Genomic DNA, 66,083 nt, shown 5'->3' on the forward strand with positions numbered 1-66,083 from the left:
ACTTAGTCTTTGGAGTACTTCATCCTGGGTTTCCACATATAAGTAATACTAGTAAATATAAAAAATCTCTAATATTAGAGATACACTAAAAGTGAATACAAAAAAGTGTCTTACCGACCCATGTTACCACAGAAAATTTACTTTTACATAGGACTTATAATAAAAAGTTAGAAAATACCTAAAATATTGAAATCTAAATATAGGATTTCTAAAAATAGACTATTCCTGGAATTAGGGAAGAAACTCATACAAAAGTTAAAAAAGTTACTTCCTTTGGCTCTAAGCCAATCAGAATGAGATATACCGAGGATAATAACATCAAAATTAACTTTAAATTCTAGGTAAAAGGGACACAATTCAAGAAAAATTGGTGTCAGAGTTATGCATCTTGTGTCACATGATGAGTGGAACATCTATTTTAAGTCTGAATCAAATCCATTCAGTAGTAACTGAGATATAGTGAAATACATCAAATCAACCTTAAATTCTAAGTAAAAAGGGGCATAATTCATGAAAAATTGGTGTCAGAGTTACGCACCTTGTCTCACATGATGTGGGTAATGAGGTGGAACATCTATTCTAAGTTTGAATCAAATCCATTTTGTAATAACTGAGATATAGTGAAAATACATCAAAATCAACCTTAAATTTAAAGTAAAAGGGGACATAATTCATAAAAAATTTATGTCAGAGTTAAGCACCTTATGTCACATGATCTGGGTGATGAGGTGGAACAACTATTTTAAGTTTGAATCAAATCCATTTAGTAATAACTGAGATATAGTGAAAATACAACAAAATTAACCTTAAATTCTAAGTAAAAGGGGACATAATTCATGAAAACTTGGTGTCAGAGTTATGCACCTTGTGTCACATGATGTGGGCACATGATGTGGGTGATGAGGTGGAACATCTATTTTAAGTTTGAATCAAATCCATTCAGTAGTAACTGAGATATAGTGAAAATACATCAAAATCAACCTTAATTCTAATAAAAAGGCATAATTCATAAAAAATTGGTGTCAGAGTTATGCACCTTGTCACATGATGTGGGTGATGAGGTGGAACATCTATTTTAAGTTTGAATCAAATCCTTTAGTAATAACTGAGATATAGTGAAATACAACAAATTAACCTTAAATCTAAGTAAAGGGGACATAATTCATGAAAACTTGGTGTCAGAGTTATGCACCTTGTGTCACATGATGTGGGTGATAAGTGGAACATGTATTTTAAGTTGAATCAAATCCATCTGGTAATAACTGAGATAATAGATTTCGGACGCGACGGGACGGGACGCGACAAAACTGACTCCTATATACCCCCCTCAAACATGTTTGGTGGGGGTATAAAAATGTTGAAATTACAAACTACAATTTGACAGGTGACACTAAGATACTGCCCATGACTATAAATATTTTTCCAGTAAACATTTGCCTCCGGCATTACCAAAACAGGCAATTATCGGCTGGTATATATTCGCACATGATAAAATTTGAATATGAAAATTTATATATTGAAATTTTATAGCGCGGATTGCCACATACAATTTGTAACGGATGGACGAAAGAACTGTTCAGATATTTTACAGATAGGGGGCCTGGCAATACCGTGTCACACGCTAGGTATTGTTCAATCATATTATAAGGATGTGATTTAAAGTATACTTACTTTGCGTTTAAAGATATGTAAATGTTGCCGATGTCATATATAGTGTCATGAATGTTACACTGACAGGAAAATTGCGCATTCGAAACTAAGAGAATTACTCGGACTAGCTACCAATTTCGGAAAGATAACCAATATTAATAAATGTAGTTCTTTTTTAGTTACAACCATCATTTATTCTATTTCAGACCTGTTAACCCCTTTAAAACCATGTCAGTAGTCCCCAAGTCTATGTACTTTCAATTATCCGTTTTGATTCATGTAGACAGACAGGCCCAGACTAGGCTGAAAAGATGTTTGAGCCATTTTTACGTGGTCAGTAGCAGGGTGGGTTTGGGGAGGGGTGTTCCTTCCCGCTTTGAACTGCAGTCAGATTTTCAAATGGGCATTGTGGCAGGTGGTAAAAGAGCAAATGTATCAAACTGTAAAGTGGCAATATGGGGGGAGGGTTTGGGAGGATACCCCCTCCTGCAATTCGGGTTTGGGGTATCACCACAAGGAAATTTTGAAAATGTAGACCCTTGATAGCCTTTGGTGCGATTTCTAACTGAAAATTTTATGTTTCAATTTCTAATTATTACCTCTAGATTCTTTTTAGTATTACAATATTCAAAGTATAAATGACTGTCACTTCATATTTTTACTTTCAGGTCATGCCTCAGCACTAGAATATAAGTCTGATATTGATTCTATGTATGTATTATAAAAATAAATTCTAGAATCATTTCTTTTACAATAATATCTATCATGTCTGTTACTTTAATGTTTAAATTTCATAACACAGCTCGATATTTACCCAAAATATTATATCTGGATATGATTACACTTTCTTTTATACTGCCAAAATCTCCAGTTTCAACAATATGTTTTACAAATTGTGATGATAGAAGACAGTTTAGCAGCAGTTGGCAGTATCTGACATTGAAGTTTACAGTGAAATTATTTTAAATCATTTCATAAAAAAAATTGTTTCGTTTCGTCAAAGCACTCTAACATAGACGATCTACTTTCGATTTCAAAAACTACAAGAAAATACAATTTAATGTTTCGCCGATTTGTTTATTTCTCGAAAAATAAGAAATAAAATCATTTTTAAAATCAGTAGTAATTAAACAAATCAGTAAGAGCTCTTTCTCGGATAATTTATCCGCTTACTGACTGCAAAAATCAAGCCATGTGTCATCATGAAAAGCAGAATGGTGCGGTTTCATTTTTTGCGAACCTGAATCGTAAGCAAATTATCCAAACCAGTCAAAATTCCAGAAAGGTTACGATCTAGATTCTTTCTAGTATTACAATATCCAAAGTATGACTGTCACTTCATCTTTTTACTTTCAGATCATGCCTCAGGACTAGAATACCTGACATAGATTATATGTAGGTGTAATAAAATAAATTCTAGAATCATTTCTGTTACAATAATATCTATCATGTATGTTACATGAATGTTAAAATTTCATAACACAGCTCGATATTTACCCAAAATATATATCCGATACGATTACACTTTTATTCCATTTTCAACAATATCTTTTACAAATTGTATGATACGAAGACATTTAGCAGCATGGCAGTATCTGACATTGAAGTTTATGGTTAATTACCTCTTATTTAATCTTTTCATAAAAAGTTGTTTCGTTTTGTGAAAGCAGCCAACATAGAAAATCTACTTTCGATTTCAAAAACTACAAGAAAATACAATTTAATGTTTCGCCGATTTGTTTATTTCTCGAAAAGTAGAATTAAAATCATTTTTAATATCTGTAGTAACTAAACAAACCAGTAAGAGCTTATTCTTCCAATAATTTATCCGTTTACTGACTGCAAAATTCATGTGTGTGTGTAGAAACCCACGCAAAGTTTATAGAAATCATACGATGCGTGTAGGGAGAATTAAGGCTGATGAATGTGGGAGAATTAAGGCTGATCGGGATCGGCTATGTTACCTAAAGCATCCAGACGATTCAGATTTTATTTTTAAAAAAGCATTGTGTGCATTTCTGTAATTTCATATACGTTTTATACGCTTAGAAATTATTAACATGCGTATTTGCATTATTTCTATATGTAATTTACGCTAATACGCATCTTATCTGGACCCTGTGAACTATTTTTTGTCTTTCGCTGGATGTTACGCAAACTTGTAAGCCTGCGCAATTATAAAATCACATTTATGCTTAATGAGTTACATTTGAGTATTGCACAATTACAAGTCATAAATATGACAGATTACATCGTATACTGGTCATAGCAAAGGGAATTCACACAACTTAACTTCATTCATGCAGTGAACTGTTTGAAGTTTGAGAAATCTAATGGAACTACATCCCTTCACTGTGTTATTTGGTCCATTTAGACTTAGAGAATCGCTGGATAGCAAGGACTCGTCAAAATGATTTCATCGTTTAGCCGACTCAAAAATGATCAGATCATATTTCCTAGACTGTTTACCTACTTTTTTGCTTTTTAAGATACAGCCTTGAATTTTGGACGACATGTACAGTTTTGCACACCGATCTTAAAACTGACTTTCATTAACCATAAATGTGACCTACTGTCTAATATTTTAGCATCAGTTTGCCATTTAAAACATGTGGCTCATGTTACTCAGTTGTGCGATTTATGGTCATCATGACCCTCTTGTTATGTCTTTGTCTTACTTTGTCTCGTATAAGTCATGTTTAAAACTATACATGCACTATTCCTAGGTTACAGTTTGATAAGGCTGTGTTCTTTGAATGTTGCTTTACTGTGAAAATTGAACAGTATCGAAGTAACATGTTTATTGTTGAATGTGTAGAGGTACACCCTTAGTGTTCCAGACGAAAAGTGTGTCCCCCACCTTAAATATGGACATCACCATTTTTGAACCTAGGGCAATAATTTGAACACTTACGGTAGACAGTCAAACCCCTATATCACACGCCAAATATCCAAGAAACATTCTGTGTAAAAACTGTTTTTAAAATTGGGCCTGCTGTTTCTAACAAGAACATTTTTAAAGTTTCCAATATATACATACAGGGAAAAAGTGACAACTCCTGGCGTCCATCTAAAAATGGTTACATAAGGACCATTTCTGTGAAATTATTTCAAAATCTGAGCAGCAGTTTAGTTTTTGAAGATTTTTCTATCTTTAGCGCCCTATGTGTAACTACCGTAAGCAGAACCATTTGAACAACTTTGGCAGAAGACCTACCAAGGAACATCTAGGCCAGGTTTCATCAAAATCTTTCTGGACTTTTAAAAAAATTGTTGACGATGGATGGACAGACAGAAAGACGCACATGCGCAGGAAAGACACAGCATGATCACAATAGCTCACCATGAGCACGAACTTTGTGTTCAGGTGGGCTAAAAAGTGGACTTTAACAAGCAAATTCGATGAATTGGAATCCCCTGCCGAAAGGGTCCGAGTTGAGGAACGGCAAAAAAATATATCCAGCAAAAAGTTAAGAATGTTACCAAGAAGCAAATAATTTTTTTAGTCAAAATCAAATTAAAAGAAAATGAATGGTTTGTTTGGGTGGGGGATGGGGTGTTGATACAACAGTTTACATGTTGATTATAAATATTGATAGAAAACGAAAAATGAGGGAAAAAAAAAAAAAAAAAGGGGGCGGGGGCGACCAAGGTAAGGTGGTGACCAGGTGTAGGTACACAACATCACATGTTAATAATAAATGTTCATGGAAAAGAATGGAAGAAGTTTAATGAAATTCTTCCAATTGGTTGGTTTGTTATGTACAGATCTGTGGATTTTTAAACAATTAAAGGGCAATAACTATATGGAAAATTGACCAATCGCAAAAAAACTTGAAGGGCATCGTCGCAGTATCTTGGTTCATGTCTATTTCAAGTTTGATGAAATTCTACCTACTAGTTACTGAGAAATGGCTGCAGACGGACATTTTTCATTAAATCAAGGGCAATAACTCCGAGGGAAATTGACCTATCAAAAAAATACTTAACGGGCATCAGCACAGTATCTTAGTTCATGTCTATTTCAAATTTGATGAAATTCTACCTGCTAGTTACTGAGAAATGGCTGCGGACAGACATTTTTTTATTAAATTAAGGGCAATAACTCTGAGGGAAATTGACCAATCAAAAAAAAAACTTGACGGGCATCATCGCAGTATGTTGGTTCATGTTTATTTCAAGTTTCATGAAATTCTACCAAGTAGTTACTGAGAAATGGCTGTGGACGGACTGACGGACGGACAACGCCATTTCAATACCACCCCTCCCGATTTCATCCGTGGGGGATAACAAAATCTTAACCAATGCCTAGCTGACGATCAAGTGACAACAACACCTTGTAGATTTTTTTTTTCAATGATCAGACAAGCAAAAAACCAAGACACAATATAAATAAAGATTACTTATTAAAAATATAATTATAACTGGCATACTTTATGCATATACATAGTATTTATTTTCTTTTTCCTACCGTACATATTACAGAAAAACTGTTCAGTTTTATCTTTATCGATGATCAAACATTAACACAAGTTGATCTATTTGACGATCAAACATTACACAAGTTTTTCAGTGATCACACATTACACAATACTTTATCTTTTTTGTTGTTCAAACATTACAAAACAGTTTAGTTTTCCTGTTACAGTTCACCTTCACAATTAAACCTGCATTGTCAGTCAAAGGCTTTAGCCCTGTAGCTCCTACATACTGTGAAATCACTTTAATCCTTGGAAAATTATTTTCATGCATTTAAAATTTGAATAAATTTTCTTTCTGTTTTGATAAATTCTTAGGTGGCCACCAGAATCGGTGTATTTTTTTGCTTGAACATTTGACATTCACAGCTGTACTGAATAATTTTGTTTTCAGGCCAGAACCGAGATTGCATCTCATTTGTATTTATTTGATTTGCCAAGAGTAATAACTACAAATGACACCACCAGTGCCCACACCTCAAATTATACTGCTGCATGTCAAGGGTGGTGAGACCCCTTGATGGCTCCTACTGGCTGTCCCTTTATCAACTTTACTTGACCAAAACATTTACTATGTCCAACTTCTACACATAATCATACATTTTACTGGGCCTAAAATAACACATTGTTTCCCCACCCACTACCTACCCACATATATAACCACTACCCATCTATTACAAATATGAAACCTGTATTTTTTGTTGTTGTGAGTCCTATCCCTTTATAATCAAACTGTAACTTAATAACAGCTGTTATTGACTGAAATAGTGTTATTATATTCTGATTTTATATCGCATATAATTATTGTAAACATATGTAAACTGATTTATATTCACTAAACATCAAAAAAATATTCTCCCTATCAATCTACCTGGTCTTGGATAGCAAGGGTTGTGGAAGGGAATGGTTGGCACTATCATTTAATTTAGTTGGCCCTGTTTACATTGATTCTGGTGGCTGCATTTGTTGGGGCCAGGTTATTTAGAAGGGTCTGAGCTGATTTTAAATAATTTGGGTGTCTTAAGAATGGACAAATAAATTATCTATCAAAAAAAGTTCAGTTCATTATATTTCAGCTAAGTTTAAGATGAATGTATAAGATATGAATCCTTATTCAAACTGATATTGGTAACTCCAGGCTAGCTATTCAGCCGAGATATTACGCCCAATTATTGGTAACTCCAGCCTAGCTGTTTGGCCCATGGAATTAAATGATTTCACAGTATGTAATCAAGCCTGAAACTAAAAGACTATGTTTATCCATGCATTTGAAACTACGTCGATGGCTGTTTCCCATAAATCTGTGAGAGGGCTTCATCAACATTTAATGCTGCAAGACTGTCCAATGAAACATTTGTCTTCTCCTTCCTTCTACGCTTGCTCTGGAATAGAATAGTTTGACTAATTACAAGAAATGCATTAACAACAGTAGGATAACTATATGTACCAATGTATTCATTAAGCTAAAATTACTCTATGCATCAATGTATTCAACAGCATACGAATACAGAATGTATCAATTATATTGATGTATTCACCAGCTAGGATTACTGTATATATCAATGTATTCACCAGACTAGGATTACTGAATATATCAATGTATTCACCTGGCTAGGACTACTGTATATATCAATGTATTCACCAGGCTAGGATTACTGTATATATCAATGTATTCACCAGGCTAGGATTACTGTATATATCAATGTATTCACTAGGCTAGGATTACCGTATATATTGATGTATTCACCAGGCTAGGATTACTGTATATATCAATGTATTCACCTGGCTAGGATTACTGTATATATCAATGTATTCACCAAGCTAGGATTACTATGTATATCAATGTATTCACCAGGCTAGGATTACTATATATATCAATGTATTCACCTGGCTAGGATTACTGTATATATCAATGTATCAATGTATTCACCAGGCTAGGATTACTGTATATATCAATGTATTCACCTAGCTAGGACTACTGTATATATCAATGTATTCACCAGGCTAGGATTACTGTATGTATCAATGTATTCACCAGGCTGGGATTACTGTATATATCAATGTATTCACCTGGCTAGGATTACTGTATATATCAATGTATCAATGTATTCACCAGGCTAGGACTACTGTATATATCAATGTATTCACCAGGCTAGGACTACTGTATATATCAATGTATTCACCAGGCTTGGATTACTGTATATATCAATGTATTCACCAGCTAGGATTACTGTATATATCAATGTATTCACCAGCTAGGATTACTGTATATATCAATGTATTCACCAGGCTAGGATTACTGTATATATCAATGTATTCACGAGGCTAGGATTACTGTATATATCAATGTATACACCTGGCTAGGACTACTGTATATATCAATGTATACACCTGGCTAGGACTACTGTATATATCAATGTATTCACTAGGCTAGGATTACTGTATATATCAATGTATTCACCAGGCTAGGATTACTGTATATATCAATGTATTCACCAGGCTAGGATTACTGTATATATCAATGTATTCACCTGGCTAGGATTACTGTATATATCAATGTATCAATGTATTCACCAGGCTAGGATTACTGTATATATCAATGTATTCACCTGGCTAGGATTAATGTATATATCAATGTATTCACCAGGCTAGGATTACTGTATATATCAATGTATTCACCAGGTTTGGATTACTGTATGCATCAATGTATTCACTAGCTAGGATTACTGTATGTATCAATGTATTCGCCAGGCTAGGATTACTGTATATATCAATGTATTCACCAGGTTTGGATTACTGTATGCATCAATGTATTCACCAGCTAGGATTACTGTATATATCAATGTGTTCACCAGGCTAGGATTACTGTATATATCAATGTATTCACCAGGCTTGGATTACTGTATATATCAATGTATTCACCAGCTAGGATTACTGTATATATCAATGTATTCACCAGGCTAGGATTACTGTATATATCAATGTATTCACCAGGCTTGGATTACTGTATATATATATCAATGTATTCACCAGGCTAGGATTACTGTATATATCAATGTATTCACCAGGTTTGGATTACTGTATGCATCAATGTATTCACCAGGCTAGGATTACTGTATATATCAATATATTCACCAGGCTAGGATTACTGTATGTATCAATGTATTCACCATGTTCACCAGACTAGGACTACTGTATATATCAATGTATTCACCAGGCTTGGATTACTGAATATATCAATGTATTCACCTGGCTAGGACTACTGTATATAGCAATGTATTTTCTAGGCTAGGATTACTGTATGTACCAATGTATTCACCATGTTCACCAGACTAGGACTACTGTATATATCTATGTATTCACCAGGCTTGGATTACTGAATATATCAATGTATTCACCAGCTAGGATTAATGTATACATCAATGTATTCACCAGGCTAGGATTACTGTATATATCAATGTATTCACCTGGCTAGGACAACTGTCTATATCAATGTATTCACCAGGCTTGGATTACTATATATATCAATGTATTTGCACAGCTTGGATTACTGTATGTACCAATGTATTCACCGGGCTAAGATTACCAGGGCTCACACTGTCAGTCGCCATTATCGCCATTTGTGATTATTTTATTTAAATGGCGAATATTTTTTTCATTTTGGCGCCAGGAACTGGCGATTATTTTATTTAATAGCTACATAAATAATTATGCCAAGTGAGACAGTAACTCGCGGTCTGCTAGTGTAGAAAATCGATAGAGCGGACTGTTTATTACCTCGTGTATTCCAAACACGTGTCAACTATGCCGATAACATTGCCTAAGGTGGTAGGATACAGATGACAAACCGATTATAACCGGAAGTTAATCTTACTTATCTAGCTATCAATCAGACTGAACTGGCAGGCTACTTTTTTGGAACATTTTAAAACCTCAATGCAAATTTTCTTCAACTCTATACATGTATACAGCAGACGACAATTAAACCAATTTATAGGGACAGTTTCCTGATGAAAAATTAAGTTGCCATCTATAGTTACCGCTAATTCAATTATCTTTAAAAACATATTATAAACTGACCTAACTGTTGACGATTTCAAAATATCTTTAATCAGGATCTAGGTTAAATCTATATGTGTTTTTAACCTGAAATGAAATTTTTCGAACAGAATAAAACATTTTTTCCCCCGAACTTTCAGAATTTGTAAAGAACGCGAATTTGTTGAAATATTACAGGCCAGATATTTTTAATAGTCTGTTTTTTTACCAAGACAATTCTGGCATAATAAATGTTTGTTTTGCACATTAATTAAAAAAAAATATCGGGAAACCCAGTCCTGTTTCTATTTTTAGAAACTTGGCCGATACGGCAAACTAAAAAAATCAACAAATAAATTTGCTCGCATATTGTAATTAGCGTAAGTGAAAACATTCTAAAACACTTAAAAAATAGTATATTTATTGAATAAAGCATCAAAAACTTGTTGACAAAAAGCTGTAATTCAATAGTGTGCATAGATGCCAAATATCACGTATTTTCGCGACCCGATTGTTTTGTACTTTTCGAGCAATTTAAGTGCAGTTACCATATGGTTAAAAGAATCATGAAAACACTTTTGATATGTATAAAGAAAAAGTATAAACATGGATGATACTCTCAAAGACTTGGTAAACTTTCCATTGTGTGCAACTGTGTCCATATTGTGTGTGTATGTCTAATGGGGCTAACTGAGCCATTGCCCAGTCCTTAATGTCAGTCAATATCAACCATTTCAGCTGCCTTACACAAACTAAATATGTGTCCTATAACTGCCTTCAAAATCCATCAGAATATAACATTTTAAACATTTATAGTGGGACCCCATCACAAATATTAGGAGGTAATTTCCCTGAATCCCCGATTCCCACACCCTCTGTTGGGGCCTACTACTATTTAAAGCAATTAAGAAAATATAATTATATGTTAAAATTTTCATTTTTATTTTTATAAAAATTGCACGCAAAGATCTGCATCAATTCTGGCTATTAATTTTTCATAGGTTAAAAAGTTGGCTATTTTTTTAGAAGGCCAGTGTGAGCCCTGGATTACTGTATGTATCATGTATTCACCAGGCTTGGATAACTATGTACCAATGTATTCACTGCCTCAGATTACTGTATGTATTCACCAGGCTTAGATTATTGTATGTATCAATGTATTCACCAGGCTTAGATTAGTGTATGTATCAATGTATTCACCAGGCTTAGATTAGTGTATGTATCAATGTATTCACCAGGCTTGGATTATTGTATGTATCAATGTATTCACCAGGCTTGGATTACTGTATATATCAATGTATTCACCAGGCTTGGATAACTGTATGTATCAATGTATTCACCAGGCTAGGATTACTGTATGTATCAATGTATTCACCAGGCTTAGATTACTGTATGTATCAATGTATTCACCAGGCTTAGATTATTGTATGTATCAATGTATTCACCAGGGTTGGATAACTGTATATATCAATGTATTCACCAGGCTTGGATAACTGTATGTATCAATGTATTTACCAGGCTTGGATAACTGTATATATCAATGTATTCATCAGCTAGGATTACTGTATATATCAATGTATCAATGTATTAACCAGGCTAGGATTACTGTATATATCAATGTATTCACCAGGCTAGGATTACTGTATATATCAATGTATTCACCAGGCTAGGATTACTGTATGTATCAATGTATTCACCAGGCTTAGATTAGTGTATGTATCAATGTATTCACCAGGCTTAGATTAGTGTATGTATCAATGTATTCACCAGGCTTAGATTATTGTATGTATCAATGTATTCACCAGGCTTAGATTATTGTATGTATCAATGTATTCACCTGGCTAGGACTACTGTATATATCAATGTATTCACCAGGCTTGGATTACTGTATATATCAATGTATTCACCAGGCTTAGATTATTGTATGTATCAATGTATTCACCAGGCTTAGATTATTGTATGTATCAATGTATTCACCAGGCTTGGATTCATGTATATATCAATGTATTAATACAGCTTGGATTATGGTATGTATCAATTTAATCACCAGACAGGATAACTATATATGTATCAATGTACAGTAAAACTCACTTTAGCAAAATTGGTTAAAATAAAATCACAGTTATAAAGAACTCATTTTTCTGGCCTGATTCCCCCAATATATCTTAAATGAAAAAAAACACATGAACATAACAAACTCCAATACCGTATAGCGGGTTATTTCTGCGGGGGCAATATGTCTGCGTTTCTGCGGTCTCTCGGTAGAATCGCAAAAATATTTCCAGCAGAATATTCATCCAGCAAAAATTTAAAACGCAAAAAATCTGCATTTTTTTTAAATTTCACCAACGTTGTTTCACGCTATGTTATCCGAGGTAATCCGAAGTTCACAACTGCCTGGTCTAATTATTGAAAATTACCGTCAGCATCTAACAATTACCCATAGTGGTATAATCATGATAATTAGGTGTGATGGTCAGTCAAAGTCCTAACTGTTAATCCTTCAGAAAACGTTTTTCTTTTGTGAATGAAATAAACTGAGTGAATTTCACTTGTGTTGTTCTTATTAATCCCTTGTGGCGATCATCTAAACAATTGATACTTTAGTAACCTTTATATAAGTGTAACCGTTATATATATATACCGTATTTTGTAGTTGCTGTTTGTGCAATGATTTATTGTTGTTGGACTTATATTTTTTCATTTCGCAAATTATTATATCCTACAATGTATTCATTAAATACAAAGATACTTTACTGCAGTTAACAGTAATTTAGCTTATTGTTTTCATACGCTGTCATTCTCACAACGTCCGATCATGCGAGGAATTACCTCCTCCTTGGCATCGAAAACGCAGAAATTTCTCTTCCATTTTAAGTGAAAACGCAGAAATAAAACACGCAGAAATTTGTTTCACATTTTTTGGGGCCAAAACGCAGAATATTTTGACCGCAGAAATAACCCGCTATACGGTACATCAAAACTCTGTTATAAGGAACACATTTCTATGTCCCAACAATGATATTCTCTTGTTTATAACCAAGTCCGTAACAAAGATTCACTGCCATTGGTAACACATTAAGTATGCAAATTTATAAAATCATTGCTAAATGTGTGGTGACATTGAACTTATTTTAAGATCAATTCATGCACATTTTGAATAATTACTGGGGGCATAAATGTACATGTTGGTAAGAAGTAAAAACCTTTAGGATTTTGTAAAGTCAGTAATGAAATTCATGCAGTTTCTTACAAATCAGCTTAATCCATGAAATTCCAGTGAGCAGAATTCAAGACAAAACATTTAGTGTAACAAGAATTATTTGCTTTTTTCAACAAAAGGGCAATCATGGACCCAAGTCGCGCATCTGACCATGAATATGTATCATGGTTCATACACATTCTTTCAGACAAAATTCCCTGACATTTCCCTGACTTTTCCCTGACATGAAAGCATTTTTCCCTGACTTTTTGGTTCGGTACGATACAAACCAAGTCACCTAGTATGACTTTTGTTATCTTAAAATGTGCACATTTAGTGGTTCAATTTTAAATGAAAAATAGAATGTCGGCCTCCACCAAACCTACAGCCAACCCTTACCTCCTTTTTTGACAAACATTTACATTGTTTAATATTTTGTTTGTTTATTCCAAATCAACTGGATATGGAGCTGGTGATTATACAAAACACACTGGCAAGCAAAATGACATGAATTATCATGCATTAAAAAGTAATCAAATACACTGTTTCAAACAAACAAATGTTTTTATGTTATGACCAATAGACAATAAAGCAATTACTTTTGGAAACCTGAACATATTAGCCAAATCGAACTGTTTTTCTGAACATAGCTTTACTAAATTACATTAAAATGGAATTGTCATTCTGATTACCAATTAAAAAGAGTAACATCTATAGGATATATACCATGCAAAACACCTTGGTAGCAAAAGCATGTCTTTAAGGTATTGTAGATAATATTATGTTCAATTTTATATATCGCACATAAAATAAGCCCTGCATAATTAAGTGACAGTATTGCATACTATTATATGTAAGCAGGGTTTTCCCGGACGCAGGTTTTCTGCATCCCTGACGCGCTTTTACTGCTTTGAACTCGCATTTTTTAGTGCCTCTGCGTCCCACTGGACCCGCAAAATCGGTCACGAAACTCCTTTGCACTGAAGCATCCTTTGCGCAGATACCCATGTAAAATGCGCAGTTTTTTACCACCGGGACCATCACGGAATTGTGGGTGCTCATTATACACAGGTATAGACCATTTTCCAACTTCTAAACAAGTTTTGTTATCGATGTTCGCCATTTTGGTAAAGGGAAACTACTCTCCGCGCTAACTGTCACCGCTAAAATCTAAGATTACCGTTATGTTCCGTAAAAGATCGAATGGTTTATTTTTTTATTAAACAACATTAATTTCATATAAATTTAAAGTATTTTGATGAAAAAATATTAATAAATCACAGAAATTATGATACTAATTAAGGATCGAGTATTATCTTTAACCGAGATAAAACTGTGAACAACATAACTGACACGACGGGTAATTACTGGCTATTTAATCATAACAAAAAGACTATCACACCTTTTGTAATCAGTCTGAATTGAGAAGCACATGCCATTTTGAAAGATACCATTCCGAAATATTGAATCAACTGCTATCTAAATTAAAAAGATACAATTAAGTTCATTCAGTTTTAGGGTAAATTTTTATAGTAATAATGTCAATTTTCAAGATCAATAATTTGTGGACCCCCAAAAATTATTAGGGACCCTTAAATTAGCAGCCATGGGAGTCCATGGACTCCCAAATAAAAAACCCGAGGGAAAACCCTGTGTAAGCAAGCTGATCAGCCCCATATCCAGCACAACAGCATAAAAACCACTAAATGTTCAGATTTGCTCAGGAGGTAAGGGGTGCAAATCCCTTTCAGTTTCTTCTATATGGAATTTGAAAAATATGTAGAATATAGATATATGCATATAATTAAAAATTATGCTTTAATTGTTGTAAGTGTGATAGCTTTCATGAAAGGAAATATTTGAAGAAACTGCCTTAACCTTTACAAATTGTTGCCTAACCAGATCAGAAAATTCCCTGACATTTTCCTGACATTTTCCAAATTTCAAAATTTCCCTGACATTTTGTAAAATTCCCTGACAATTCCCTGACCTTGAAAAAAAAATTTTTCCCTGACTTTTCCCTGACGCGTATGAACCCTGTGTATGAAATTAGTTTTTCCAAATTCAACAAGGGAGTCTGAAAGACAGCCACTGTTATGGATAGTGAAAGGGTAAACCTTTGACCTTGACCTTGAACTGACATGGATGACCCTTGAATTCTGCACATCGTCTTGATGAGATGATCATTGACCCAAGTTTCATGAAAATCCTTTAAGGGGTTTAAGAGATACAGAGCTCAAACCTTTGACCTTGAGTTGTGACCTTGACCTTGAGTTGACATGGCCGACTCATGAGTTCTTGATGAGGTGATCATTTGACCCAAGTTTGATAAAAATCCTTCGAGGGGTTTAGGAGATACAGAGTGGACACAAAATGGAAGGCTCAAACCTTTGACCCAAAGTTGTGACATTGACCTTGAGCCGGCATGGCTGACTCATGAGTTCTGCACATTGCCTTGATGAGGTGATCATTTGACCAAAGTTTGAAGAAAATCCTTCAAGGGGTTTTGGAGATACAGAGCGGACACATAATGGAAGGCTCAAACCTTTGACCTTGAGTTGTGACCTTGATGTTGAGCCGACATGGCTGACTCATGAAATCTGCACATTGTCTTGATGAGAAGATCATTTGATCCAAGTTTCATGATTATCCTTTAAGGGGTTTAGGAGATATAGATTGGACACGAAATGAAAGGCTTAAACCTTTGACCTTGAGATGTGAACTTGACCTTGAGCTGAAATGGCAGTCATGAGTTCTGCACATCGTCTTGATGAGGAGATCATTTGACCAAAGTTTCATGATTATCCTTCAAGAGGTTTAGGAGATACAGAGCGGACACAAAATGGAAGGCTCAAACCTTTGACCTAGAGTTGTGACCTTGACCTTGGACCGACATGGCTGACTCATGGGTTCTGCACATCGTCTTAATGAGGTGATCATTTGACCCAAGTTTCATGATCATTCTTCAAGGGGTTTAGGAGAAACAGAGCAGACACGAAATGGAAGGCTCAAATCTTTGACCTGCAGTTGTGACCTTGACCTGACATGGCTGACTCATGGGTTCTGCACATCGTCTTGATGAGGTGATCATTTGACCAAAGTTTCATGAAAATCCTTCAAGGGATTTTCGAGATACAAAGCGGACACAAAATGTTACGGAAGGATGGACGGAGACCATTCCTATAACCCCCCACCACTCGTGGAGGGGGATTAAAAAATACTAAGTAAATAGTAGACAGCAAGAAAATCATTACATGGCTTGTTGGTCACCAGGTACAGAATTATTGATTATTGATAAAAAGCTGGAGTTTCACACTTGCCAGATATAGATTTCCTCAATAGCGTATATCCTGCATCTGGTCACCAACAACCATGTAACTTATAATGTCTCCCATGAAATGAAGACATAATTATCTGAGTTACCTCATGTACATCCTCACTATCCTCTCTATGACGTTTCTTTGATTTCTTCTTCTTTTTCTTGTGATGATGCTCTCTTTCTCCTTGACTCTGAGTACCAAACTGATCCCCAATAGTGTTAACTTCATTACTACCTTCATGTTTGTGTCTATGACAATGTCTGTGCTTACGTTTTTTCTTTTTTTCCCTTGTTTTGCTCTCAACCTGTTCAGGATCAACAGTTTTTATTTCGTTTGTATCATGCGAATGTTTTGCACTGTCAAATTGATTTATTTTAATGTCTTTGTAAGTCTCTGATGAACAACTGTCCAACTCATGATTTATTTCTTGAATAGACTTTGTATTTCTGATGTCCTTAAATTTCTCAATCATTTCACACGAGTCTTGACTGTTTTGGGCAGCATGAACATCAACTGTAACTATATGCTTATTATGAGTTTCAGACTGACCTTTACCATCTTGATTATCAGGAAAGGCAGGTTTATGTTGTTCATCTGAAATTTCATTTTTGCTTTGGTTTATTTTGAAAATTTCATTACATTCCTTCTTAGTGTTACATGATTCACTTAGTATATCTTCATTTTGATAAAGATTAAACCCCTGTAACTCATTTTCATTATATCGATGAATTAGCAGATTTTGTTCTTCATCGCCTTTAATGGTTGGATGATCCACTGCTATACTAGCAATAGCCCTGTTTAATTCACTAGCACCCTGGCTACTTTCATCCAATGCAAGTGTATTCCTATCTGCAGTTACAACTTTATCCTCAATGACTTCAGTTCCAGGAGAATTCTGGTCATATTCCTCATTAACTATATCATTTATCACAAAGGTATCATTATACATTTCAGACATTTTCTTTCCCGCATCTTTACTCGCACTTCCATCTCCCTTATCATTAATCAAATTTCTAGTTTTCAATTTTTTGTTTTGTCTATCTGCATCTGTTTTCTCTGATTTAGATTCTTTCAACATTTTTTCATTCTCTTTTCCTGTTTTGGTTTTTAGTTCAATCTTAGCAACATCAACTTCACTGCTTCCATTGTTTCTCAAGTTCATCATGTTTATATTTGTATTTGCACTACTTAAATTTCTATCTGGATTATTTTGCTTCAATCTATCAATGATATCATCAACTCTTTTTGCAGTCTGCTTTGCTTTACCCCCTTTCACTTTTTCAATTATGCTTTCTTTGCAAGGTGAGCCAAATAATTGTTTAGCATGTGTTCTTCTCCTTGGTGTTGTAGGTGACTTGAGACAATCATCTGCTTTACTAAATCTATTGCGAGTATTTGGAGTGAGTCCACGACTTCTTGATGATAATGGGGAACTTTGCCATTCCGCAAGAACATCAAGAGCATTGGCTCTAATTGGTGACTTCAAATCATGCCTACCAACTGATTTAGTTGGAGTCAGTCCAATTTTCTCAAATAAAACTTCTTTACTAGTTATATTATCGTCATCAGATGACTCCTTTCTTTTGCCCGATTCTGACTGGACATTTTCCATACTTTTTTCTTCATCAGTGGTTTCTGATTCAACAATTAATTCTACAGATTTATATTCTTTCTTTTTAACCTGCTGCTTCCTTACCACACTCAGTGGCACATCCTCATCTGAGCTGTCAACATCTGATTTAATCTCAGTTTTCTTCTTAAAGTAAAATGGAATCACCGATTTCCCCGATTTAACCACTCTCCCTTTTCGATTTGGTGGTCGATGACTAATCATTGGTATCTTAACCTTTAATTTTTCTTTCCCCTTGCTACCTTTGTTCTTAAAATTTTTTGTTTTTAATAAAGCATCTTTCTTCTTACATTTTCTATCTTTTCTCTTTTCACATATTTCTTCAGAATAATTATCAAAGTTCAATCTGCATTCCTGATCATTTTTACATTCATTTTCAGAAGTGTTTACTTCTTCATTTGATTGATCATTATTGCAATCTGCACCAAGTTCTTCTGTCAATTCTTTGGACAAATTTCTAGTTTTTCTTGGGGTTTGTTTCCCCTTCCTGGGAGTTTCACCTGGCATATTCTTGATTTGCTTTGGGATTTCTATTCCCCTTTCCAATGTTTCCTCAGGAGTATTTTCATTTGAGTCTACTTCTGTATCACAGTTACCCACATTTTCTTCTGATGCTTCCTTTTCGTCATCTTTACTGTGCCTCAATGATTCAGACCTTGTCACTCTCTTCAACATTGTCTTTTCAGTTTCTGAATTATCCTTACCATCACTAACACCAGTATTATCTGTTTCCAAGTTTTGTTCCTTTTTAAAATTTACATTCGGATCATTCTGAACATTTGATATTTTTTGCACCAAGGTAACTGGTGTTGTGTTAACAATAACTCTTTGTCCAGGGTTAATAACTTGGTTGGTGTTCAAAATTAATACACTAGGACTCGTATCAGCTGGAGCTTGAAGTTTTGGATAAATTTTCCGATAATGAGCAATATCTGGATCATCAACATTTGGACCAAAGTTCAAAGCTCTTACAGTTGCTGCTTTATTCAAACTTGTGAAAGGTGTAGCAGTATAAATCTCCTGATTTGGGTCGACGTTACCTTCTTGCTGAAGGGCAGGCTGGTCTAATGACGGTGGAGTAGGACTGAAATGATCATGTTGTTCATCTTTAGCTGTTTCTTCCTTTTTCTTTTTTGCCCTGCTTTTTCGCTCCGTATTTGATCTCTTAGATGTTTTCCGTTTTGTTTCTTCACTTTTTTTAATTTGTTGAACAACTTCAGCAGTATTTCCAGCTTCTATTGCATTAACCAAGTTGTGGGTTGCCTGATTCTCTGGCGCTATAGAGTACTGTGTGGATGTGTCTAAATTCTGATCATATACATTAACAGTTTGGGAACCAGCATTGTCTATATTTTCATCCATTCCAAGTACACTAAGGTCAATTTGATCCTCACAGTTCAGTAAAGGTACATTTATCAATGTTTTACCACCTGGTGATGGGAAGGTCAAGTTTTCAGCAGGCATAGGTACTCTTTTTTCAGGTGTTCTATAAACACGCTGCAAGTCAGCCACTTTCATTGACAGTGGAATGCTGTTTAAATGAGTGAGAGGTTTTTCCAACAAACCTTTAACTGTAGCATGAGAAGCTGAAACAAAATAAAACAGTCTATTTTCTTTTAAACATAATGCTAAATATTAAAGCTACTTCTTCACAGCGTTGGTGAAAAATATTTATCAGTTCATTTACACAAGTCTGATATGTGTATCTAGCAACCAGAAATAGCCGTTCTAGGTAAAATATTTTAATAATGATTTTGTTCATCATTTCACAACAACTTGTGTAACTGAATTGTTTGTTTATTAGCAAAGAGATATGTTAACTGACTGTTACTGAAAGTGACAAGTTATTTGCAAATTGGAAACTAGAGCGATCACTGAAGGTGATGAATATACCCCCCGCACGCACTGACACGGTAGCTGCACACAAGATGGCATAATTATGTCGCCAGTATGTATTGTAATATATAGTATAGTAACATAAAAAACAAAGTCCCATAACTCTGCAGAATATTTTTCTGAAAGAACCTAACATCATGCACAAGTAAGGTTGCTACTGATCATTTGTGTGAAGTTTCATTGAATTGTGTGCAATGTTTTGGGACATTAGGCATGCACAAGATTGCATACGGAGAATCTATGTATATAGAATAGTAACAAAAAAACAAAGTCCCGTAACTCTTCAAATTTTTTTATGAAAGAACGTAACATGTACAATGCACAACTACTGTTGTTACTGACACTTTTGTGAAGTTTCATTATATTCTGTCAATGGGATGAGCAGAGTTGGTGCCCACAAGATTGTGTCTACAGACAGACAGACAACCTGAAACCAGTATACCCGCCTTACAACTTCGTTGTCAGAGCGGGAACGAAAAAACATGAGGGCCATGATGGCCCTATATCGCTCATCAGACTTGATCTGGCCTACTGACCTAGTTTTTGATCCCACATGACCCAGTTTCGAATTTGACCTAGAGATCATAAAGACAAACATTCCGATCAATTTCATAAAGATAGGGTCACAACGAAGGCCTCTAGAGGAGTGTTTACAAGTTTTTCCTTTGATTTGACTGGGTGACCTAGTTTTTGATCCCACATGACCTAGATTTAAACTTGACCTAGAGGTAATCAAGACAATCATTTCTGACCACTTCTCAGGAGTTTCAAACTTAAACTGTGGACTCTTAGAGTGTTCACAAGATTATCCTTTGATCTGGCATATTTACCTAGATTTTGACCCCACATGACCCAGTTTCGAATTTGACCTAGAGTTCATAAAGACAAATATTCTGCCCAAGTTTCTTAAAGATTGGGTCACAACTGGCCTCTAGTGTTCACAAGATTTTCCTTTGATTTGACCAGGTGACCTAGTTTTTGACTCCACATGACCCAGATTCGAACTTGACCTATAGATCATCAAGACAAACATTCTGACTAATTCTAATGAGTTTCAAACTTAAATTGTGGTCTCTAGAGTGTTACCAACATTTTCCTTTGATCTGGCCTAGTGACCTAGGTTTTGACCCCACATGACCCAGTTTCAAACTTGACCTAGAAATTATAAATACAAACTTTCTGACCAAGTTTCATAACGACTGAGTTACAAATGTGGCCTCTACAGTGTTCACAAGATTTTCCTTTGATTTGACCAGGTGACCTAGTTTTTGACTCCACATGACCCCGATTCGAACTTGACCTATAGATCATCAAGACAAACATTCTGACTAATTCTCATGAGTTTCAAACTTAAATTGTGGTCTCTAGAGTGTTACCAACATTTTCCTTTGATCTGGCCTAGTGACCTAGGTTTTGACCCCACATGACCCAGTTTCGAACTTGACCTAGAAATTATAAATACAAACATTCTGACCAAGTTTCATAAAGACTGAGTTACAAATGTGGCCTCTACAGTGTTCACAAGATTTTCCTTTGATTTGACTTGGTGACCTAGTTTTTGAACCCACATGACCCAGATTCGAACCTGACCTAGTGATCATCAAGACAAACATTCTGGCCAAGTTTCATAAAGACCGAATGACAACTGTGGCTTCTAGAGTGTTCACAAGCCTTACCTTTGATCTGGCCTATTGACCTAATTTTTGACCCCACATGACCCATTTCGAACTTCACCTAGAGATCATCAAGACAAACATTCTGACCAAGTTTCATAAATATTGGGTCACAACTGTGGCCTTTAGTGTTAATATGGCAAATGTTTACAGATGCACACGCCGGACAATGACCAGTCACAATACCTCACCTTGAACACTTTGTGCTCTGGTGAGCTAAAAAAATAAAAGAGTTGTTTCATTTAACCAGAATGTATCTGTGGATTTAATCAATTATCCTTTTGGAAATATTGTTTTACACAATAAAGATGGACTACAACTTTACACGAATATATATTTTAAGGGAATAGAAATAGTTCTAAATACTGATACATTCTTTAAGGAAGCTGAGTTGAAAATACCTGATACGCTTTTCCTCTTAACTGGTTCTTTCTTCCTTCTTGATCGACTAGCACCTTTCTTCTTATTTGGCTTTGACTCAATACTGGAAGGTTGGGGTAGACTTATACATCCTATTGTGTTCTCTATTGTGGTACATGGTTCTCTGGATGCTGGAATGTTGGCTGCCCCATTCAGTAAATTCAAATATCCTGACGCATGTTCAGAGAAATTCTCTGTTTGGGCTACACATCCATTACTTGCGAAGTCATGTCTATTTTGACCTGCCATTTCAGATGTGATATGTGAACTGAAATACAGTCCATTGTTACTGGAAGACTGGTACACATTTGTTTGTGCTAACAAAGGACTATCTGGATGGATGTCTGCCTTCACTAGAGGGCTGCAGTGTATTGGAGCATGCGAGTTTTTGACTGCACTATGCTGGGAATGAATTGGTGATGAATGATGAAAATGGTCAGGATTTCTCTGAGATCTAACACTACTAGGCCCTGTAGGTGTAGAATGAATGATCTGTCCTGTGTTTGATTGTATCGGAGTAGCAGGATTGCTGTAAGGATCCTCTATGTGACTTCCCGGTGTACATGTTCCTACTGGGCTATTTTCATTCACATATGCAGATAGGTGTTGTTGATTACGTGGTGTTGGAGGATTGTTCATCTCGCTGTAATGTGAGAATGCAGGGCTGAATGGTTGTGTGGCTGTACTACTTGGGCTTATCTTACTATCTCCACCGCTGTTCTTTAAACCACCAAAGACACTTTGAGTCAAATGCACTGGGCTATTTCCTAGTTCATTTCCTCGAAGTAAAGGGGTAAAATTGATTGGCACATCATTCCCGCAAGGAGTAGAAGTTGCATGGCCAGTCCTAGGCGAGTTTGAAGCATGCTGGGTGGCAAACAGATCTTGTTGTGAACCTAGCGGCATGTGATGTGGTGAACTGTAAACAAGTTCTTGAGTCTCATATCCTGCATCAGCCTGGGACACACCAAAGTTGGCACACATTATTTCTACAAAATAAAAAAATTTATGTTTTGTTTTTGTTGCGAGTGTAGTCATATCAACACTGGGTAGGTCATATGGCAGCTTTTCTAGCTTTTGACATTGGAGAAATAACCCAGGTGCCACTGCTAGCATTGTTTCAGGCTTAGGGAGGCACCTGGGAACAACCTCAAGACAAATCAGACAGACAGCTGGGTGGTTTCATCACAAGAATAATTCTACACCCAAAAGAACATTTCAAGCCAAAATCGGAAGGCAAGTAATTTGAAGACAGCTACCTTAACCACTCAGTCACAGAGGCCCCACAATATGAATGGATGCAAATTTATTGTAGATACCCATGTGTAATGCACACCTGTGTATAGTACATATCCCAGTTTTAGCCCAAAATCCTGCAGATTAAGAACTTGTCTGGTCAATTTTAGAGGCCCCACAATATAAATGGATGCAAATTTATTGTAGATACACATGTGTAATGCACACCTGTGTATAGTACATATCCCAGTTTTAGCCCAAAATCCTGCAGATTAAGAACTTGTCTGGTCAATTTTAGAGGCCCCACAATATAAATGGATGCAAATTTATTGTAGATACCCATGTGTAATGCACACCTGTGTATAATACATATCCCAGTTTTAGCCCAAAATCCTGCAGATTAAGAACTTGTTTGGTCAATTTTAGAGGCCCCACAATATAAATGGATGCAAATTTATTGTAGATACCCATGTGTAATGCACACCTGTGTATAATACATATCCCAGTTTTAGCCCAAAATCCTGCAGATTAAGAACTTGTTTGGTCAATTTTAGAGGCCCCACAATATAAATGGATGCAAATTTATTGTAGATACCCATGTGTAATGCACACCTGTGTATAATACATATCCCAGTTTTAGCCCAAAATCCTGCAGATTAAGAACTTGTTTGGTCAATTTTAGAGGCCCCACAATATAAATGGATGCAAATTTATTGTAGATACACATGTGTAATGCACACCTGTGTATAATACATATCCAGATTTTAGTCCAAAATCCTGCAGATTAAGAACTTGTTTGGTCAATTTTAGAGACCCCACAATATAAATGGATGCAAATTTATTGTAGATACCCATGTGTAATGCAAACCTGTGTATAATACATATCCAGATTTTAGCCCAAAATCCTGCAGATTAGGAACTTGTTTGGTCAATTTTAGAGACCCCACAATATAAATGGATGCAAATTTATTGTAGATACCCATGTGTAATGCACACCTGTGTATAATACATATCCCAATTTGAGCCCAAAATCCTGCAAATTAAGAATTTGTTTGGTCAATTTTGCTCCAGGAATTGCGGGACAAACGGACAAAGCAGCGACTATATGCTTCCCCTTTGAGGAGCATAAAAAGACACTATGTATTGTATATTTTTCATTTGTTTCATCAGGATTGTTTATTAAAATGTTCTCTTTATATTAGACTTACCATGATTGCTTCTTTCTAGCTCCTCTACTTCAGCCTCCATCAAGGCTAATTCTTTCTCCTTCTCCTTCCTTAAATACTCGTTGAATGTTTCACGATCTGCAATAGACATTGAATGTTTCACGATCTGCAATAGACATTGAATGTTTCACATTCTGTAATAGAAACAATGTACAGACACTGATAAATGTTTCATGATCTGATCTGTAATAGACACTGGACGTTTCATGATCTGCAACAGACGAAAGTTTCAGGATCTGCAAGAGACACTGAATGTTTCAGTATCTGCAAGAGATACTGAATGTTTCAGGATCTGCACGACACTAAATGTTACTGGATGTTTCAGGATCTGTAATAGACATTGAATGTTTCAGGACCTGTAAGACATTGAATGTTTCAGGATCTGTAATAGACACTGAATGTTTCAGGATCTGTAATAGACACTGAATGTTTCAGGATCTGTAATAGACATTGAATGTTTCAGGATCTGCAATACACTGAATGTTTCAGGATCTGTAAAAGACACTGAATGTTTCAGGATCTGTAATAGACACTGAATGTTTCAGGATCTGTAATAGACATTGAATGTTTCAGGATCTGCAATAGACACTGAATGTATCAGGATCTGCAAGAGACATTGAATATTTCAGGATCTGTAATAGACACTGAATGTTTCAGGATCTGTAATAGAAACTGAATGTTTCAGGATCTGTAATAGACATTGAAAGGTTCACTATCTGTAACTAATCCACAATGAATGTTTCACGTTCTGTAATAGAAATTGGATATTTCACAACCTGCAACAGACATTAAATGTTTCACGATCTGATCTGTAACCGAAATTGGACGTTTCATGACCAGCAACAGTTAATTGTTAAGATTCATCAATTCATTCCTTAGACAGCGGGGGAAACTTCCTGTTTGGGAAATCAATCTATGGTTTTTCCCAACTTCCCAAACTTGTTTCTATAGTAAATTTTCCTTTCAGGAATCAAAATTATCAATTTTTTACTTATTTCCATCAATAGGCCTGGTGCAAAAGAGCAGATGCAGAGTGTACATGGTGTCATTAAATGAAATATGCAAATTCATACTTTATCTAAATTTTAATTTGTCATAATAAATTTTTTATATATCTTTTATATTTCTTAATTTCAAAGTTTACAGACAGGAAATGTAACTTCCCAATCAGGAAACAAATACATACATGTATTAGGGATGGGAACGAATATTCGAAAATCGCTCGAATATTCGAATATGAAAATCAAATTCGAATATTCGTAAATTATTGTATAATTTCTTTTTCAACGTAAGTATCATTGATTTTGGGCAATATAAGCATGCTAATTCTACAGAATAAAACCGTTTGTTCTGTCGTGTTTGTTTATCGCGTATCAAAAGATGTCCAATTAACAAGAAAATAGCAATGCTTAATTGGCAGGGGCAACCGTTACGGATTAACAGTTTGCAACAGGCATAAATGTGTCAGATGCATGTCAAAAGATGTCCAATTAACAAGAAAATTGCAATGCATAATTAGCTGGGGTCATCGTTATGGATTAACAGTGTGCACTAGGCGTAAATGTGATACCTTTTTATCTTTTGTTCGTTTTAATTGGCGCCTGTTTTATGTAACAAGTTTTAGATTTTTTTTCTTTCGAAAACAATACCAAACTTGTAGATATTGTCAAACTTTTTACAATATTTTGTACGACATTTCAGACCGTCACCAGAATTGGTTTTCATCCGCAATCGGCCGTATTCGAAATAAATTTTAAAGTAGTTTATAATAAAGTCAAGAAATAACATATGATTGATGCATAAGATCATGTTGAAGGATGTTTGTCTGCCTTACTTGCTTTTTACACGCCGACTAAAAATTTTCAAAATGGCAGCGTTAAATACAACAGCGCGACACATGCTTAAATGGGACGACATGCTATTTTTAGACAAAGTTACGACGGTCTAAATTATAATCGATTTGATTTTTTTTTTTATCATTTTGAAGCTATAACACTGAGGTAGTTAAATCTGTTCATGATTATACTGACAGAATCGTGAAATAAAACGCTAGGGTGGGCGGGTTTTACTAGGTAGGGTTGGGTTCCCGAAACAAACATTTTTTTAGGTCTTATTACGTGCGATGATTCACCCTTTAAACAAAGGAATACATTGTGTATATGCCAATCACTTAATAAGAATTTAAAGCTTCCATTAAAACAAACCGAATATTCGAAATTTGATTTCAGTATTCGTTCCCATCCCTAACATGTATATATTTAAACTGAATAGCATTCAGTCGGAATTATGACTACTTTTCCACAAAGAAATGTTCTGTTTCTGGTACTTGTTCAGGCCTATATGAAGCTTTTAATGAAGCATTCTATGCACAAGATCATTTTGGGCCAGTATAATTTTAAGCAACATATTTAAAACAAAAACTGCATGTGTATGAGTATAAACTGTGTATTTGTTAGAAATAATTATGTGTTGACACATCTGGAAATAATATTTTGTTTTAGTATTTTAATAGTAATCACTAAGCAGGGCAATGTTAAAAGTGTTTTAGTACTATTTGTGTAACATTTTATGAAGGACAAGTAATTCTATATAAATATAAATAATGAGCATCCCAATTGGGAAGTTAAGTTCCCAGTTTGGGAAATTAAGTAATTTCAATGTTAAATTAAGTTTCTATTTATGATATTAAAAACCAAGAGATCACAGAGTGATCTTGGCGCCCACCAATGTGCCATTTTTGAGTGTTCCAAATTTCAAGACTTATTGACTACCTCAAGGTCAAATTTCATTTCCGTACACAACACTGTGCATGTGGTCCAAATTCAAAAGCTGTAGCTTGAGAAATGTGAAAGTAGGTCACCAGGTCAATGTCAAGGCCAAAGTTTGTTTCAGTACACAATCCTATGCATGTGGTCTAAATTTGAAGCCTGTAGCTACAGAAATGTGAAAGTAGGTCACTAGGTCAATCTTAAGGTCAAAGTTCATTTCGGTATGCAAGTGGTCCAAATTTAAAGGCTGTAGCTTGAGAAATGTAAAAGTAGGTCACTAGGTCAAAATCGAGGTCAAATTCTATTTCGGAATACAAAACTATGCATGTGGTCCAAATTTGAAGCCTGTACCTTCAAAAATGTGAAAGTAGGTCACTAGGTCAATGTAAAGGTCAAAGTTCATTTCGGTACACAAAACTATGCATGTGGTCCAAATTTGAAGGCTATAGCTTGAGAAATATAAAAGTAGGTCACTAGATCAAAATCAAGGTCAAATTTTATTTCAGAATACAAAACTATGGATGTGGTCCAAATTTGAAGCCTGTACCTTAAAAATGTGAAAGTAGGTCACTAGGTCAATGTCAAGGTCAAAGTTTGTTTCGGTACACAAAACTATGCAAGTGGTCTAAATTTGAAGGCTGTAGCTTTAGAAATGTAAAAGTAGGTCACTAGGTAAATTTCAAGGTCAAATTTTATTTCAGAATACAAAACTATGTATGTGGTCCAAATTTGAAGCCTGTACCTTAAAAATGTGAAAGTAGGTCACTAGGTCAATGTAAAGGTCAAAGTTCATTTCGGTACACAAAACTATGCAAGTGGTCCAAATGTGAAGGCTGTAGCTTGAGAAATGTAAAAGTAGGTCACTAGGTCAAAATCATGGTCAAATTTTATTTCGGAATACAAAACTATGCATGTGGTCCAAATTTGAAGCCTGTACCTTAAAAATGTGAAAGTAGGTCACTCGGTCAATGTGAAGGTCAAAGTTTTTTTCGGCACACAAAACTATGCATGTGGTCCAAATTTGAAAGGCTGTAGCTTGAGAAATGTGAAAGTAGGTCACTAGGGCAAAATCAATGTCAAATTTCATTTTGAAACACGGAACTACGCATATGGTCCAAATTTGACGCCTGTACCTTCAAAAATGTGAATGTAGGTCACTAGGTCAAAATCAAGGTCAAAGTTTTTTCCAGTGCACAAAACTATGTATGTGGTCCAAATTTGAAGGCTGTAGCTACAGAAATGAGAAAGTAGGTCACTAGGTCAAAATCAAGGTCAACTCATGCCAAGGTTCATCTTGCCACTCAAAAATATACAAGTGGTCCAAATTTGAAGGCTGTAGCTACAGAAATGTGAAAGTAGGTCACTAGGTCAAAATCAAGGTCAACTCATGTCAAGGTTCATCTTGCCACTCAAAAATATACATGTGGTCCAAATTTGAATGTTTTAGTTATTGACAAGAACATTTTAAAAGCTTTTCCCTATATAAGTCTATATGAACCATGTGACCCCCGGGGCGGGGCCATTTTTGACCCTAGGGCGATAATTTGAACAAACTTGGTAGAGAACCACTAGATGATGCTACATTACAAGTATCAAAGCCTTAGGCTTTGTGGTTTGGACAAGAAGATTTTCAAAGTTTTTCCTTATGTAAGTCTATGTAAACCATATGACCCCCAGGGCGGGGCCATATTTGACCCTAGGGGTATAATATGAACAATCTTAGTTGAAGACCACTAGATGATGTCACATACAAAATATCAAAGCCCTAGGCCCTGTGGTTTTGGACAAGGGGTTATTCAAAGTTTTTCCCTATATAAGTCATAATAAAATATGTGACCCCCAGGGCGGGGCCATATTTGACCCCAGAGAAATAATTTGAATCATCTTGGTAGAGGACCACTAGATGATGCTTCAAACCAAATATCAAAGCCCTAGGCTCTGTGGTTTTGGATAAGAAGGTTTTCAAATTTTTTCCCTATATAAATCTATGTAAAATATAGAAATAAACAAAAGGCCATAACTCACTCAAATTGTTGAACCAGTCTGATTTTCAGGGGGACACAACTAGGGTACCAATACATCATTCTGACAAAGTTTGGTCAAAACTCCCCCAGTAGTTTCTGAGGAGATGCGATAACGAGAAATTGTTAACGGACGGACGGACGGATGGAATGACGGACGGACGGACCACGGACGCAGAGTGATTTTAATAGCCCACCATCTGATGATGGTGGGCTAAAAATAAGGGTATAAACATTACTTTAATTATTTATAATAATTTGTAACTAAAAGTACCTGTTCCAAACAATTTGAAGAGAGACTCGTACGCTGGATCACTCATATCAATATTATCACTCAACATATCTGTATGGAAGTTGTGGTCCTGCAATATTATATTCCAAATATCATACAATATGACAACCATCAGCTAACAATGAACTATGCATAGCAATTATAATTCTCCTCTTCTGACAACTGGAATGTTGATGGGAAATGACTTCCCCACAACAAACATTTCAATAGTTTTCCTAATATTTAAATATCATGTTACATTTTAGCTGTTTATGATTTTCTGAAAGTACAAAAGATGTTTGTAAAACATATGCACGCCTCCTATGACAGCCTCTCCGTTGTTCGAACATTTGGCCTACTGACCCCCAAAACAATATTGAACATCTACGGACTACAGGCAATCAGCAGATGAAGCAAGATAACTGTAGGCTAAAGTGCTTTTAAGTCGAGGTCAATGTGACCTTGACCCTTGACCTACTAATCCCACAGCAATAGGGGTCTTTTACTGGCCAGAAGCAAATAACATATAAAGTCATCATTGTGTGAAAAAGCATTCTTCAGATACTGACTGGAAAACAAATGGTCTAGAGACCAATCAACCGACCAATAGTCCAACACTGAGCATAATACTGTTTCTCAAATTGAGGATATCTGTTTGTTTTAGAAATTAAGATTGAAATATAATTCACCGAGTGAAAACTATAATGCAATATTTTCACGAGTGGCACAGCCTTGGGTGAAAATGTAAATTATGGTGTTCACGAGTGAAATATATTTCGATCTTACACTGAAACAAATTTTCTATTTATTTTATGCATTTTTTAATGGTTTTAACCAAATTATATCCAGTTTGTCCACGCCATGTCATATGCATCGCATCATGATGTCAGGATATCTTTGTAGAAAAACTGTAAATAGTTCTATTAGGTTTCCTGATTTCTTTTACATTTTTTATTATGGCAGAACATAAATATTTATGATCCTGTTACTATTTTATACATCTATACTTTTACTGAAGAATATTTTGCAAGGAATTTTCTGTCATTTATAATTCATATCATTTAACATTCAAGTGTAGTTTCGTACAGTGAAAATTAAAAATGATATTTTCACTGTTTGAAAGTGAAAATATCAATTTTATTTCACTGATAAATTTCAGTATTTCACTGAAGAGCATAAAATAAATTAAGTGAGTGTCTTTTCATATTATGAAGTTGGACCTTTGTGAAGACTAACTTTCTCTAGTCACTAATTTAACAAGGCAGTCTGGAAGACAGCTAAATCTCTTATCTGACAGCCACTGTTATGGATAGTGAAAGGTTAAACCTTTGACCTTGAGCAGTGACCTTGACCTTGAACTGACATGACTGACTTATGAATTCTGCACATAATCTTGATGAGGTGATCATTTGACCAAAGTTTCATGAAAATCCTTCAAGGGGTTAAGGAGATACAGTGCTCAAACCTTTGACCTTGAGTTGTGACCTTGACCTTGAGCTGTGACCTTGACCTTGAACTGACATGATTGACTTGTGAATTCTACACATAATCTTGATGAGGTGATCATTTGACCAAAGTTTCATGAAATCCTACAAGGGGTTAAGGAGATACAGAGCTCAAACCTTTGACCTTGAGATGTGACCTTGACCTTGAGTTGACATAGCTGAATCACGAGTTCTTGATGAGGTGATCATTTGACCCAAGTTTCATGAAAATCCTTCAAGGGGTTTAGGAGGTACAGAGCGGACACAAAAATTGAAGGCTCAAACCTTTAATCCTAAGTTGTGACCTTGGCTGACTCATGAGTTCTGCACATCCTCTTGATGTGGTGATCATTTGACCCAAGTTTTATAAAATTCCTTCAAGGGGTTTAGGAGATTCAGAGCAGACACAAAATGGTAGGCTAAAACCTTTGACCTTGAGTTGTAAACTTGACCTTGCGCCAACATGGCTGACTCATGAGTTCTGCACATCATTTGACCCAAGTTTCATGAAAATCCTTCAAGGGGTTTAGGAGATATAGACCGGACACGGAAGTGTTACAGACGGACAGGCAGGAGGATGGACGGAAAGACGAAAGGTGACCATTCCTATAACCCCCCATCACTAGTGGCGGGGCATTAATTAATGGGAACGCAAATGGGAATGACTTCCAACTGATGGAGTGGCCTCCAGACAGACAATGAGCAAAACAAAATATGCCCTTTTTTCCAAAGGGAGGCGTTAAGATCAATCTATATGGAACTGCAAACTATTCTATTTTACAAAGTAAGTAACAGTTTGACATAAGAATAAATACTTAACCAAACAGTAAACAACATACAATGCCTAGAATTTCCTCCAGTGATCTTGATGCTGTGACAGTTTCCTGCTCATAAGAATGCTGGGTGGGTAGCGGAGAGACTTGTTCACCTTGTTGTGTGTCAGACTTGTTCTCTTTACCACTGTTAGCAAGCTTTATCTGACCTGAAGGACATACATCATGTATGTTACTAATAACATTATTGTATATTTTCATGAACAAGAATGATTTCAGCATTAAATCACACATGCCCCATAAACATGCTTGATAGAATAATATTTTGAAGTCCAAATAAAGAGCATAACTACATAAATCAGCCACAAAACTACTGACAGAAAGGAAATGTCTACTTGATACTGAAGATGTATACCAAGTTTCATATCAAATGGAAGAAAACTTAAGGAGGAGTTGAGTACACAACATTCAAATGTAGCTATAATATTTCAAGGTCCTAAAAAGGGTCGTTACTAAAAAAAAAATAAAAACAAGGAGCTGCGTTCAATAAACGCTTGATGCCCCCGGTGGCATCATTGTCGATACAAAGCAACCTAAGTCCAAAATGAAGTCAAGGTCAAACTGAGGTCAGGTGATGTCTGAAGATTGGGAATGGTCACAGGTTACATCTGCATTAGTATCAAGTCATTCTAGTAAGGGGTATTGATGCTAGACGAAACGGTCCCATTTGGTTAACCTCGTACGGACGGACGGACGAACGAACGGACAGGACGATCACTATATGCCTCCCGCATCAGTAGATGCCCGGGGCATAATGAACGAACATGGAAGTCCTGACATTAATTTTTTTTCTATATTTTGATGTGCCAAAAATGCTCAAATAATCTTCATGTTAAGTTGTTTCTAGTAAGATACAGTTTAATTTTTTCGGCAAAGTGGAACCATTACAATGATACTATAGACGAAGTCTGATGAACTCTATGACGTGGTTCATGAGAAGAAGTCATCTAAAGAATTTTCTATTCACTATGATACCCATGCATCAGGATGTCAACTGGGTATTTAGTTCTACGTAATAGGGAATTGATTCTACCGATTTTCGTCGCACAGCAGCGATGAAAATTTGGATCAATCCCTCTATGGTAACATGTGATATACCGAAAGAGATATATAATATCAAATTAAACAAGCAAATTCGATGAATTGGTATCCCCCACCGAAAGGGTTTGTGGTGAGGAAGGGCAAAAAAATATATCTGGCAAAAAGGATGTTAATAAAAAGCAAATAATTTCATTAGTTAAAATCAATTTTAACAGAAAACAAATGTTTAATTAAAGAGTACATAATAAATGTATGATACTTTGATCCTGACTAAAGAATTTATTTTGAATGGGATATGCTTACTGTAATAAGCTTAGCTTTTAAAATTAAATGTAGTTAATTGAAATGTGAGCTTGAAGTTTAACTGGAACGAAATATTGTCTTTGAGTGGTTTGGCACCAGGTGTTGCTGTTTAACATGTATATTTGAACTTAAAAGAACATATGTCCTTAAGAGAACACAGGTAAGATATCTTGAACATGGCTGAGGGCAAGGTTTGTGCAGTCACAACTTAACATGTTGAAGGTTTGAACATTAAAAAAAAAAAAAAAAACAAGAGTGCCAGAATGTCACAATATACGCCCCTCACAGCAAATTTCTTTGCTCTAGCACCTGTATTTGCAAATGGAATTTTAATTTTGTGGTTGTTTAGTAATCATTGTAAGTCATTTGTTTTTCTAAGTACACAAAAAAACTCCTTACCAGGTAGAGATACCTTAAAATACACCTAAAATTTGAAAGTAACATCTATGTTGTACCACAGAAAAGTGGTCTTGTTTTTTCCCTACGGTCAATTATAAAAAAGCTACAATATAAGTTATTTAAAGTAACAACTAAGGAAAGATAATCTTAACCCCCCCCCCCCCCCCCAAAAAATTATAAGTCCACACAAAAATCTTTACCAGGTCAAAATACACCTCATAATTGGATGAAGCATGCATGTTGTACAACAGAAAAGTGGTCTCGATTTTTCCCTACGACTAGTAATGAAAAATTACAATATAAGCTATTTATAGTAACAACAAAGGGAAGTAATTCTAAAGAAGGGAACTGCGCATGACACTTCGTCTCATGATGGTATATAATTGTGCCAAGTTACATCAAAATCCCTCCATGCATGAAGAAGAAATGCTCCGGACAAAGTCATTCTTGTATCTGACCTTTGGCCTCTAAGTGTGACCTTGACCTTTGACCTAGGGACCTGGTTCTTGCGCAAGACACTCCGCCTCGTGGTGGTGAACATTTGTGCAAAGTTATATCAAAATCTCTCTATGCATGAAGAAGAAATGCTCCGGACAAAGTTTTCATTCTTGTATCCTTTGACCTCTAAGTGTGACCTTGACCTTAGACCTACGGACCTGGTTCTTGCGCATGACACTCTGTCTCATGATGATGAACAATTGTGCCAACTTTCATCAAAATCCCTCCAGCATGAAGAAGATATGCTCCGGACAGTCATTCTTGAATTTGACCTTTAACCTCTAAGTGTGACCTTGACCTTAGACCTAGGGACCTGGTTTTTGCGCATGACACTCCGTCTCATAATGGTGAACAACTGTGCCAAGTTTCATCAAAATCCCTTCATGCATTTTTTTTGAAGAATACGCTTTTTCCTTGTGCCTAATAATTTGTCCACATAATTTGTCCAAACCGCAACGTCATGCACATCAGTACAGATATGGGCAGTGTTGTTTGTTGTTTTTATTCCAAAATGTACCTTAAAACTGACAGGAAATCGAACGAAAATCGGGATCGATCCCTCTACCATTGCAACATGCGATATACAAGATATTTATTATCGACTTGAAAAATGTGTCCTTCGGTCTGTGCCGTTATTAGATAGTTCTTTTCAAATGTTTAGTTTTATCACTTTAATCATATTTTATTGTATATATATACATATTGTATACACACACATACAACATGTATACATAAATAAATCAATGTAAATATACAAAAGGGTTGGGCCAGAAGCTATAACAACATCATCAGGGGCACTCAAATGTTTTCAAATGTTATGGGATGAGTTGAATTCAGATCGATTCCAGCTTGAGGCAGTGCCTCATTTCATATTATTATGTGTTTTGATACGCATTAAAAGAAAATTTTATTGAGTATTTTATAAATTTAATTGAGTTTTACACAAATACGCAGCTTACCTGTTGCTCTGCTTTTTGAGATACATGGGGTACAAACTTTTAGGCCATTTATGCATATTTTTCACTAGATAAAGGGCCACAACTTTGGTCTGACCGATAAAAATCCCAAACAAAACACTAGGTGCACAACTTCATAAGCAAATCTTCAAAAAAGTAGGAATTTTTTGGCCACTTTTTCAAGTTTGTACAGAATATCTATTAGCTGTATTGTAATTGTAAGACTAAGGTTCAGCAATTTAATAAGTTTTTTCAGTTTTGAAATTATTGATTTTGCACAATTAATTTCTTGAATGCCATACAAAGACTGAATACCTGAAAAAAAAAAAAAAATCACTAACATCCATGCTCAAGTTTAAACTTGGAAATGCAGACATTAAAATGTATTACTTTTCAGTTGGTGTCATCATGGAATAATCTGGTGCAATTTACTAGACTTTTTGTGATAAAATCTACTTTGCGAAAACTCTATAATACAGTAAATAGTTATCCCTGATTCTGGAGACAGACTTGAAAGTTTCAAATGTAAGGAAATAAGTTGTGTCCTTTTACTTACTGTGTACAAGGTTACATGTCTCAGCCAATTTTTCATGCAAGCGATGATCTGAGAGGATTTTCTCAAATATCTGAAGAAAACAACAACAAATCATTAATTCCAGCAGCTATAATACCAGTAAACGTGTCAGGCTGTAATAAATGCAACAATTATAAAAAAGTGATTATTTTCTGAAACTTAAGTTTTTTTCAATCATAATAATATTTAACAACCCTGTCACTGGAGACTTTTTCGGAACTGGATGGTGGAATAGGGCATGAAGAAGATATGCTCCGGACAAAGTCATTCTTGAATTTGACCTTTGACCTCTAAGTGTGACCTTGACTTTAGACCTATGGACCTGGTTCTTGCGCATGACACTCTGTCTCATAATGGTGAACAATTGTGCCAAGTTTCATCAAAATCCCTCCATGCATGAAGAAGATATGCTCCGGACAAAGTCTGTGGATGCCGCCCGCCTGCCCATCCGCCCGCCAGGGGCGTTCCCATAAAACGTCCCGTTTTTCAAACGGGCGTTTAAAAACCAGAGATAAGGTGAATCAAATCTGACAATTACTGAAAGGGGGGAATAAAATATTGGTGCAATAGTGAAGGCCCTTTTGTCATATGATGCGGGTGATGATCACGAGTTTGTATCAAATCCATTCAGTAATAACAGAGATAGAGTGAATGTGTATCAAAACTTTAACCTGAAATTTTAAATTAAAAGGAGGAAATTCATACTATATTGGTGCAAGAGTTATGGCCCTTGTTTCATATTATATGGGTGATGATGTCGAGTTTGAATCAATTCTCTTCTGTAATAACAGAAATATAGTGAAACTGAATCAAAAACTAGAAGATGTTTTTGTGACAAAAACATATGTCTACCCCCTATGTATTCTAAGGATGGAAGAGGGGCATGTTTATCTATTTTTAGCTCTGGCGACCATTTTGTGCAGCTAAGCGGAACATGTTGGTGATATGCACAACTAGGCTTGGTACTGACCAATAATGTGAAGTTTCATCGAAATCAGGCTAGCAGTTTTACTTGTGAAAGCCGGACAAGATTTTTCTATTTTTAGCTCTTGCGGCCATTTTGTGCAGCGAAGTGAAGTTTTGTCAAAATCCGGCCAGCAGTTTGACCTATGAAAGCCAGACAAGCTTAATGCAGATGGACGGACAGAAGATGGGGAGGGCAAAAACAATGTCTCTAAAATTTTAAGTAAAAAGGGGGCATAATTCATGCACAATTTGTGCCAGAGTTATGGACCCTGTGTCATATGATTTGATTGATGATTATGTGCAACTATTTAAAGTTTGAAGCAAATCCATCAAATAATAACAGAGTGAAAGTGCATCAAAACATTAACTCGAAACGGATGCCGATGTGGATGGACACCAACACTAGGTTGAGTAGGATAGCTCTCCATACACTTCGTATAGTCAAGCTAACAAAATCACTCTTCTTGTTGTATTTCAGAATCTGACAAAAATACTTGTCGTAATATTATATTGTTAATGATTCAAATCAAAATCAACATACATGTATGTATGTCACCTTCATTAGTCAAGTTTAAAGTTACATGTAGTCAATCAATGACTTAATAACACCGTGAATACAAGGGCTGAGTTTTTTGTGTCACTTTAATATGGGTCATATTCCCTTCTAACAAAAATTCCCAATTGGGAATGAACATTATGAAGAGAGGATAATTATATAATACATACTAGAAATACATTCTGCATGCCCACGGGCAGAATGTTGAGCCCGCCAGCACTTTTGGCCTGTAAGTGTGACCTTGACCTTAGACATAGGGACCTTGTTTTTTGCACATGACACTCTGTCTCATAATGGTGAACATTCATGCCAGTTACATCAAAATCCCACCATGCATGAAGAAGAAATGCTCTGGACAAACTTCAATTTGACCTTTGACCTCCAACTGTGACCTTGACCTTTGAGACAGGAACATGGGGTTTGCGCATGACACTCCTTCTCATTGAGGTAAACATTCATGTCAAATATAAACAAGATTGGTCCATGCATGTCAAAGTTATGGTCCAGACAAAATCGGATGGACGCAGCACATACACCGACCCACCAAAAGTGGCGACTATATCGAGCTCACCGCAAGCGGACTCGACAATAAATATAATGATGCTCTGTATAGTTTGATGAGGATCTCTCAAGCCGTTCATGAAAAGGTCATTTAAAATGTATTTCTACTTTCGGCTCTAGCTGCACCTAAAAGGGTCAAGTACCTTCATTTGAACAAATCTGAGACAGGAATTTATATTTAGCTGTGTCGGGCTGAAGAGGTAAACAAACAAATTTCTAATTTAGGAGTAATATTTAACAAAGTGTTCACAAGTTATTTCATCCCTGATTATCAAAATTCAAACTCACTGGGTTTACACTGGTTGGGTCAACAGACTTTGTTGATACTACACTTACAGGTGACACTTCACTTGTACGCTTTCTTGGCGTTTTAGGTCTGAAAAAGACAAAGACTTCTTTAATCTTTATACAATGGCTCAAGGAAAATAGTAAAAATACTCATGCCACTTATCAAATTCAACCTCACTCCAGAATCTTTGATACAGTTATAATTTTTTTGTCATTTAATGATTGTAATTAACCTGTCTACTTACAATGTACCTAAATTGAAGAGAGTGAAGGGGGCACAGCATTAAAGGTATCAAGATACTTTGACAAAAATACTGTAACAAGCTGTTTGTAAAACACAAAAGCACCCCAATGATGGCCTGTCCCAAGATCAATATGACCTTGACCTTTGACCTACCGATGCTAAAAATAAAATGAGTCACCTAGTAACCAAAGACATTCATCTGATGTTAAGACTGTTGTCAAGGCATCTTTAGATATTAAGCCGTTTTCAGTCTTAAAATAATTTGGGCCTTAACCATTCCCAAAGTTAAAGAATCATCTATTAACCTCAACAGGCCAAGGAGTTCTTTATTATATATTAATAGTTATTTAATGGTAAACATTTTTAGTCTCACTGTCACCGAGATATGACCACAGGGACAGGTAATCACCCTACAAAGTCTGAAGACTGTAGGCCAAAGCATTCTTAAGTACATACAGGACAAGCATTCTATGAAGTTTGAGAACTGCAGACTAAGGTGTTTTTTCCATTGTGTCCTTACCTTGGACTTACAGATCCAAAACAATATTGGTCATCTACTGTCCAAAATGATATTTGAAGATTCCTGACTAAATTGTTCTCTGCTACTGAATCAAAATGTAAACTGTCAGGGCTTTTTCACCCTATCTCACGGGGCCGATATTCGGCCCCATTCCCAATGCCAAATATGCTCTATTTTTCCCAATCTGGAGCAAAAAATTCCCAATCCAATGAAAAATTTCCCAACTGAAATCAGTTACTTTCTGTTTTTCAATAATAATTCAAGATTAATTGCACAATTAGTTTTGTTTGCCAAGTAAATCAAACAAAATGTTGGAAAAACCAACTAGTTTCTATTTTTAGTAACATGACCGTCTGCAACCTCAGCAAAAAACAATTACAAGATTTTGCTGAAGAAATGTATGAATTGTATGCAAAAACCTCTCAAAATGCATAACAACACAAATATTAATTGAATAAAGTACCCGAAACATGTTGACAGGTAGTTCTTACACCATTAAAATCAATTGTCACATGTTTTCGCGACCCAGTTTTTACACTCGAAAATACACGCACTTTGCCATTCTACTTTTTGGATAATTTCAGTTATAACTTTGGTGAAAACAAACTGTAAACAAAAATTTTAGCATGACAAATAAAGAGTTACTGTATTTTTAGGCAATATTGGAACACAATCCTGAAAAAAAATTCTCAAAATTTCACAAGGGGATACTGTCTACCAGTAAAATTTGAAACTGAAGATTTAAACTAATAGATCTATATATAAAATAAAAACTCACTTAATTTGGCAGTATATTTTCCCAAATTTGACAATCTACCGCGTTAAAAATTCCTAATATGACCAGGGGCCTTTTTCCCAAAACCCCCTGAAAAAGCCCTGACTGTCTTCAGAATCAAGGTTATTATGGCACTGGCCTTTGACCTACTGATCACTCAAAAAATACAGCTCAACTACTGACTAAAAGCAATAATCTAAAAGTAAACCAGCGTATTCTTATAGTTACAGAGCGGAATTCGTTTCGAGTCTCAGTCACTTTGGCCTTGACCTTTGACATACTGATCCCCCTCAAAAAGGCAGTCATCCCATGGTTTGACAACCGCAGGTAAAAGCATTTTTCAGTTAACAATCAAAACAAGGTCACTGTGACTTTAATACATGACCTCAAAGGAAATCATGCTACGAAGTTTGAAGACTTATTGAGCAGAAACCAATTTTCAGTCCAAGACCACATTGACCTTTGATGTACTGAACCCAGAAACTAGAGGATCCTATCTGACCACAGGAAATCATCTTACAGCTGTACGCCAAAGCATACAAAGCCCACCCCAAAAACCAATACATCTGCTGATCATGGTCAACCTGCCTACCAAGTTTGTTTTTGTTTTTGTTGGGTTTAACATCGCACTGACACAATTATAGGTCATATGGTGACTTTCCAGCTTTGATGGTGGAGGAAGACCCCAATCAAACGCAGCATAAGTCCCCTTCGGTTAGTAGGGGACCAGTACCTCAATAGAACATTTTAAGTTATGATCAACATATATTTACTTCTTTCTACGTGGAGATCTGCTTGTATGGTGCTCTGAACTTCGTAGAAACTTCACTGGGGTGACTAAACTCTTATCTCTTGATCCAGGTGATCTCTTCTTTGGTGTGACATGCTGTGAAACAACATGACCTATGAATGTACAAACACACTGAGGATCAAGTTCAACAAATCATGAAACTCAAACGAAAAATAATATGACCATATGAAACATTGGACTTTCAGGATCATTTTTTCAATAAAAACCACTGATCCATTCATATAAACCCCAACTAACAATGTCAGTGTTCGCGTTTACGGCGTAAAAGTATCTAAATACGCAACGAATTTGGCTCGTACGCAAATTTTTCAAGACCATTGCGTACATGGGACGCAAAGTAAAAACTGAACTGAATGTTTTAATGAAAGACAACAAATACTAATCACGATGTCGGAATCCCAATTTCATTTTCAGCAGCATTATTTTCTAAAAATAACACAGAGTGACGTAGCCTGTAGTCATTCAGTGACGTATTCAGACTGGTTTAGCGTATTGATCAAAATCTCTACTTATCGATGTAAATTATATGGAAATAGGCCAGGTACTACTTGCATTGCAAACCGAAAGTAAGATGGAGTCTCCGGCGAACGCGAACACTAGTTTTATTTTTCAAAGCAGGGCTTTAGCTAGGGGTCGACATGAGTGAAATTCAAGTCGCCCAATTTTTGTTATTCATCCACTAACAGCCTATTGTGGTACAGCCTGTTGACTCGAATACACATGGAATAATTTCGCCTCTGTCTCCTGATACAGAGAAGTTTGAAAGCAATTATAATGGTCGGTGACACCTTTGATTTGATAAACTGAACAGTAGGGATTTAGAGCGCTCTTTATTACATTAACTTGTACATTCTCCTTTGACTTTTCAAAAAATTATCTTACCTTCAATAATTTCCTTAAATCCGCGTAATTTGAATCATTTTCAGCGTTTTTTTTCACCAAAATATTCGGCGAAATTCGGCCCCATTCCCCCCTCGAAATAGTATGTTTTTTTCCCCTTTCCGATGCCTAAAATTCCCCTCCGAAAATAAAAAATAAAATGCCAATTAATTAAATCATAATTCACTAGTTTATTTTATTTATTTTCATATAGAAAACAGTTCACCGCGGTATCTCGCGTTTTGTTTACATCGACACCGTTTGGAGTAACTTCCCTTGATAAATCAGTATCATCGAAGCGCTTTATTATTCTGCACAACAACGCTGTTGAATGATAGTCTGTAAATGATTTGCATTCTATTTGTTTGGCCGGGTAGTGTTGAGTTTTCCATCTTCTAGTCAGTCAGGATTTGATTTTATGCTTTGGGAAGGGACTAGTCCAACGCAATTTTTTTTACAGTTTGTTTTTTATTGTGACAGGTCAAATGTAACAGTGACTGCAAATGTCAGAATTTGACAGAAATAAAAAAAAAAACGGCCACTCACCGACTTGTTTAGGAAGGGACCAGATGTCTGCTGTAAATTTTGGTAGTCTAATGGATGTCTTATCCTCTACATTTGAAAAATTTATTCAGATATTTGGTATTGATATGCTACATTGTGTTATATGCATGATATGTCATGTAACAATGTTCTTATGGGCACTGAATTTATCAATAAACTTGAAACTATAGTTTATTTACACACAAATGAAAATTCCCCTTTTCTTAGTTTTACGTCGTATTTTTCCCCCTCCAAAGGGCACCGACCCCCTTCCCCCAAAACTGAAAAAAATCACTGATTTTACTCCGAACTTAGAAACATATCACTGACACTTTCTGTGACGAAAATAACTTTACTGATATTTACACAAAGTTCTGACAACTGCTGCAGAAACTGGGTTAAACATGATTGACAACTTTTTCTTCTGATGTGTGCCCACATTAGGGTATCCAGGGTTCATACAGACAAGGCCAAGTCAAATTCAAGGACTTTTCAAGCACTAGTCTTATAGTTTTCAAGGACTTATTTATAAATAATACATGGTATTACACAGATTTGTAAATTCTAGCTGACGCCATTTTAGTCAGGGGAGACAATGCTAACATTCATACCCAAACTCTGCTTTTGTCCCGAACACATTCGACCTTTTTTATTACGGTGTTTTCGTAGCTCCGCCCATTGCTCGAAACTTGCCGATTTTATTCTAAAAGATTTACTTTTGATTTTCAGGGAGATTTTAATTGTCTAGCAAACGAGAAAATAAGAAATTCAAGTACTTTTCAAGGTCTTTGGGCAATTTTCAAGCACTTTTCAAGACAAATTTTGTTTTCAAGGACTTTTCAAGACTGCCCTTCATTTTCAAGTACTTTTCAAGCCTGTGCGAACCCTGGTATCAAAAGGACCGTGTTACCCTTTGTGCGACGTCACTGCTGCTGATGTCATGATGGCATGTATTTAACTCACACAGTCAGTTCTAGTACAATATTGCTTTTATAGATTTTAGTGTTTTGACTAAACATTGCACTAGGAGCTTGATTTATTTTTTGCTGGGCTAATTTTAGAATATGAAATGATCAAACTGTTTTGAAATTGTATTCATAGATCTAACTAAAGGGTGTTTGGTTTTTGCAGTGATTAGGAAATTAACTGGAAAAAATACTTAAAATTACAATTTACAGTAATCACATTGTATAAATTCACAAGAATGAGAAATTAGATTAACAAGGATAAGAAAGCAGATTCACTGACCTTTTCAGTTGGTTTGTTTTATAATTTGATAGACTTGAAAAAAAAAATTAATAGATTTAATCAAAGAATTAAGTGACTTTTTCCATAAAATCTTAGTCTAGTGCTTAAACCTGTTAAAGTAACTATTAGCTGGTCAAACCCATTATATTTGATGTAACTTTATAGATTCTAATATTTTTATACCTCTTATCAGAACTGGAATGCATTTATGAAGTTAAAGAAGAGGTGTTATTTATTGTAAAACATGGACATTTGTCAATATTGTAGCCGCAAAACCTGGGACTCAACCATATTTGGCTGGGACTCAACATTTTTGGGAGTACTGAGTCCCAGGGACTCAGTGAAAATTTCAGAAAATGCGAACACTGAATGTGTAAATTAATACTAAAATTATCAGTCTCCCTAGTCTCCACATCGATCTAAGCCAAGTAAAACAAGAGGGTCATGATAACCTTGGATCGCTCACCTAAGTAATATGAGCTACATGTTTCAAATGTCAAACTGATGATAAAATATTAAGAATGTCAGTTACTGTAGGTCACATTCATGGTCAATGAAATTCAGTTTTACAATTGGTGTGCAAAACTGTGTATGTCATCAAAATTTCAAGGCTGTATCTTAAAAAAAACAGGAAAAAGGTCAGTAGGTCAAGGTCATTAGGTATTTATAATTAAAACAGTCTTGGAAATAGGATCAGATGACTTTTTTATTCCTCCCTATATAACTCACATAATAACTAAGTGACCCCAGGGCAGGGCCTCTTTTAACCCCAGGAGCATAATTTGAACAATTTTGGTAGAGGACTACTAGACAATGCATCATACCAAATATCAAAAGCCTAGGTCGTATGGTTTCAGACAAGAAGATTTTTCAACTTCTTTTCCTATGTAAGTCTATGTAAAACTTGAGACCCCCGGGCCAGGGCCATATTTGACCCTAGGGGGGTAATTTGAACAATCTTGGTAGAGGACCACTAGATGATGCTACATGCTAAATATTAAAGCCCTAGGCCGTGTGGTTTTGTACAAGAAGATTTTCAAAGTTTTCCCTTTATAAGTCTATATAAACCAGGTGACCCCGGGGCGGGGCCAAATTTGACCCTAGGGGGATAATTTGAACAATTTGGTAGAGGACCACTAGATGATGCTACACACCAGATATCAAAGCCCTAGGCCCTGTGGTTTTGTACAAGAAGATTTTCAAATTTTCCCTATATAAGTCTTTATAAACCATGTGACCCCCCCGGGCGGGGCCAAATTTGACCCTAGGGAGATAATTTGAAAAACTTTGGTAGAGGACCACTAGATGATGCTACACACAAGATATCAAAGCCCTAGGCCCTGAGGTTTTGTACAAGAAGATTTTCAAAGTTTTCCCTATATAAGTCTTTATAAACCATGTGACCCCCAGGGCTGGGCCAAATTTGACCCTAGGGGGATAATTTGAACAATTTTGGAAGACCACCACTAGATGATGCTACACACCAGATATCAAAGCCCTAGGCCCTGTGGTTTTGTACTAGAAGATTTTCAAAGTTTTCCCTTTATAAGTCTATATAAACCATGTGACCCCCGGGGCGGAGCAATATTTAACCCTAGGGGATAATTTGAACAATTTTGGAAGACACCACTAGATGATGCTACACACCAGATATCAAAGCCCTAGGCCCTGTGGTTTTGTACAAGAAGATTTTCAAAGTTTTCCCTTTATAAGTCTATATAAACCATGTGACCCCCAGGGCGGAGCAATATTTGACCCTAGGGGATAATTTGAACAATCTTGGTAGAGGACCACTAGATGATGCTACACACCAGATATCAAAGCCCTAGGCCCTGTGGTTTTAGACAAGAAGATTTTCAAAGTTTTCCCTTTATAAGTCTATATAAACCATGTGACCCCCAGGGTGGGGCCATATTTGACCCTAGGGGGATAATTTGAAAATTTTTGGTAGAGGACCACTAGATGATGCTACACACCAGATATCAAAGCCCTAGGCCCTGTGGTTTTAGACAAGAAGATTTTTAAAGTTTTTCGTTTCCATTGCCATGGCAACCAGAGTTCTGCATGGAATTCAATTTTTTGAATAATTTTGAAAGGGGGCCACCCAAGGATCATTCCTGTAAAGTTTGGAGTAATTCTGCCCAGTGGTTTTCAAGAAGATTTTTTTAGAAAATGTTGACGGACGCACGACGGGCACTGAGCGGTCACAAAAGCTCACCATGTGCCTTTGGCTCAGGTGAGCTAAAAACAGAAATAGTAAAAGGTGGTCAATCAGACTTTGATCATGAATGTAATGAACGTGATCAAAACTTCATCAACTTATCATTTACACTTATTTATGATCACTGGGCACTTAATGCATGTTAGATTTTCACAAAGGTATTTAAAAAAAAATAATTCCATTGTCCTAGTCCAACTATTAAAGATATTAAAGTTTTTAAGCATTAGTATAAGTCTGATAAACATACTCTGTACAAGAAATGATAAGAACTATTGCATTTCATTTGTCAACAAGAGCTCTTACAACATGAAATGCCCCCCTTGATGCTTTCAGTAACTGCACAAGGAAAAGAAATTATTTGGTCACTGTGCACTGGACATTTGACTTACTGACCTCATATCAATATTTTAAGTCTCAAAACAAAATGTTTTCAAAACAATACCTTGCTCTGATCTATTGGAGGTACTTGCTACAACATGAGGAGTTTTGGATTTGTGTGTATCTAGACTGTCTGATGATTTACTTGTAGTAACTTCATTACTTGATTCATCAGAGCGAGTCGATAAATGTTCTTGTGCTTTTACATCCTCTTCATGCGGGTTTTCATTGCTGACAAGTTTCTCACTTACAGGAGTCTTCTCAAGACCATCTGTACTTCCTCCATTTATGTTTCTGGTAATATCACCATGTTCACTTGTTTCTCTGTTCATAGTCTCACTTTCGTTTTTGTTCATCCATGCTAAACACTTGTCCTCACAGCTTCCAACACTTTCTGATGGTGGTTCTACAGCTGTTTTTATAAAAGTTTCAGACATTATCTTTACTTTTTTTGAAGAGCTATCTTCGAAATTCTCCTCTTCTGTAATTGTTGTCGACGTTTCTTTTGTTTTTCTGTGTTTCGGTTCAGACTGATCAGTTCTGTCTTCCCATTCCCCTTCTAACTTAGCAACTTTATGAATTTCCCCTTCAAGCATGTTTTCTCTCTTACCCTTTTTATCAGTTTCAACTTCAAACTTTTTAGTGTCTACTGGTTTCTTATTAGGAAAATCAGCTTTTGTTTTATCACAATCATTTTCAGTATTTTTCATACAGTTAACAGCACTTGGTACTTCAGGTTGTATATTTCTACCAATATCCGTCTTAGAGCCTGCATCATTAATAAATGGACTGGACAGAACAGCAGCTTTTTCTGCAGAATTTGCCCTTTGTAAAGGTACTGAAGACTTTTTGGGTGTAAATTCATTAAATTTTCCAGTACAGGCATTTCCAGTAACTGCTCTTTCTACAGACCTATCACTACTGACCTTTTCTGGGTTATTATTTTCATTAGCAAGGTTCTTTGAGTTCCTTGGTGATTTCAATCTTACTTTGTATGGTGTACAAGGTGACCTTCTAGCTTTTGAAACCTGAGGGGACTTCTTGCTATTACTTCTAGCTCCAGCTTTTGATTTCCTACCGCTGTTTGTAACATCATTGTCACATACCAATGTATCATCTACTGTCTCATCAGAACTTGGTGTCTCTGTGAAGTTGTTGCCAATGGTAACAGTATTTTCTGGAATCATAAAATGCAAATAAACCTATGTTTGAAAAGTTCTATATATAAACTGGACTAGTTATGCTACCAAAAAAAGCACATTTGACAAGAGTTTAGCCTTTTTATTATTTTATCAGCTTTACATTTGATATACTAGCAATTCTTTGGACTTCAAAATAATATACCATTTGAGTATCTGTACTGTCCCCATTCTTCCAAAATTTTGACAAGATTGAACTGCGTAACCTTCTTCAATGATCGGCCTGCCTTCTCCAAATTGTAAATTTCCTTCAAGTGACAACATTCTTTCAAAAAGCAGTTGTACGTCTTCACATAGCTGCTCTCTTTTAAGTATCCTGAAACATGTTTCAAAAGCAACATATTAGTATTAAAATATTCCAAAAGCTGTCATGAAACAATAGGGTCATCAAGGTCATAAGTCGCTCACCTACATTGTAACCTTGACTTTTTGACTTTAATATTTGTAAGAGACACTGAATCATGAACAAACTTGATAGAGGACCTAGTGTTTCCTGCAGGCCTTTTTAACATGGCGCAGCGCCATGCCCCGTTTGAAGTGCCGCCAAGGTGCCCTTCAAGCTGCCCGTTTGCGCCATGTGCCCTTTTAAATTTATCAGGCTTTTGTATTTACTGGAAAAGTGCCCTTTCAAAACCAGCCTGGATAGCAATACCCGGGCATGTTCCGTGTATTGACGTCAATTAGCAGCTTTGATCAAGGTCGACACGTGGGTGCATCAATGAATGACCTGATTAAGAACTGACAGATTATGCAATCATACTGTTTATGATTCTTTAATTGAAACAGTAGATGAAAATTTGTTGTTTTTAGCACGTTGGCGAGAAGCTACATTTAGCTTTTATGAAGAGATGATTGAAACGGTCAGTTAACACATGATTAAAGATAATTATTTTAAAGTTGTAAACATTAAATGTAGATTGATTGTCGCACATTTTGATGCGTCATTAGGCCTTTAAAAATAAAATGTTGAATGTTTGCCCTTTGCCGACCAACCCATGAAAAATGACCAGACTCAAAATGTTTTACATCGATTTTATCTACAAGATATATTTTATTCCTTCACGGGTATCATTTATAAAAATAATATAAGATAAACATTTAAGCTTCAGAATGATACCAAATTCATTAAAATTGACAAATGTCTTGTTTAAAATTCAACTTTAATAATTACGAAATAGTATTTTCCAAAGCACATTCATGACGCGCCGATGCAGAAGTCACCACCATCTTGAAAATTTGAAAACGTACATCGGTATGAAAATAACCGATAACCTAGCGATTAAGTTATAAAACCTGATCGGGATTTAAATTAATAAACTAAAAATGCAAGACCCTAGTTTTGTTTTAGTATATAATTTGTCAAAATGATTTTTTAAGGCCGAAATTTAAGTTGAAAGTGCACGGTCGCATTCAGGCAAGCCGAAATTTTGAGTTATTAGTTGCAATGAACCATAGGTATTCACATGTATGTTTATTTTACTTAATACTGTATGATTAGATAGAAAAAAAAACAGATTCATAGTCAATCATTGATTCAAACTAGTGTATGTATCGCAGAAACTTGATAAAAATAGTGGCAGACGATCTAATCTAGCAAATTTCACATCATGTACTTTTTACGTAGCATTCTACTTTCGTTTTCGTATGCCCAAAACAATAGAAAAATGTAACTTTCCATGTAGATTTGTCTTTTAAATCTTACTAACAACGAAGAACAACGGGTTTAATCAGCGATATAGGTACACAGTCATTGATTACATGTAGATTTGATGAACTGCCTATGCTCTTAACATAATTCAATGGTGAAATGGTATGTGATGATTGACAAAATAAAGTTGGGCATTGATAGTTGTTCAATAAAACTTGTTGCTTATTAAATTATCACCTGATACCTGTCTCTGAAAATGCAAGCCAGCACTTCATGTTGGTAACTAAATAAGAATGTTTGAAAGTATGGTAAATATTATCTAAGGAATAATACAAAATATCTACCCCATATCTGAGATATGAAAGATTCTCAAATGCAATGTGAATAGTATGTAAAATGGTGTCTGTAAAATGATGCCAGCAAGCGTACTTGGACAAATGCCCTATCAGTGCCAAACCGCGCATTAAAAGTGCCCTTTTTCAAGGGAAGCACCCATGCCCCTTTTAGAGTCTGCAGGAAACACTAGGACTTACAGACATAGTTAAATGAAGATCCACAACCTTGGTGGCAAGCGATTCAAGAGAGTCATTTAAATATATTTCTAATTCCAGAGGGCGGCCAAGAAAATAACAAGAGAGTTCATATAAATGCTACTAAGTAACAAGTCTATGTAATTTGTAAAACTTGGGACCTCCTGGGTGGGACCTCTTTTCACCCCAGGGTAATAATTTGAACAATCTGTGTGACCTTTACCTTAGAGCTAGGGGTCTGGGTCTTGCGCATGACATGTCCTTTCATTATTAGGAAATTTGTGCAAAGTAATTTCAAAATGAAATGGCAGAGATATGGACCAGACACAAACAGACCCTGTTAACCTTTGTCCTCTAAGTGTGACCTTGACCTTGGAGCTAGGGGCCTGGGCCTTGTGCATGACATGTTGTCTCATTATGGGGGACATTTATGCAAAGTTATTTCGAAATCCCTTTATGGATGGCAGAGTTATGGACTGGACAAGAAGTGTGACGGACAGATGTAGCCTGTTTCTAAATTCTATATCCCCCATTTTTTTTTCAAAAAAGGCAGGATAATCATTAATATCTCCTTAGGAATTGTCAGATATGTTTCACACTGATTGTATGAAAGTTAGATATGCTTCACACTGATTGTATGAAAGTTTTCATTCCACAGTTCAGAGAGATGGCCTTTATGAACCAGGCTAGTTCAATTGACCAAAGAGCTATAAAATAAACAGATCGGCAACTTGAAAGGCATATAGAGCTAATCTCGCCAACATCCCGTGACAACTGAATGAGATCTCGTAAGCGTCTGTTGATCATGATTGATCAAGTCAGCAAACGCTTTGAAATAAGGTTACTTTCGGATCATTTGTTTATCATAATAATGGTGCATTTTTAATGTTATTAGTATTTTCTACACGGGGAAGGAATGAATTTATGATTGAAAGTCTGAGAAATCAACAGTTTTCGTTTGAAAAAGGACTCAAATTGGTTTATTACGTGCTGGGCGTACCACCAGTTTTATACTTCAGTAAGCGTCTGTTGATTTGATCATGACTGATCAAGTCGGCAAACGCTTTGAAATAAGATAACATGTTAACACGAGATGACGCGGGATTATCCCAAGTTGCCATTCTGTGTATTTTATAGTTCTTTGAATTGACCCATATTAAGGTATGTATACATAGGCCTAATGAACCATAAATCACGAGACGCACGGTTTTTTGGTGAAGAGGAGTAACAATCATTGTGTGGATATTCGCATCATGGTAAGGACATTTTATGGTTTACTGAACTTTTACTTATGCAATGCAACTACATTTCAATGAATTTGACACTTGCAACGATCTGCGAATCGCTTTGCAAACAGGTACCTTATTTTGTACACTTATGTCACCACAGATTTTACAAAATTCTTAAAATAACAAGAGCTGTCCGTAAGACAGCCAAGCTCGACTATTCGAAATATTGTCACAGAAGCAGGAAATTATTACCCAAAATGTTAAATATCAAAAGGGTTTTAAGTTCAAAAGGGGACATAATTTGACCAAAATACATATCAGAGTTATGGGACTTGGTGCTATCAACTAGTTTTATAACCCCGAAGAAACATATTAAATTTCAATTCAATATCTGCATTAGTTTTGGGGATAGAAACTTGCATGTAAAACTTTAACCAGAATTTTCTAAGTCCAAAAGGGGGCATAATTTGCTCAAAATACATGTTAAGAGTTATGGAACTTGACCCAGTGAGGTTGGTAATTGACCTAGAAAAAGAATAAATAAGTTTCAAAGCTATATGCCTTTTGGTAATAGCTGTATGTACTTGCACGCAAAACTTTAACCAGGATTTTCTAAGTCCAAAAGGGGGCATAATTTGCCCAAAATACATGTCAGAGTTATAGGACTTGGTGCTATCAACTAGTTTTATAACCCCGAAGACAAATGTGAAGTTTCAATTTAATATCTGTAGTAGTTTTGGAGATAGTTACTTGCATGTAAAACTTTAACCAGAATTTTCTAAGTCCAAAAGGGGGCATAATTTGCTCAAAATACATGTTAGAGTTATGGAACTTGACCCAGTGAGGTTGGTAATTGACCTAGAAAAAGAATAAATAAGTTTCAAAGCTATATGCCTTTAAATGATAGCTGTATGTACTTGCATGCAAAAACTTAACCAAGGTGTGACGCCGACACCGACGCCAGGGTGAGTAGAATAGCTAGACTATTCTTCGAATAGTCGAGCTAAAAAAATGTAACTGTTGGAAAATCATTATTTTGGCCATTTGTAAAATCTGAGAGATAAAGAAGGAAGAAAACTGACTTCCGCTGATTTGAGATGCAACCGCATATTCGTAACCCCCTGCATCCGTAACTTAAATATGGCAACATTTTTTCTGCCTTGGGTTATCTCCCTGCTTTCACCAGCATCAAATGGCTACTTTCAATCACATGGTCATAATACAGCTGGGAAAATTGCAAACACAGCAAAATAACGTATAAAAGTTGAAAATTACTGTAAATTTAATGCAAATATAACCTGATTTACTGACAGCTCTAAATCTGTTCCATATTCTCTTTGTTCTGCAGCAAAAATCTAGTCAAGGCAGCTTATATAGCTTGCAAGAAGTACACGCTCAGAAGTAAGCGTACACGCCAAATCAAGATTTCGAATGTGTTTCTAAGCACGTATTTTTTTAAGTCTTTCAAATCAAACGAACCAGCCTGGTGCAAAAAGGCCATCTCTCTGACCTGTTCAATGTTTCTACTTTTCACTGCATCGTGAAAACGGCCTATGATATGATATACGTACCGCAAGACTGATGTATCGTGATACAGTGCATTTCGATATAACGTTACACCTTGAAATGATTTATTGCAAAATACTGCTGCATTAAATGAAAATGAAACCGCAGAAATTGTGTTGTTTTTTTCTGCTATTGTCTTCCATCTTATAAACAATTTGGATGCAATAATTTATGCATTTGATTTTGCTTATGGTTTTATAGCTACTTCTAGCTATATATAGCTTCAGGGACCTGTTAAATGATTAACATTTAGTGTTATTTCTAGAGCTCAAAAAGGGCAGGGTGCTGCCAAAAAGGGGCAGGGTGCTGTCCGAAAGGGGCAGGGTGCCCTTTTAGATGTGAAAGTTACCATAGCAGTAGTTGCATTTCTAGATGTCTATAGTTAATATGTATTCCATTTATCTTTATTGCACACTTAAAAGAAATGTCACAGAATAAAGTGCTAAATCTTCCCAAAACTAGTTACAAAGTTTACAAAGGCTTTTTACTTACTTTATAGTTTAGGTTAAACCATTCAAGCCTTTCTCTTAAAAAAGTCACCAAGAATGTCAACTTATTCATATGAATGTGAAATAGTGCAGCATGCCCATTCACGCACTGCAGTACGTGAATCACGTACAAAATATCAAATGCACGCATAAAAATCATTTGTTGGGGGTACATGCACGCAGAGATTCGGAACTCCAGTTCAGCTGCAAAATCGCTGTTTATTTCATAGCGCACTTGCCAATTGTTTGGTATGGTCTAAAACGCAGATCCGGTCCACGAACGTTATAATTTCGTTTCCATCACCAAATTCTCGGCGTAATTGTCAGCTGTATAGAGGGGTTTGGTAAATGTTTTAGTCGGACGTCACACGGGTCGTGTGCAAAAAAAGAATGGATACGAAACGCAAAAAGGCATTTTAGCTTTAATAAACTCAGCAAAAGGTTAACAGTATTTTATTTTTCGATATTTAACTGCAATTTTGATACACATTGCATATCTGTAATAGTTTGGGCATTTATTATTGATGGACGAATTTTACCAGTCTTCAGTTGACTGTATGTTATTTCGGACGAATCGTGTTCCGTTCACGAAATTGGGAATACATGAACCTTGCTGAAAACTTATTTATATTTAGTATAATATAGGGAGGGGTCTTTTGATTCAGAATTTCCTATCTTAACTTTGGAAAAACATTTTACATTTTCTAAAATTACCTCATCTGTTATACCCACCCACGAGAGTTCTGTATGAAAAAACAAACAAAAAGAAACATTTAATATACAAATTTCAGTAGTTAAATAGAAAATTTTCAGATCTGCCATGTAGTGTACCCCCAAATTTTGAAGTGTACCCCTATTTTGCAAAAGCAGGGGGTACATGTACCCTCAACTTTAAAAATGAGTGGGCATGCTGTAGTGGAGGGCCTTAATATAAGCTTAATCTTGAAACCAAGATCATGTTGTAAACAACATAGTTAAAGGCCTGTTTCAGGTCACATTGTAAACTGATAATTATCAAAAGTCCTAATGTATTAATCAGGTCTTTCATCAATATTTCATTAACAGAAAAGTGCTATTACAGTAAGGTTAAAGTTTACTAAATCGCATATCCAAAATATACTATCCGGATACTGGTACACTTTCGGAATGTTGTCTGAAAGTAGTTTTTACTCAGTTTAAATGACCCACTTGGGTAAACCAGAGATAGTTCCACATATTTTGATGTTTCTCATCACAAAAAAATACACCAACTGTCTGCTTTTTTGAAGGAAATATGGAAAAATTGCATACGACATCGGGAGTAATAAGACTCGTGAACGGACATTCTAAACTTTCTTTTACTTTCGATAATCATTAAAATGTGTGCATTTTCTAGTTTAAATTACAGTAGAATCAAACGGCATTGATATATACTTGTTATACTAAATTACGGTCTAATTTAAATTCTGCCCAAAGAAATCTAGGGCACTTTTCACGTGCTCGGTAATCAGCTGGCCATTTACGCACGCTTTTTTGACATTTCACAGGATCCATACTCTTTATCAATTTGTTTTAACACTTCATTGATTCTCATTACCTGTGTGCACTCGCCGTGACGTAATTTGCTGATCAAAAAATCGTCGAGGCATGTCAACAGGGAATTTGGCGGGATTTAGCATAAGATCAAAGGCAACAGGGCACATTTTACGGGCAGCGTGGCGGCAGTAAAAAAGGGCAGGGAGGGGCGCCCCGCTGCGTCGCTCTAGAAATAACACTAACATTTATCACACATTGGGTTACCTACGTTTACTAAATGGCAGTCAGCTGCCAGGGCTTTTTCACCCTATCTCACGGGGCCGATATTCGGCCCCATTCCCAATGCCAAAAATGCTCTATTTTTCCCAATCTGGAGCAAAAAATTCCCAATCCAATGAAAAATTTCCCAATTGAAATCAGTTACTTTCTGTTTTTCAATAATAATTCTTGCACAATTAGTTTTGTTTGCCAAGTAAATTAAACAAAATGTTGGAAAAACCAACTCGTTTCTATTTTTAGTAACGTGACCGTCTGCAACCTCGGCAAAAAATAATTACAAGATTTTGCTGAAGAAATGTGTGATTTGTATGCAAAAACCTCTCAAAATGCATAAAAACACAAATATTAATTGAATAAAGTATCCAAAACATGTTGACAGGTAGTTCTTATACCATTAAAATCAATTGTCACATATTTTCGCGACCCAGTTTTTACACTCAATAATACAGGCACTTTGCCATTCTACTTTTTGGATAATTTCAGTTATAACTTTGTTGAAAACAAACTAAACAAAAATTATTGCATGACAAATCAATAGTTACTGTATTTTTAGGCAATATTGGAACACAATCCTGAAAAAAATTCTCAAAATTTCACAAGGGGATTCTGTCTACCAGTAAAATTTGAAACTGAAGATTTAAACTAATCATATATTAATTAAAAACTCACTTAATTTGTCAGTATATTTTCCCAAATTTGACAATTTACCGCGTTAAAAATTCCCAATATGACCAGGGGCCTTTTTCCCAAAACCCCCTGAAAAAGCCCTGGCTGCCCACATTGAGTTCATGCTTTTGAACTCAAAAAATCAGTTCTGACATCAAATTATTTGGACTGGAGTAAGTGTACCCAGTTTCGCACAGTTCATGGTTTCGCACACCAAAGAATTTTCCGTTTCTTATAATGAAATACTTGCCAAGAGAAATTTAAACTGGTGAAATCAAGGGACCAGGTCTCCTTCTGAATGTTCCTATAGTTTTCTAAACGACAAGCTGGCATTCTGATAAAAGACAAGGATATATAAAAGTGTAGTTAAAGTATCACCGAGACAGCATAAAATTAGACACCACTGAGGGTACCTCGTTTGTGCATGTTATATACATCAGATTACTTAGACTAGTTATAGGGACATCATTATGATAATGACAGCTAAAAATAAGTCTCTACATAAGTATCAGTGTTGTGCAATTAAGATTCAATCAATATCTGTATTGTACAAAGAATTAGAGAATTTTTAGTCACTGTGTGCGAAAACCGGGTACAAATATGTCCGAATAATGGTTCACTTTCTGGCGAGCTACCTGTGGTGAGCAGTTATCACGTAAAGAATAACCTAGTGCATAAATAAAGAGCCATGTATCTATTCTACTGCCTGAAAATGCAAAATAATAAACTGCTTCCACATATTTCAGTTTATTTCAAGAAGTGTGTAAAAAGTGTGCGAAAGCAAGTACACTGACTCGAGTCTAGGTTTATTTTCATGTCAGATCAAAGAAATTCAAAGTAAAAGGTGAGTCCACGTCATTTCATTTGAAGAAATTATTGCGTGACAGACTTCTGGCATTTTAGGTTTCAATACGGGATTCATTTCAGCTCAGAGATCCGTGACATCATATAAACATCTCTGTCTCTGAGCTGAAGTTTCCAACCTATTTAAACTTTAAAATGAAAAGAAAGATAGCAATAAACTATGAATTCACCAAGAACAATTCTTGCAACATCGGAAGGCATGAAATATAACTCCATATTGATCTTATGTCCTTCTCAAATGAGCTACAACAGTAAAACATAACAATATAAATCTCTTTCACCGCTTGATGAAATGGCGGGCATTTTACGATAATAGTTACTTGATTAAAATGTTGAAGAAACTTAGGAATATGTTCTATCTGAGTCTAAGGACTAGTGAAGTGTAGCCCGTACCGTTCCGAACTTGATTATGGATAGACTGGCTTTGAGAATCCTTTAACCGTAAAATCCTCTTTAATAACACTTTCTGAGAAAAAATACAATATCTCTTATCTCTGGCTCTAAAGACTGGACACAGAATTTCTGCCGGATTAATAATCACGATGAAAATGGAAATCATTGCAAATGTCTTAGTCATATAACATACCCATTGATTGACTCCTAGAATCCCCAATGGCCTTCACATTCTGAAAAATGAAATGCTTGTCAATCTGTACTTTTTATTACAAGAATGAATAGGACAGTAGAGGTGTTAATCAACTTCACATTTATAAATTCATAATTATATAATCTTTAAAATGTAAATAGCGTAGATGTATGTAATCCTAAGCAAGTAAGAGTGCAATTTTTAAACATACAAATGTTAAAAGTTTATTTATATATAAAAGCTTATGCTTAAGATGCAGTTAAAACACAGTAATTTCCAGTAATGTACGCACTGGTCGAGAGAGCTGGGACGCTTTCCTACAGAGGTGAAGACCCTGGGTTCGATTCATGGCTACGCCTGTTGAGGTGTGCTCTTTATCACAATTGCCTCAGTCGACCAAGATGCAAATAGGTTGCAGCAATTTGCTGGGGTGAGATATAATTGATTTTAACTGTCCTTAAAACAGGGTCGCTAAAAAGCTCTACAGAGCTTATTTATTATTTCACAAAGCGACGTTAGATAAAGTTTACATTTACCTTTAAATTACTTTTAATCTGGAACAACTGATACGTCTTGACCTTCCCGTCTTAATGTTGTTGTTTCCATGAATCTTGGACTGTATGGTGAAAAAAGATTGATGATAACACCAAATAAATATTGATTATTAATGTGGGAAAGTTTATTAATGAAATCACACAGTCGGTTAGAACTATAACTGGTGGCTTAGCTCTTCTAATCAGTATTTAGTAATCTTTCATGAAATACTTTAATCGTAGAGCACAATCAATTTTGAGTATGTTCGCGAGGTTTAATATTGCGAAATTGTAAAAATGGTATCCTGCTTGAATAAGAATTATACTAATGGTGAATAATTACGCGAGGATTAATTTTCGCGAGATGTAGGGCCTCGCGAATATAGCGAAAATTAAACCCTCGCGAAAATTTCTGCTTTTCAGTAGACAAAGTCGTTAAATTTCCATTTTTTAAACAAATTATTAAGGCCGATTTTTTCGCCATGTGTTATGCATTCTCTTTCATTTTATTTATTTTATCAATAGAAAATAATTAAGCTTGCATTTGGGTCTGTAACCTCAATGTCAACGCCTCTTTTGGGTGTTTTAGACAGGGGATGTACGCCGACTTTTAAGTCAATGTGAAAGAAAATACTACACCTACATCTACGGTGTACTGTCTAAACAATGCCGACTATGATGGCAGGCGTTTGACTGAGATACTGTTAAAAGATGAGCAAGCTCATTAGGAGCAAATGTAAAAAGAACCACAATTACTAAGATTAAAACATAGATAAAGACTAAAACGTTACAGCTGCCAGACGTTCAATGAATAGAACCAGACTGGGGATGGACTGTATATACAGAGGATGGCCATTCCAGGAAATTATTGTTCTTGGAAAATAGTAGTTAGAATGATGTTGCGTATGAGATCATGGGATCAAGTAGTTCAGAATCTTTGTATGGAATGAGATGCTTATAGTCGACTGAAATAAGATTGTACTTTATTTTTAAGAAAGTCTAATTAGGGAATTTGGATGCGGCGCTCTTCAAAGGATTGCCAGTTTAGTTCTTTTAGAATTTGGGTGACACTGCTTGTTCGAACATTATTGTTACATAGGTATTATGCTGCTGATCGTCCAGTTTTGTATGTGAAGGACTTTTGCAAAGAGTGCAGTATAGAACAGCAGTATTCAAGCTGCGGTTGGATATAGATGTTGTGTGCAGTTTCTTTTATTTTTCTATTGTTTGGACATTTCTGCTTTTAATGTTATGTAATCAATATGATTCGACCAACAGATCTTTACTAGGTGTGACACAAAGGAATGCATTTCGCACCTTCTGTTGTTTAAGAGCTGTATTATGAAGTGCATAATTGTAAATGATAAGTTTATCCTTTCGAGTTATCCTCAATACCTCCCACTTATCTGGATTAAACTCAACTGACCAGCCCTTTTCCATGGCTTGAACAGGCTCAATCAAACCGAGCCTGCAACATTTTCGTTTTTGTCGTGTTGAGCGACCTGTGAAGTTTCCTTATTTTTCTATTCTATGGAATAGAGACCATTTTGTAGGGTTTGAGAATCTAAAGAACAATTTAACATCAGATAGACAAAGGTGTCGTCTTCAAAATGTCGCGATTTACTTTTGATGGACTCCGGGAAGTCATTTAATCAGGCTAGGAAGAGGCAAGGGCCGGTGACTGAACCTTATGGAACCCCAGGAAGAACAGGAAACTCATTGAGGTGAAGCCATCTCTTAGCTACTACCTTTTGGGATTGGTCCTTGGAAAACAACTTGATCAATTCGGATGCTTATGGCTGAACGAATGCTTATTAGGTCCAACCTCAGCTAAAGGGATGCTGTAAAAGAAAGGAAAGGACGTGTTAGCATGTTAAAAGTTTAAGAGAAAGAGGCAATTTTGAAAGATAAAAATATTGCGATCTGGACAAATACTGGATGGTTACCACAGTAACCTTGAATACACCAATGTAAGGTATGGTAACTGGTCGCTATATGGTCGGGCAGGTTATTCAATGATATTACTGTATAAGAAAAGAAGGAAAGTTTCTGTAAATCAGAGGTGACATGTACTTGTATAAAGCAAAGTGGATACATTTGCCTGGTTAGTCTCATTGGCTTTCGAATGTTATTTGGGAAATTGATATCAACGAGCTGATGGTAGATTTTGTAAAACATTACCAGACGGGAATCTAGTCGTCTTTGTTAGAGGCAGCGCCAATCTCGTGTGACCCATCGAATTACAGGACATTGGATCATTTCTATCATTTGTGTCACAGGGTGAGAAAAATGTGCATCCAGACCGGAACACGAACCCAGGGCCTCGGAATAACGTTCCGATGCTCTACCGACCGAGCTACCCGGCCACATACACATTTTCTCACCGTTTTAACATTTAAAGCCTAAACCATGACATATTCCCCAGCTATATGAAATTCGTTCTCGAAATTCTAATGGGATAGGGAACAAGGTAAACATGATCTTGGAGTATATACTTTTACGGTCCCCTGTTGGGTGCCAAATGTCACAGGGTGAGAACAATGTGTAGCCAGACCGGGACTCGAACCCGGGACCTTGGAATACCGTTCCGATGCTCTACCGACTGAGCTACCCGGCTGCCTACACACTTTCTCCCCGTTTTAATATTTAAGTTCTATACCGGGACACATTTCCCCACCATTTTGAAATTCGTCCTCGAATTTCAGCGGATGTTTTATATATAAGCAATTACAGGCGTCAGAGACTAACCAATGTAATGACATCCTTCTCAGCAAAAGTTAGTGAATTTGGGACAGTGACTGGAGAAACTTCAGTAGAAATTTCCTTGCGCGAATCTGTGGCCAAAGATTCTGAACTAGGGCCAGAAGAATGTATTAACGGATGATCAGTAGGACAAGAAGTTTTAGGCTTATTCAGAGGAAGTCCCATAAAAGGCCGGAGAAGGTTGTGCCTATGAACCGTTTTGGGTGACCTCGACCATGTTCACTCTTCATCAGAATTTGGTTGAGATTGTACCACATAAAGATCTTTGCCCCATTTATCAGCGAGCTTGTTCTTGTCTTTGAGACCCACATTTCTCACAACGACTCGGTTTGGACTCTCTGGAGGCTACCTTGTAGGTTAAGGTCTCGAACATCGTTGAAATGACTTGATGATATTCCAGGGTCATCTTGCAGGATTCCAAGGAACACAAGAAAGAAAGGTTTAAGCCTTGTGCTTTCATGTAGAGTAGAATTGTAGGCATGTACTAATGCGGGAACATGTGCCTTTCAATTTGTCTTTCTGGAGTCATCCAACGTCCCCAACATGTTCAAGAGAATTTGATTGAACCGCTCTAGCATGCCATTGCCTTTTCAGGTTCGGCCTTGGTAGCGAAAAGCCGTAATGACCGTCAAGGTCTTCAAAGAAAATCTTGGATATATTATGAGCCTGTTTGATTTCTAGTTTGATTCCAAGGCGGTGCCCCACTGTGTTCCTTTGTTTGTTCGTTTTGTCCTCATGTGTTGGCTTTGTGTGTGCGCGTGTGTGTGCGTGTGGAGGCTGCGTTTTTGGTGCGTGGCATTCCCTGTTTGATATTTGTCTTTGTTTTTTTTTTTAGCAAAACGAGTGATATGGTCTGTAATGACCAGGATATGCTCATACCCACCTGAAGACATTTCAAGCGACAAATAGTCAATACAGACAAGTTCAAGGGGAAAAGTGGATTTCACAGAAACAATAGGGGTCCTATTTCCTACTCGAGTCTTACGACGAACACATCTTGGGCACTCGCGGATTCGCTCTCCATAACCTGGTCTAATCCTGACCAGAAAAACCTGGATTTGATCAAAGATAATGTTCGATCTCTTCCCTGTTGACATGCGTCACCGTGGAGACTTGAAAATATGATGTAATTGAAGACACTAGGCACAACAAGCTGAACCACAGGATTTCCACAAACAGAACCTGGTCCTTCGGGATCATTGATTTCAAAATAGAAAAAGTGGAAACTCCACAGGTCGCTCAACACGACAAAAACGAAAATGTTGCAGGCTCGGTTTAATTGAGCCTGTTCATGGACGGTAGTGGAAATGCATGCTACCGTCCACGCCCTCTAGCCCCGGGTTGAGCAGAACTCAACATTTACACATACTAAAAGTACAAAAGTAATTCAGAGACATCCGCAGATGTGTTCATACGGCGATGAACATGGAACCTTCAATGATACACTTGCATGTAATTCCATAAAAAGCGGCGTATGGTCCCCAGTTAAAATAATGGGTTTGCCTAAACGAGAAAACAATGAGCAGAACTAAACAAACTGGAATTTAGAAAGGGGATATGGGGTTATGGAGCCTGCATATCACAGGAATTGCCAATAGATAAAATTAAAAAGCAGGCGCCATTTCCAAGGGGTGATTATACAATATTTAAAGCTATGAAATCGGGAGTATTGGAACCACCCAGGTCGAAATGTTCAAGCTGAGAAACTAAACAGTACCAATAACACGACATAAAAGTCGTGCTGAACGATCTGAGAAGATCGAAATTCAACTCATTTAGATTTGAAGATTGAATACTGCTTAAGCCGATGCTAGGGGGCGTGGGTGGTGTTGCATTTTCCATTACTGGCCCCGTGTTCACAAAACATTTTCAGTCTCAGCTGAGTTTGATAATGAAACTTTGTCATTTATGTTTAAATAGCATGCTTAAAACTAAATTTTAAGTTAATGACTATTTTCAAATGGCTATGCAGTATTGATGGTCAGTCTCAGATGGAATTTAACTTTGAAGTTTTAGAAAAATTGAAATTAGAATTTCAAACTCAAACTCAGCTGAGACCGAAAAATGTTTCGTGAACACGAGGCCTGCTCATGAACAGACTCAATCAAACCGAGTCTGCAATTTTCACTGTTTGTCTTGTTCTCGGTGCTTCCGAGGAATCTACTTTTCAGATTTTATTTGCTTCACAACAGCGGGTGTTAAATGCTGTGTGGTAGCCGTAAGAAGTCGCCCCGACTTCATCTCAGTGTTGTTATATTTCTGGTCCTTCGGGATCATTGATTTCAACTCATTTAGATTTGAAAATTGAATACTGCTTAAGCCGGTGCTAGGGGGCGTGAGCGATGTTGCATTTTCCATTACTGCTCATCAACAGACTCAATCAAACTGAGTCTGCAATTTTCACTGTTTTTTTTTGTTCTCGGTGCTTCCGGGGATCTACTTTTCAGATCTTATTCTTTTCTTTACAAAATACCGTCTGATGAAATGGTATTCCACTCTCGTAAATACCGCCGAACAGAATCTGTTTCCATGCAGCTAATTAATTAGGTTTGTGACCAGTCTGGACAAATACGACAACTCTGGAAATAGATTAGTCCTTAGACTGTTCGACCTGCCAGTTTATATCGCTAAGACAAGACCCACCATCAACGTCTTCAGCAGGAGAAGTATCAAGCACCTGTTGATATACAGAAATACACTCAACTGCAGGAAGCTCATGGACATGAGCAAGAGTAGCTTGAAACAAAACCTTCAGAACCTCAGGGTAAATAATCTTGGTTTCTCCACTGCTATTCTCTTCCAAACCTGGTAACCGGGCTAAGCAACGATACTGAATAGAGAACTGATACGCAGAAAGAGATGCTAACCAGCAATGAGACTGAGTGTCAAGTTCTACAGAAGTGAAGACGTATGTGAGGGGATTATGGTATGTGCGGACCAGGAACTGATTTCCATAAAGGTAATCATGGAATTTGTCTACCACTACTATTTCAAAGAAAGAAGTTTTAGCTTATGAGCATGGTAATTCCATTCGCTCGGTCTCAACTCTCTACTGGCATAAGCGACAACCCTTTTAATACCGTCGACCTTCTGATAGGACAGCTCCAAGACAAAGCACCGATGTTCAAGATACCGATGTCTCAAGAAAGGCTGAGAAAAATTGGCATATGTAAGAATGGGTGCTAACATTAGTTTCTCACTGATGATCTCAAAAGCCTCTTACTGATTTGGACCCCAATTCAAAGGAGTTGCAGGTTAAGTGGACTTACTCTTTTTGTTTGTTGGATGTCCTACAAGCAAATCGTTTAATGGTTTTGCAAGCTGGAAGAATCCTGAGACAAAACGTCTATAATAACCCGCGAAACCAAGGTAGGAACGAAGGTCTTTGATGGATCTCCGAACAGGCCAATACTTAAATACAGAGATCTTTTCAGGATCAGTTTTAACACCATCCTTACTAACAACGTGGCCTAGATACTTCAATACTTCACCTCAAGCTGAAAAAACCATACTTGGAACCTTTGAGTTTCAATCCATACTGCTCAAGTCTTGTGAAAACAGCTTAAAGTTCTCAAAAAGGTTTTCAAGTGTTGGGCGCCATCCCGAGTCTTGAACTCATATGAGCAGACAAAATCTTCAAGTGAGGTGTAATTTTGGACTGCGAAAAATGGCGCCCAACATGGGACCAGGGATAACAGGGTCTGAAAATACACGATTATACGCCTATATAAATACTCTATTGTCAGCGACAAAAACCGTGGCCTTCGCCATCAATATTTCATACCAAGTGCGCATGCGTTGTGCAAATTAGCCGGCAAATCGAAATTTAGAAGAGTGTTTAGTATTTATAGTGAGTGAATTATGAATAAGTTATATGGGTAAAGACTGGATAATTGGATATGACAAAACAAAACAAAAGTTTCACTTTTTGAAAAAAAAATCATTTGTTCACATCTACTTGTACCAATTCAGGACACTCCATTCTCTTTGGGTGAATGGAGCCAGAGTCGTTAAAGTGAACCTGTTACTACTTCAAGGACAAGAGGAGCGGTTTTCTTGAACATTTTTTTTAAATTTTCAAATGATAAAGGAACAATAATAAATATCCAACAGATAAATAAAGGCTGTTAGAAGCAACGTTCCAAAAAACCTCCCCAAAGCACAACATACAGCACGCGAACGTGCACACGACTAGCATGCACACATGCATGTACACACATACGCACAAAGCAAATACACGAGGACAGAATGAACAAATAAACATTAGGGTCTTCTATTATTTGTTCGTTTTGTCCAAGTGTGCTTGCTTTTGTGGGTATGTGGGTGCTGATAGTGTGCACGTCCGTGTTGTGGGTTAAGGTTTGGGAAGGCTGCGTTTTTGGAATGCGGCTGTCCCTGTTGGATATTTAGTCTTGATTTTTTTGTTTTGTAACGGTCAATGGCAAAAACTCCTTTGGGGAGCTTACAACCGGTTTATGATGCACCTAACCTCACACATTAATCATAGATTATTTTTCAAAACTGACTTTATATAAAGTATATGCCTTTGATAATAATTAGTCTTTATTGTTTCAGTACAGCACACTAACACACTAATACGGGACTAATCAGTATATCCTAGGTACAAAATTTTTAATTTGTTACCTTTCAGTGGGGGTGGGCAAACAAAAGTTTTGTGAAAAGTATATATATCCTATTGGGGGAAACGACCAAGTTTTGGCTTAACAAAAATGAAACGAAGACTTTGAAAATAATAAATGTATTGAAATGAATAATAAATTACAAGTATTGAAAGTATTGAAAGTGAAGTCTGCAATTTATCATATCTTACCATGTTTCCTTTTTTGCAAGTTTAGTGATCAATTATGATTTTTGAGAGACCTTTCACAGATCTTTCAGAAATTGTCAAAGTTCGTATCTCTTGTGCTTTTTGACAATATAAATAATAACTTCCCTTTATATTCTTTTAATTACACCCAACATCATTTTTATTGTTCAAATTGTAGAGATCTCGAAAAACAACATGACAGGCGCTCCACTGGCTCCATCACACTTACAGCCTGGACTTCAACCACATGGAAACATATTGTAGCCAGATATGTCAGAATTTAGTGGAGACAGTATTATTTTAACTTTTATATTGCGAACAATTTGCTACATTTTGCCCACTATTTTTGAATCACTGCCTAAAAAATCTCTAGTAATTTAGAAACCTGTGTCACCTATTTGTACGAACAATGCAAACAATTTGCAGAATCATGGCCAGAAAAAGCATCTTTTCATTGAGGTGTCTTATTCTTATTTACATGCTTGTCGTCCGCTACTGAAGTCTAGTTTGATATCATTTGGAAGCTATTACTGTTTTTCATTGATTTATTTTTTTTGCAATAAAAACATAAGTGTAGGTGGTAAAATTTCACGAAAAAACTTATGTATTTGCTTAGTTAAGTCTGTTATTTCAAATGCTTGTTTTTTCCCTTTGTGCGTCTTACTTTAATCTTGACTTTTTCATCTATATCAGAACCGTATATGACTACATATTTCATAGATCAAAACACAACAATTCTGAATTTTAAAGAAAACGAAGTATAGAAATAAGAAATATACTTAAGCAAATTAAGTACGTTATATCGTGCTTAAATAGAAATACGAGGGATGATCAATATATAACGGGAAAATGCTTATAAATTTGTTTGTACTTATTTTCCAGAGATATTTTATGTAGGGGTAAATACATATATTAGAAAAAATCACACGAAATAGAGTGCAAATATATTGAAAAATAAACAGTTGACAACATTTTTGTCAATCTATGAAACGCATAGGCGGGGCAACGTTATTTACGCACTAATTGACGTACAAATGAGTTCAACGGTTTTAACTTAACTTTACTGTAGTACAACTCACACATTTTCTAAAACTTTTCGAAATACTCTCCTTTTACATTAATACATTTTTGCCAACGGGTTACCCAGGATAACGATAGTCATCTTTGGAAATTTCGTTCAGCACATTCAACACTTTCTTACGAAGTTCTGAAAATGAATTCATCTTCACACCCCGCAATTCACGTTTCAATGTCGGAAACAGGTAGAAGTCATTTGGCGACAAGTCCGGTGAATAAGGAGGATGATCTAGCAGATTAATTCCTAGATGTTCTATGTGACTTGTGGTCGCTTTTGAAGTGTGGGGTGGCGCATTGTCATGATGCAGGATGAAATGGTTTAACTTTTCCGGGCGTTTCCGACGCATGGCTCTAAGGAAGTGTCGACTAAGAACCTGAAAACGGGGAAGACAATTTTAAATATGT

At 36.1% G+C, this 66,083-nt stretch overlaps 1 protein-coding gene across 1 annotated transcript; it reads right to left on the bottom strand.

Annotated features, from left to right (window-relative positions):
• Positions 1-5,987: 5,987 nt before the first annotated feature.
• LOC123551470 (uncharacterized) lies at positions 5,988-56,216 on the bottom strand. Its single transcript, XM_045340434.2, has 12 exons — positions 56,062-56,216; positions 47,252-47,422; positions 45,972-47,084; positions 40,601-40,730; positions 38,289-38,376; positions 35,900-35,969; positions 32,153-32,295; positions 29,833-29,920; positions 24,752-24,847; positions 22,289-23,296; positions 16,792-19,904; positions 5,988-7,510 (listed from the first exon to the last, which is right to left on the bottom strand). Exons 1-12 carry the CDS (start codon positions 56,105-56,107, stop codon positions 7,403-7,405), a joined length of 6,174 nt encoding a protein of 2,057 aa, XP_045196369.2. The 5' UTR covers positions 56,108-56,216; the 3' UTR covers positions 5,988-7,402.
• Between the last annotated feature and the right edge of the window lie 9,867 nt (positions 56,217-66,083).

This window comes from Mercenaria mercenaria, chromosome 4 (genome assembly GCF_021730395.1).
Source record: "Mercenaria mercenaria strain notata chromosome 4, MADL_Memer_1, whole genome shotgun sequence".
NCBI lineage: Eukaryota > Metazoa > Mollusca > Bivalvia > Venerida > Veneridae > Mercenaria > Mercenaria mercenaria.

Excerpts from the sequence above, each read along its gene's own strand:
- LOC123551470 (XM_045340434.2), bottom strand. The coding sequence starts at position 56,107 with ATGGAGTTATATTTCATGCCTTCCGATGTTGCAAGAATTGTTCTTG. Across the intron at positions 47,423-56,061 it reads TGTTGCAAGAATTGTTCTTG|GATACTTAAAAGAGAGCAGC; the intron begins GTGAATTCATAG and ends AACATGTTTCAG. Across the intron at positions 38,377-40,600 it reads AGATCTCCACGTAGAAAGAA|ACCTAAAACGCCAAGAAAGC; the intron begins GTAAATATATGT and ends TGTCTTTTTCAG.